Source organism: Nansenia antarctica (genome assembly GCF_963989245.1).
Source record: "Nansenia antarctica genome assembly, chromosome: 11".
In the NCBI taxonomy this organism is placed as follows: Eukaryota; Metazoa; Chordata; class Actinopteri; order Argentiniformes; family Microstomatidae; genus Nansenia; species Nansenia antarctica.
The window spans coordinates 17,932,962-17,994,072 of NC_137681.1; the positions used below are offsets into that span (position 1 = coordinate 17,932,962).

The following is a 61,111-nucleotide window of genomic DNA, read 5'->3' on the forward strand; positions in this document are numbered from 1 at the left end:
TGTAAAGCAGAACACAATTTATTAAACAATCAACCAACCAGTGTGGGAACACAGACAGGCAAGAAAAAAACAACTAAATGGAGGTTTCTATCTGAAATGCTGTTACCAAGAAAGCCTGAGAAGACCAAAATGTATTTCTTAAAGCAATATTTTCAGCAAAAAAAGACTGAAATTCAAGGACAGTTGAGCAAAAAAGTGCTACAGTGGAGGTGACTGGGAATCCTTTTTGACATAGCCAAGGGAAAAAGAGAGACATTCTTTTGATTTGTATTTTTGAAGCTGACTTAAGTACAGCTCCGAGAAATACCTTGTAAAATGTTCCGTAAAGAAAAAAATAACATCAAAGTGAACAGTTTTGATGTTTACTGTAATGCAATGTGAACTCTGGTACCGTGTGTGTAAGTGTGTGTATCACTGAACGTTCTGTGTGTATGAATCGAAAATATGATTAGGTGGAAACGTTTTTTCTTTTTACCTTTGGATTTACTTTATTTATTTGAAGCCTAAAAATTCAGATTCTATTTTTTCTATTGATTTTTGTAAATGAGCTTTAGGTGTTTTCTGTTCCACCTATCTTAGTCCCTGGACCTGTGTGCAACATCCACTTGGTCTTGTGCAACACGTTTGGTCAAATACCTATTACCTACCTGCTTTTTCTTTAGTTGAATAATGTACATATCAATATCGGATCATTCAAGTCCAACAGTTGGTAAAGCGTAAGCCATTGATTTAGATCAATGCATTTTACAGAGAACTTATTTCGGCCATTTGCAGCCAGCAAGCCAAGATATCCCTGTTCCCTGATAAGATGATAAGATATCCCTGATAAGATGATAAGATATCCCTGATAAGATATCCCTGATAAGTTGATAAGATATCCCTGATAAGATATCCCTGATAAGATGATAAGATATCCCTGATAAGTTGATAAGATATCCCTGATAGATAAGATATCCCTGAGCGTCTGTCAATATAGAATGCTCCTGATGTCCTTCACCTTCCTTGTCCCATAACACAAACATATCTACTTCATGGTTGGAAAAATGTATTTTTTTTACATTTTTTCTCAATTTATTTGATTGTTGCTATTTTGTTTTAAATTGTCTTAATGCTGATGAATGAGTATTGATGGATTTATTTACTTATTTTTTATTATTATTTAGAGTTTTGAAGTAAAGCAGAAAAATACAGTGCAGACGTACACAATCAAATTTTTAAAACGCATGATGAGTAACTAAAACATATCTTTAAGTAATATTTGAACTGGCTTTACAAAAACAATAAGTCAAATGTTGTGATGTGGAATTTTGCTGTAGCACAATTTCTTGCATAATGTCCCAGAGTAAATTCCATTGTTATGATCTTTTGAGACAACCTAGGGCTAAAAATCAGACAGGACAATAATAGTTAGTTTTTATTCAATGTGTATTTGTAAGCTGTTGGTGTTGTGTTTCCATCTCATTCAATGTGAGAAGTAAGGAGAGAGCTACTAAGCTACTAGCTAAGCTACTGGGCATGGAAGTCCTGTGCTGAGACTTTGGCTGAAACTACTGGTTTAGGAGAACACAAAATGATTCCTTTGAAGAAACTGTAGCTTCTAAATTGCCAAGTTTGAGAAGTAGAACGGAAATCTAGGGAGGATTTTCTCACTTCATTGCCAAGCTAAGTATCAGGAATAATAACAAAAAAGAATTCCTAATTATAAATAAAAAAAATAAGATATAAAGGAACTTTTTTTTATTTTATACAAAAAGCAGTGGGACACTATAGAGTGGACATTTTGTGTGTTGAAATGTCCAGACATAGCTGCATGAATCTGTATATGCTGGGAAGCTGTAGTGTGAAGCTCTTTATTGTTTTGCTGTCACAAGCTGTCGTTCTCCACAGCTCATATGAATGTAGAACAATAGTCAGCAGGTTAGTTCACCATCTTCACATCTTCCAACAGTTCCATGGTCTTTAGTGGATATCGTGTTATTGAGTCTAATCACACACAAGGCACAAGGCAGGTGTAGTCTTTAGGCACAGATCAGCTTAACCCCCCCCAAATCCCCAACCCTAGCATATTTTTTTTTTTTGGGGGGGGGGGGGGGGGGGCACAAAACAGCCTTGGGTCCGTGTTTAAAAGGAGTCAGATGACTACAGCTTGTGACAACCTCTGACCTCATCGTGTTCTAACTCAGAACAATGACCAGTCTGTGTTGGGACTGTAGTTGTTGTTGTTTCTCCAGCAGGTTCTGTTCACCCCCCCCCTCCCCCTCCCCCGGGCCCTGGAGAGCTGCAGGGTGTGATGTTTTATTCCATCTCAGCACTAACCAGGGGAGGTTGGTGGAGGCAGACATCGGAGGACGGGGCTCATTGTGATGCATGGAATGGAATGAGGAATGGTATCAAACACAACATTCCTTATTTCCTTCCATGCATTAAAATGAGTCCTCCGATTTCTATCTTCACTGGCACTGACACACAATATTCAACTGATTAAGGTTTTGATGAACAGTTGATTAGTTGAATCAGGTGTGTTAGTGATGTTAGTGATAGCCTGTAGTAACCACCTCCCCCAGTGGCTCTCCTGGACCAGGGTTAATAATGACCACTGCTGTAGCTGTAGTTGGAACCGGAGGATTCTGCAAATGTATCATCATGACGTAATGTGTTGCAAGTTGTGTAAATGGAGTTTCTTGTCTTTTCTGTCCAGTGACATTTTTGATGCGCCACATGATCTTAGTGGAGTTTTAGTCAGTAGATGAACACAGCGCTAGAACTCGTGTCCGATTCTGTCTTTGCAATACAATTGTCTTCCTGTAAGCTCTGATTTAGTCAACAATAAAAATGAAAACTCTTGTTCGAATTGTGTTCTTCGAGTTTGTTCCTTTTGACTCTGAATTCTAAATCGAGCCCTTGCCCCTAACCCATTGGTACTTCTATCTGCAAGAATTTAATTGATACACTGTATATTTAATAGAGCAACACTGTATATTTAATAGAGCAACACCTTCAAAGGTAGGTGGGTAGGTGAGAGGGTAAGATTATCACCATATTACTAATGCGTATCCTATGCTTTTTAGATTTGTATGCAGTCTTGCAGGAAGGGACTAGGGGCTGATTTCCAACACACACCCCAGAAGATATACACAAATTACATCATATCACTGCAGGCTATCAGAACCATGTATTTGCATCTCTCTGCAGCACTGAGAGATGTTTGTTTTTGATAAATGCAGTGATGTAAGTGGTGTTTTCTATAGGACATTGTACACATCCATAGTCAATAGAATCCTATGACTAGGGATGGAAATGCAGAATCCCCCAGGGATATTAGAGACAAAATAAATCAATTGAAGCGCACACACAAAACAGGGTTCAACAAAATATTTATTTTTACAATAACAAAAAAACACACAGTAGAAAATAGCATCTGTAAAGTTGCCTTAAAATAAGAGGGAAATAAAAAGAAATTACACTGGTGCTGGCAGTCCTCAAATGTTACCCAAAACACCATTGACAACATACAACATGTAGGAGGCATTGGAATGTGGTGAGTAGATTATACCAGTAGCCAACGCATTGCATCTGTTGTGACCAATGTTTTGCTAGTCGTAGCATTGCTCCAGTCAATGTGTGATAAATATCGGCCAAAAAACTGAAAACAACAAAAAAATCTAAATCATTCGAGACTCAGCCCTGAGATTTATACATGGAAACAATATTACAAACCAAATACAATTTACGACAATGAAAATTAGATTCCAAAAGCCTTATTTGGTACAATGCATCAGTTGGATTAAATAAACAGCAGTGTTGGGGGGGGGGTAAGGGCTGGATGAAACAACATCAGTTGTGTCATTTTAGTCTTTGACAAAGTCAGTTTCACTGCTACATACACAGAAACATAGACACGCGATGGCACAGGATGACAGATGTGTTGCTCAAGGTGGTGGAGGTTGGGATGTATGGCCTGCTGTGTGAGCAGGACATAGAAGCTGGCAAAGCAATCTGTTCTCTGGGAGCAGCAGATCACTGTAACATTCTATCACTGCTAGTCTAGTCACCCTGTATAGACTTCACACTGATCTCAGCTAGATAGCACACCACTGCCCCTACTGTTGCTATGCAGAAGTACACACAGACAGAGTGCAAACAGACATCACCAACACTGATCACATTGACTTGTCTAAATGCACAGGAACCTGACAGACCTATGCCTAGTCCCACATGGACTCCTAGATCCTACCCCGAGGCTATACTGAACTATTACAGCTCTGCCTAGCCCTAGACCACTGTCCGACTGGTGTGTGTGTGTGTTTGGGGGGTGGAGGGAGAAATCGGAGGATGGGCTCATTGTAACGGAGGAAACGGAATTAAGAGTGGTATCAAAAACACACATTTCATGTTCACTATTCCTCATTCCGTTCCATGTGTTTCCAATGAGCCCTCCTCCACCTATGTTGATCTGTGTGTGCAGCAGAAGGTGCATGTCAGCTGTCCTAGTGCTGTGGATGTCCAACAGAAGGCCATGTCTACCCACTGATTTGTCTTTGCATGGAAGCTGGTGAGGACAATAGAACAATAGAGCAACAGTGGTTCTGATAAGGCTAGAGATACGGTGTGGTGTGTATTAACGGCCATTCTGACTTCACCAAACGCTTCCTGGTAAGGTAGATTGACTGACAATGTTAAACAACTAAAAGAAAACATTAGTGACACTGACTGGCAATACTTGTTGGAATTTACAGACAATTGAAAGGTCCATTCAAAAACATGTGCCCTTTGTCATACTCACAATGCAAATGTAGGGTATAAAGGAGTAGTACTTTAGTCAAAAATGGTGGCTTCCATCAATATTTTGTTGCAAATGTATTTCGAGAAAAATAAAACGGAATCCCAAATTCCACTAGTGTAATGAGTCTTCGGAATAGAACAAGGGGAAAGCCAAGAGCAGACAGATGACTAGTGATGATCCAATCAGAATCACTATCCTTCAACGACCAACTAGGTCTGCTTTAACCACACGGTTACACAGACAAATGCACCTATCATCAAATGAGAAACTGTTCTTACTAGGCCTACCTCTCAACGCTGGCAGTGCCAGCACCTCCTTGTATCATTTGCGATGGCCAGTACTGAGGTTGCTGGGGCCCGTGGAGGTAGAAATCAGAGGATGGGCTTATTGTTAATGGAACACGTTTGATACCATTGCTCATTCCATTCCATGCACTACAATGAGCCTGTCCTCCAATGTCTGCCTCCGCCAGCCTCCCCTGCTATGGACAGTAAAACCATCTGTCTGAGGAACATAGGGCACTGGGATCCTTCGTATTTCTCAGTCACGTCCTATGACAGTCTGAGGTGCAGTACACATTCAAGCATAAAGCAGATGGACAAAGTGCTATAAGCCAACGGAAAATCCGACACGGCCTCGTCTTTGACAGTGAGATATGGCCATGTCATTAATGAAACGACAAAGATGAGGAGGTTCCGTCTACTGATAATATCAACAGAACAATGTAGGAGGGGCCTGGACCAGTCACGAGTCTGCGGTGGAGATAATACTGCAGCCACGGCAGAGGACTGAACATTTACATACGGCGTGAGCCACTCCAAAGTGCTTGCTGCAACGCCCCTTGTGTGGGAAAGGTACATTCAAAAGATGAATATACAACCAGTGTACAGTTCCCTCAACAACTCTTTCTTCATATCCACTCTCACCTGGGCCAACATAAAGAAAGTGCCCGTCACTGGAAATAAAATATGATGTGGTGGTCGAAGGAAACCAGCATTGTTTTCATCACATATGAAGTCAAATTCATGTCAAATTCATGTCACCATGTCTTGTGACGTTTTAAAAATAATTTATAAGAATAATGTAGGTACCTGTCAGAGACATTGTTCTGTAGAGAAAGTAAAGGTCGATCCGAGATCCACATCTCTACACCACCCATAGTATGCAACCAGTATTCCCTCTAACTCAGCAATGGGAGCATACAAATAACTTAGACACACAAAACAAACTTCCAGGTCAATGGCAAAAACAAACCCACAAAATTCCCTCCCCGGAAATAAATAAGCCAAATATAATCACATACTTACAAAGCTTTACAAAATTAAATATCTTAAATTGTGTTATTAACATTTCAATTCCGAAAAAAGAAAGAAAAAAGTCCTAACATAAATAATTACGAAGCAATAGCACAACTTTAGCGTGCATTGTAAGTGAAGTGAAAACATTTTTCTCGGGTCGAACAGTGACCTTGTCTTTGGGCCCTGTTCTGAAACATTAGCCCCACCTAGCAGTCACTGTTGACGGTACCATCAGAGAGGGTTGAGAGGTGGCATGGCATCTGGCAGCCATCCTCTTCTCAGATGGTGTATTCCGTAGAGAGGGTGGGGGAAAAGACAGATCGCGGAAGTGGAAAGTTTAATGTTTAAGGTTTGTGGGTGTTTGTATTCCACCGGAGCCAGGCTGTCAGTCAGAGGACAGTGTTCCACCGTCACCACGGTTACCAGACTCACAGGAGGAAACCCTGTGAACATTTAACACAGATGTGACACACAGAAGCACAAGTGGTTCCTCTGAGTTCCGAGGGACATACAGGTATTTAAGACGTGAAAGAGCAAAGCAGGCCATACTAACTAACCGTGTGAAGAGGATCCCTTCTGGTTTCATCACCTGCTGTCCTTTCTGTTCCCTAATGAGCCTTTGAGTGACTTGTTCTAGGGAGGATAACACATCATGGAGAGATCAGTTTACTGGAATCACAGCAGCAGATATACAATCTGTGTGTTAGTTAGTTCATAGCTTTTCTGTGTTGTAAGCATGAGTCAGCAGGAGTGAAGCAATACTCTGTTTTAATGATAGAACACGTTTAAAACGGGATTTCAAAATCGTTGGCGAAATGTCAATATCAAGTCACAGTTCTGAGTGGAAGTGTTCATAATACACAGCGGACACAGATCCGTCAAACATGACGTACAAGGTGGAACTGAAAACAATTTTAAGGTATTGATGAAAGATCCAACGATCCATACCTTGTGCTTTGCACATTTCATGGAGAAGTTCTCTTCGTTGAGTAAGCAATCTGCAAAGACAAGAATGCATAAATCAATACAAGCGGTGTGATTCATCAACTGGCTCAGGAGCAGAGCGTCCCACACATGCATGAACAGGCTGGAGAATACGGATGTAACATAACGACCCTGCTACACGCCACGCACCTCAGAACAGCTATTTACAGACCACACACACACACACACACCTCGGGGTGCAATTGCCATTTTAGAACTACCCTTCAGCTGAAACCTCGCCCTACCACACTGGGGTGGGGGATGTGACCAGCTACAGAGAATCTGCAACAAAAAGGCCAGTGGTCCTTTTTAGATACAGACGCTAGCAGCAATGGTGTTCCTTTTACCAAGGTCGGATAATCAGAGAGAGAGAATTCCAGGAACTGACATTTACAATCTCACACCACTGTCTTGTGGCACTCAAATGCCAAGCAATTTGTTAACATAGACCCAGACTCCCAGCTCTAAAACCCATGGCCCACGACAATCAGTGGCAGACAATCTCGGGCGTAATTCTGCTCTGCGGAGCGGCCGCGTTCTCGCTGCTGCGTTCTCTCAGGCTGGGACACGTCTGCTGTGCGGAGTCAGATGTGAAGAGGAGTGGCAGGTGACGTAAGCAGCTGGTGGCTGTAAGGCTAACAGGTGTAGACACTCTGACATCTCAGCCTGGACGGTGACACACAACCCTGCTTTAGCACGGGAGCGTTATCACAGAGGACACACGTTACACTCCTCCAGGACCACAGAGACAGCGTTCAACCCGTCCCTAACCAGTAGTGGGGCCTCTCTGGGGCCCTCTGCTTCCTGTCGAGCTCTGTGTTGAGCCAAACTGAACATGTCCAGGCTTCAAAAACACTGATTTGGGGACCTCTATACCCTGCCACACACACTACTACACACAACGTGCATACACATACACATACTACACACTAACCTGACTGTAGAGAACACCTGTAATGATATTTGTTGGGGCAGCCTTTGAAGAAACAGCCCAGTGTGGCACCTGTCTCATGGCAGCGGGAACACAGCTGAAAAAATAAAATGAGGAACTGTTTGTTTTTCAGATTTAGTAGAACACACATAGACCAAAGGCTAACTGCCATACAACTTTCCAGCTTCAAACAGAGGCCTAGTTATAAATATATTGTTTGATATATAAATGGCTACAACAGAAGAAAGACTGCTAATAAATAATAATTTATATAGATAAGATAAGAAGGATTCATAGATAAAACCAAAATCTTAAATTGCATATATAACGGCATGGCACGTCTATGGCTACACTGAAACAGAAATATTAGCCACTTGAAAACGAAACCCTGTGGCGAAAAAAAAGAACATAACTATTTACTATTAGACGACAGCCTTACCGTCTCATGGGCCACCTTGACAGCCTCCTCCAGACCGTAGACCTTCCCCTTCACCAGGAACACCCCTGCTGACCAGATGCTGCAGTCCTCGTGGAGCCAGTACTCACAGGGCTCCAGGGGCACCACGGGCGGGCTGAACCAGTCCTCCACCGGCACAGCAGCATCGGCAGTACCTGCAGCCTCAGTCCTGGCCCGCTTAGTTGCAGGGCTGCCGGAGGGGTCACCATCACTGGTCCATCTATGGCCTTGTCGGTGGGGCCAGGCGCCTGGGAGCAGAGCACACTTCCTCCCCCTGCCTCGAACACTGCAGGAGGAGTCTGAGTCACTGTACCCATCCTCCGCCTGTCCTTTAACGCCCAGTGTTCTGGTTGGGGTTTTAGCGCTGGGTTTGTAGTCCTCTGGGTAGTAGGGCCCATGGAGGTCCCCCAGGTCCAGAGCGTTAGCTGACCTACCACAGAGGCAGCAAACCAAGGTGCTGTGGTACTGAAGGGTGGAGAACCGTCCTAGCTGCAGGCATGAGGTGGTGGGGATGGCACCAGGGATAAACCCGCCATGCTGCTGCTGGTCCTTCTTCAGCCTTGGCCTGTCCTCCTCAGGGTAGTTGACGACAGTACAGCTGGGTGGGGGGGACTGCTTGCGCTCCACGTGGATGAACGGAGAGAAGTTGTCCACCCTCAGTTCCCTTTTCTCCTCCTTGTAGTTGACGTACTTCAACTTGATCTCGGGCTCCATTGGGGAGAACATGGAGGACTGCCCAGGACCAGGCTGATGTTTTTTACGTTTCCTCTTGGGGGCAGGGGACGCCTTGGTTTTGGCAGTAGGAGAGGCTTTAGATTTACCTTTAAACTTAGCAGGGCTTTTCTGGCATGCTTCTGACGGTGGTGATATTGTCAATAGATCCACCTCAGGGGAGACATCGGGACATGACATGTGTTCTGACTCTTTCCCTGACTCCTTTTCTAACGCAGACGGAGGGCTTGGTGCTTTTGGAGACGTGCTGTTGTGTGGGTATTTGGGAAAACTGGTGTTTTCAGAATCTGAGGTAGACTCTTTGTAAGTGTCTGTGTTAATGTGTCCCATGCCCCCTTTCAGTGGGATTGCTGCCTTAGGTTTGGTCTCTCTCTCTGCATGAGAAGCTTTCTCTTGGACTTCATTTTTCCTGACAGGTGAGGTCTCCTTTTCGGGACTAACAGCTTTCGATACAACGGTCTGGGTCTGAGATGCCTTTGTTTTCTTCGGGGCTCTGACACGATACCAGTTAGGGTTGATGTTCATAACTATGGCTTCTAACCTCGTTCCTCTCCCGATGCGTGGAGGGAGCTTTTTCCTTTGACATGCGTTCTGCTCTACTCTCACATTTCCATTTAAGTGAGTGGTATCGGTTTCCTTGGGTTGCGTTTCTAAAACTTCTGGCACAGTACTAACTCCTATACAGTCGACAACAGGCTCTAAAGCGGTCTTGCATGTATGTACTGGCTGCTGATAGACATTGCTGGTATCTAACCTTGGTGTATTACCATCACTATCAGCCATCAGACCCTGTCCTGCCAGTAGACCAGGCCCACCTCTTTCCAACTCATCCCAGCTGGTGTCAGTAGCCTCGTCTCCAAAGGAGTTCTCCGCACTGGGAGAGCTGGAGGTCTGTGGCAGGATAAACACTTCCTCCACATCATCCAGTGAGGTAGCAGAAGGGGACACGGGATCCTCCAGAGGGCTGATGTACTCCCTACTCAGAGAACAGAGAGTTCTGGGACTCCTGCCGTCCTGTACGACAACAGGCTCCTCAGTTCTGGAGATGAGGAACAGTACTTCCGAATTGTCTCTTCTTTGTCTCTCTGCCATGTCTGTACTGAGCTCTGGTGAGGACCAGCTGCTACCATTTAGCAAACCTCCATGGTTTCCTGTATCCTGAGAAAGGCTGCGTTCCATCCCTCTTTGTTGAGCCTTGCATTTGTCCATACCACCATGACTAGCAACACATCCACCACCGATTTCATTAGACTGCTGCATTAGACAAACTCCTGCCACAGACTCACTCTCCACCTGAGCAGAGGATATCGACTGAAAGAGTTCAGACTGTGACGCTAGGTCAAGAGGCCCATCTATCTGCTGTAGGTAGTGCTGATCCATCTCCATGCAAAGTGCCCCACCTGTCTCCCCAACCCCCTTATCTGAGGGGTGGAGAGAGAACGTACCGATAGACGGTACGCCATACAGTGGTGAATGTTGAGAGAGAGTGTCGTGGGTGGAGAACACATGAGACCTGCTCACATAGGAGAGAGTGACTGTAGTGTTGGAGAAGGCGTCGTCTGGTTGTATCTGACCTCCGGCCAGGAGCCTATGATCGGAGTCAGTCTCCACCGGGAAGGGTAGTCCTCTGTTGCCGCCCGAGTTTGGGTACCAGCTGGGGGGCTTGACCACCCGTAAGGCCTCCATGGAGTTGGCTCCCGGGGGCCATTCCTCACCATTCAGGGTCAGGTCGATCACAGTGGGGAGGTTACAGGTGGAGGAGAGGTCTTGAGGCTGGGAAGATTCAGAGTTCCCGGGTGGCTGATCCATAGCAACTGAAACAGAACAGAAACACGAAAGCAAGTTAGCTAGCGACATTGCAACTACTGTTAGCACAATGTAATTCTTCACTGACTTATGTGAGAAAAACTTCACATTATTATGTTAGACACCACACGTTCATTAGGATAACATTATTAAGCTAAACAAAAAGAGTTATTTGCGACAAATGCACAAGTTAATTCACATCAACGCAAGATAAACTAAACTTGACATTCGCCCGTCGCAAAGAAATGTTGAGTCAGTGAGTGCATTAGTCCACAATTCAAAAAGCGATACCACATTTGTCTAGCATTATTATTCTGTTATTTGAAAAAATAAAACCTAAAATATGTTGATTATTAAGCGTTGTCTGCGAGAGTTTGAATGTCACCTTCCACACTCGTCTCGGGTTGGCTAATTATTCTACTATTCTACAAACAACGACATTTTTCTTGCTTGTTTTTTGTTGTTAGAACTATTTTCTTTTTGATTTTGTCTTTGCTATTTTTTTTATTTTTCTCATGTTCGAAATAAAGCTTTCATATCATATCATTCATGTAACATGTTGCGCAGTAAACCAAAGCGAGGGAACTTTCCTTTCACTTTAGGGGGAAAGTCTTTCTTCTTTATTTCCCCTCGGAAGTAACGTGATATAAAAAAGTTGACAACTTCTTACAAAAAAAGGTATTTCATTATATTTCGCCTTCACAAAGAGCTGTAACTTTATAATCGTAGACAATGAACTGTCCAGTGACAGCTGACACTGACAGACATGCTGCTATCCCAACATATCTACATGACTGTCGTCAGGTTGGATCTGCACGGAATAACAATAATAATAATAACACTCAAATGCAACTAGCCAGGAGCTACACGACAGTGAGACATTTTAGCAACAACATTTTAATTTTATTTTGGTCACTAAAAGTTGTTCTGCAGGCAGATAGCTGGTTAGCTAACGTTAGGTAGCATCAGCATAGCGCATTACTGTACCGCTCTGCCTGTCTGCTACACTGAACACACTCATCTGCATCGGATCTGGCAACGTTAGCTTATTGTGCAACACTGTGTACAGTAATAATACATCATTTAGCTAGCCAGCTAGCTACCGAGCTGAACACCATCCACATGGACCTGGGGGGTCTTCCTCTCCCCAAACAACACGGGGGGATCAGGAGGAGGAAGCGATCATGAAATAACTAAACATCTCTTAACATGTTAGCTTAGCTTAGCTAGCCTGGTCTGCTAGGCCCTGAGTCACAGCTAACGACCCAGATGAGACAAAAGAGGCTGAGCACACTGCGCTAAACTTACCCCGACGGGAGGGAGTGGGGGGCTTTAACACGTCAAATTCAGGAGTCTGTCCCACCCAACATGTCGTTCAAGACTCCATCTGCCTCTTGACATCCCAGTGAAGCTGAATAGAGGCAAGAAAAATGTCCCATGGAGTGAATTCATGAGAACCCCATGCATGGACTTGTCCTGAACACTTCGTTCTTTCCCCGCCGCGAGCCGCACTTCAACAACACCACTTGTCAGCTGGCGATCAGAGAGTGAAGCATTATGGGAGAAAAATTGAGTTGTGTTCAAGACATGGAATCCCCTGAGGTTTCAGTTTGGTGTGCAGTACGAGGGTGGGAATTAACATGACATGTTGCTTTTATAATGAATTATGTATTTTTGCTAATGAATTATTATTGCTATTATGTCTTGAAATGTTAGATATATATATTTAAAAAGTTATAATGATTAAAAGAGGTTAATTTACCATGGTCGGCAGACAGGTCAGTCAGTATTTAGAAAATATGCCTAATTGATAGGCCTATTATAAGTGGTGATGGGTGAGTCACAAATGACCATAAAACATTTTATTTAGTATAGTTTGTATGTTGTCTGTAACATCCCCTTTCATTTGAGGGTATGGGAATTACGAAAACAAATGCCATAGCATGGGCATGTGGAGAAAGATACTGAACATAGGCCTAGAACCCCCGCCGCCCCCCAATAATCACACAGAAGGCAGGGTGCAAAAATATTTATTGCTAATAAACCTGTAGTCAGTTGGTGTACATTTGCTGTATATTTACAATAATAGAGTACAGAGGAATGGGAATGTGAGACAGAAATCCAAAACACTTAAATAAATACAAAGGGACTGCCACTGAACAAGACTACAAACATAACCAACTCCAAGAACTGGTATTCCCATACAGCTGGACCAATATGATTACAGAAAACAAAAACTATATAAATGTATATATATTTATATTATAATCAGTGAATCCAATCCATATGCATTCAGCAGTCACTTTTCAAAGGGTATTTTTTAATAAATGGTCCTATATTTCAGAAAAAAATATCAATGATGTTCATCACCATATACAAGCCAACACCTCACAGGCAATGGAGCAACATCCAACATAGCAGATAGTTTTACTTGTATAATGATGCAGGCAGATATTTTATTTTCATAGATTGTTTATTGGGCCAGACTTCCATCTGTGTTGAAATGATAAGGGAGTGGAGGGAAGCTTCAACATGTGCATACTGACCACACCTAGCATAATACGCAGGCCTGAAGGCAAGTTTGTTCCTACTGTTTGTTATGTAAGTATTATTTGATCATCAATATGTAGCTGTGTTTAGCCATTACACATTACACTTATTCCTTTGGCTATTCACACATACTAAGGAGTTAAAACAGTAGCTTACACAGAGTCATGTTTTAGTGTATGAATGATAGATGCTTCATTAAAAACAGTACAGTATTTACAATAAGACATGGCGATGAAAACAAACAAACAATGTCACAGTAACTGAAGTGCATGGAATGCAGATTCTAGACATAAAATTCAAAACTTCATACCATGTTTTAATATACGATGTGTGTGCTGTGACCAGTGTGTTTCTAAATAAGTAAATTACAGAGCTAAAATGTAGTGGAGCCTCTAAACATGCAGCAAGGTAGGTGGACTGGAACTCGTCGCCGTCAGAACTCCTTAGTGTCTTTGTTGTCGTCGAACAGGTGGAGTCTCTGCTCAGCAGTCAGCCCTTCCTTAAGACTCTGGAGGGGGAGAGAAAGCAGACAGAGAGAAAACAAAAAGACAATTAGGTGGACCATGTCCACGTTTCTCCACTCAGCCTCCCTTCCCTTCCTTACCGTCCCCATCCTTACCACAGTTCTACAGACAGTACATCAGGGAGGCTGGGGGAGGTAGAAATCGGAGGACGGGCTCATTGTAACACGTGGTTTGAGACCATCCCGCATTCCAATCCATGCATTACGATGAGTCCATCTCCTCTGATTTCTGCCCTCACCAGCAGTACACACAGTTATAAGCCATACAGAATTACATGTTAGTGGCCAAATAGAGGAATACAGAAACTACACCAACAACCTAAACATCCTGTGGTATTGGCAAAGCCTTTCAGTATGACGTGGATTAACAACAGGTGATCTGAGCAGGGTACGGACCAGAGGGCCGAACACAGAGACTCTTTCTAATAAATCAAACACTGAAAGGTTCCAACATACTAATGGAGCATAAACCAACCCCCTCCCACCCCCCAGATTATCAATGGCGCCGCACAACCCTGTGAGGGTTTTGACTCTTCTCTAGGTATAACAAAGTGCTGTGAGATCGAGGATAGAACTGGTATGACGGCACACCAGCACACAGCACAGCAGGCATCCCCGCGAGAAGCGTGAGTCTGGTTTGGTTTACCTAAAAGGAGAGGGGTAGGCCTATAGGTCCTCGGGTAGCCCTAGCTGTCCCAGGGCATGTCACGACTCACAGACTGGGGATAGAAGGGGGGAAACACACCAGCATGTGTGTGTGTTAGACAAGGGGTGAGTGGGAGGTGAGAAAACATCCCCCATCACAGACCACACTCACCAGGTTCTCTCCTGATATCTAACACATACATTGTGTCGGAACTCTGCTTCAGGTTTGTACATAGGGATGCTCCATTTATAATCCAACATTATACAGATGGACAACAGTGGAGCCTGGTGGGTTAGGAATCGGAGGACAGGCTCATTGTAATGCATGGAATGGAATACGGAATGATATCAAGCATGTGTGATTGACAGCATTCCTCATTCCATTCCAAGCATTATAATGAGCACATCCTCTGATATCTACCTCCATCGGCCTCCCCTGATGTACATTACACTGAGATTTGTCATCTGAGTTGCTAAATCATGCTGCCAGTCTAACCACCCAATACATACACCACCTGCAGGTTGTAATGCACTTGTTGACCTGTAGATGGCAGTGTGTCATGCCTAAAAAGCACTTGGTTCCTACGGAACTGTTGAAACTGTCTGCTGTGGGAGACCTCTACTGGTAAGTTACACCAACCTGCTTTTTCAATAAGACAAACTACAACCCTAGCCTGGTAACTAGTCTGTTTCTGCTTAAGCAAACTCCTTTATGTATCTTATCAGACAAAAAATATGTGGTGTGGGCTAAAGCAGAGACATGTAGCAACTAGGCTTCTACTAACTCCTTATGCCTGGAGAACAAAGTCCATATTAGTATTCTGAACGATCGATACCATCAGGTATCGAGGTAAACCACTTATTTCATAATGTCTTGTGAGAGCTCAGAACTGAGGAACAGAATGCTGAGGAGCGTACCTTTGACCTCATGGTGCGCTCTGAACGTTTTGCAGCAGCAGCCGCCATCTTGAGAATGTCTGGGTTGCTTTTGGACTTCATAATATCTGGAGAGGAGACGAAAGACACAGCTTACTCGTAACAGCATGACCGGCCTCGTCAGAGTGGTATTGATTAAGTGTCGTCTGATTTGGAGCAGGCAGCAAAAAAACTTCAGTGGATTGCAATGTTTGTTAAGGGATACAAATCTAGGTCTAATGTCCTGTCTTGAGACATATGCATGACAATGTCAGAGCTCAGAGAAAGAAAGGTGGCTGTGGGTCAAAGGTGTGCGTTAAAGCTCTGCATTGGGTTAAGCACAAGGGAATAGGTGTGTGAACTGTTGCAGTGTTAGTGGGTAGAGGAGTGTGTTCTGTCAAGGATAGAGGTAGTGGTCATGGGTAGGGTTACTAGTGTGTACTGGGTCAGATAGGTGTGTGTGTGTGTGTGTGTCAGAAAGGTAGGTGTGTGTGTGTGTGTGTGTGTGTGAGACAGGGGTGTGTGTGTGTGTGTTCCCGTTACCGTATCCTCCCCGCTCCATCTCCTCTAGCGAGGGCTCCCCCAGTGCCTCGTGGGCTAGCTGCAGCTGGTCTCTGACCCGCCCCAGATCACGCTCTGCTTTGGCCTTCACTATGCTCAGCTCCGTGTAGATGTCCTTGTACTTGTCCGTTGCATACTTCTTATCCTGCACACAGGCACACATTGAGGTATTTATCAGCATACAATGTGTGCAACAACTCTTCAACCAGCACATGAGTACTATTTCATTTATATGAATATAAAGGTGGTCCCCTCTACTTCTAAATGATTTACCCAGCCCTATGATCACTCCCTGGCCTTGACACTTACTCTTTGGGCGGCCTGGAGTTCGTCCTTCAGGGAGTTGATCTCCTGCTTCAGGTACTGGACCTCTGACTCCTTCACCCTCAGCATCACCTTACAGAGCAGAGCAGGCGTGTGAGACACGGCAGCTAGCTAAACATTCGATCAAACAGTCAAACTTTTTTTATATAGCGCAAGTCATGCGTTGAATGCAACTCCAAGTGCTACAATACAATAAAACAAGAGGTAGGAAATACGCAATAGATAGGGGAAAAAAAGATCAGAGAAAAGATCAGAGAAGCTTGAGGGAAGGGCACTACCTCTAGTTCATACAGCTCCTTTCCGTGGATCATCGGGCAGTTGTCTCCGCCCGCCTCCTCACTGTGCATGGAGCGCATCTTGGTGATCTCTGCAGCCAGACGGTTGTTTAGCTCCTGCAGACAGGAAGGGGGGGGGGGACAGCGGGGTTGAGGGGGCATGGATAGAATCACACGAGGGACTGCACTCATTGACTAGAAAACAGACCTTCTCAGGAAAAAATGGTGACGTGGTCACCTGATTGTGTAGGCTGTGGCAACTCTTAGCTAGTTGCATACGAGAGTGTGTGTGTATACCTGGTTGTGTGCGTTGAGCTCCTGGTTCTCTCTCTGACACTGCCTCAGGGCCTGCCTCTCTGCCTCCAGGGCCTGGGCCAGGTGAGCGTTTTCCAGACACTTCTGGGAGTACTGCTCTGACAGCACCTCAATCTCCCTCGTGAACGAGCACAACTCCTCCCTACAACACAACACAACACAGGGGGTTAAAATAGGACTGGCCTGACTGCTCCGGGACCTGTATTCACAAAGCATCTCAGAGTAGGAGTGCTGATCTGTTAGTTACATCTGTAAATGTAAAATGATCCATGATCAGTTTAACTTTTCAGATCATAATGGGGTAAAAAAAGGATATACTGACAGGACCTGATCCTAGATCAATTCTCCTACCCTGAGATGCTTTGTGAATACACACAGGCCTTGCTATCCTGTTGTTTTATTAATCTTCTTGTTGCTCAACGCATGAGCTTGGGTGTCTAGACGGCCTCCGAGCCAGAGTGGTGTTGACTAAGGGCGGGCTGATTAGGAGCCATGCAGACAGACTGTCCCCGAGAAGGAAATGGGACTTGCATCTGTAATTCCTAGCTTGGCAAGGTCACCGCTTCCTCAGCTCCAGGTTGTCATGGTTACAGTTGGCAAGCCACAGCCAGTCTCTCTTTCACTTACACACACACACACACACACACACACACACAGATTTTGCAGTGTCATCTTGAGACGTCCATTCAGACTGCTCTGGGTTGGGTTTCACAGGCAGGATCAGTAAGTTATCCGACTAACTTTGATAAACAATGAGTAATTCCAATACATAGTCATTTTAGCAGATCAATTCATCCTAGGTAATGACCGACAATATCCCCCCAGGTCTCTCAACTTTCCTTATCCGTCTAATTAATATGCTCATGTTGATAATGTTGGAATTGAAATGAAATTATCTGCCAAATCAGGACACCTGCAGCTTCACAGAACTCAAAGTGATATGTCAAATCATGCAGTGCACACAAACAGTCAGAAAGCACCCAATACCTGAACACATGTTACAACTAGTTCAAGAGGCAGAGCAGTATGAACTGGTGAGACATATTTAAGATTCAAGCCAAATGGAAATGATAAATCATTAGTTTTTTTTTATGTTTGCATGCATGTTTCACCAAGCAGCAACATGTAAACAGAGGAGGAGAAAGTCGGCTGGGTGTGACTCCTGTTTGGTTTTATTTGGATAATGGTCCGGTGGCATATACAGCAATGTGTTTGTGGAACTGCTGGGAGGGCTTACTCGTGTTGCCTGCGGATCTCCTCAATATCTGCGTTCTCTGTGTTGTTGTTGGCCTTGCGAACCCGATCCAGCTCCTTCTCCAGCTCCATCCGGTGGGCGTTCTTCATCGCCTCAATCGCTGTGACATTGAAAACAAAGAGGCTTATTGAGACGCGTGAACAACTAGCTGAACACCACCTGCAAAACGCTAAATGTGTAACCATTGTTGTTGTTTTTTCAGAATGAACAATCGTTTTCGAAAGATGAGCCAAAAGACCATTGGACCTCTCTATAACGAGCACAATACATTGTGTAATAAATCCAAGCAGGTCAAAAATTAGAAATGAGAGATGGGGGGGGGGGTGGAATCTGTTTTCACGAGGACCAAAAAGGAAGAGGCCAGGCTTCACAGTAGCTGTCAGGGGGTTGTGTTGAACCAGTGTCTATCCATGGAGCTACTGACCAGCTATGGTGGCTGCCGTCTCTTCGTCCAGCAGCCTCTCTTTCTCCTCGTGTAGGTTCTCCAGGTCCCGCTGGTGCTTCCTCTGCAGCTCGTCAACCACCTTCTGATGGGACTCCTCCATGGCAGCAAAGCCCCTCTCGCAGGTGGCCTACAGGACAGAAGGGGATGAGGGGCACAATGAGTCCATGGACAAGCGTTGAACTAGGGCCAGGAGTTTTCCCTGATCAAATGACCTGGTCAGGAAACGCTCTTGGCCCTAGCTACGCGTCTACCGCTGACCGTCCATTCACTGACACTTGATCAACGACAGCAAACACCGAGTTCGCTACTGCACGTTAGCCATGAGCAAAATGAGCTGATGAGTACAAAGGGTTAAGAAAAAGAAGAGAATACACAATATGTTGAAGGAATGCGTAGGCTGAGAGAACTGAGTAGTAGCGTATGAGAAGGCTAAGTGCTGTAATTCCCTCCTCAACAGTAAAGGTATTCAACCACTGCCAGGTTTTTGCTAAGTAAACGCTGGGCTTGCTCATGAAACGGCTATTAAAAATGCAGTTCATGTCTAGTGTGATAATGTCTGAAGCCTATAATGTACAAAACCATAATCTGCTACCATTAGCCAAATCTTTGGAGGAATGCAGGGGGTTAAGCTCAGACCAAATCCAATCAAGAATAGCCCGGAGTCTCAGGCATGAACTGAGACTGGAATCAAATGTATCTTCATCAAGAGGTGTTTGGGCCAGCATGTCTGTGTCAAATGAGGCAAGATTGCCAGCCTTGCACTAACGCTTTTCAGCAATATAGAGAGAGGGGGGGAGGTGGGGGGGTCGAGGGTAATCCTGATCAACACGCTTTTAGAGACAGCCATTCACAAAGCTATTATAATTACAGTGCATGTTTCCACAAGAAAGGGTTTGAATAGCCTTCCGACTGGCTCGACCCAAAACCTAGGCTTACTTCCGTCCTCTATTCACTGCCACTAATCTGAGGACTCAGTCAACGATGCTGTCCTGCGCTCCCTCTCTCCATCCCCCTGCAGACAAACAGGCAGGCAGGCTACGCTCTGTTTTCACAGGGATAAATCCCCCCCCACCCCCCACCCCCGCATCCCCAGCGCTCAGAGAAACGGCGCGGGAACCGACTGTGAGACTCAGGAGTGAGCCAACTCCCCCCCTGCTGGTATATGGAGACTTCCTGTTCTGACATCACAGCATGCAGCACCTGCTCATTGTTTAGTGTGTGTGTGTGTGTGTGTGTGTGTGTGTGTGTGTGTGTGTTTGTGTGAGTGCGTGCGCACAGAGGGGCCCATATCCTGTTCTACAGTATATAACTTCACTAATCAGATCTTCCAAACTATTTAGGACGTAATGAAGTAAATAAAATGTAAATACTGCACTGTGTCCCTCAAGGACCAGAGGTAAAGAACACTGCTCTAAGATATATTGCTGGTATAAGAATGTTATATAATTGTCATAATATGATGGTCTTCATGCTAGCTGCCAACTCCCCAAATGACACCAACAGTCCACCGTCACAGCATTAAAAAAGACGATCTGACCAAAAGACAGAGAAGAGGCTCCTAACTGTCATTAACCTGACAGAATGTAGACATATGATTCTTTCCATGAAAACGTTCCTTTAACAATCATGTGGTGTCATCTGCTCGTCATGCCCATACAAACCTCCAATATAGCGCAAAGTACGTTCGCTAAGCCCAAAAATCTAAAAGACTCAACTGATTTATGTTAAAACTGACTAAGTATAACCATATGAATATCGGTACCCTTACTTTCCCAATGTGGAAATATAAACGTCCAATCATCAAGCATCCTGCAATGTTTTGCAAGCCTGCTAATCATCATTAATTTCTTAATCAGCAAGTCAGAATGGGGAAAGTTAAATGTTTAGTCAGTAAAAGGGCAATAACATCAAAGACAAAGAGGTAGGCCCCATATACATCTTTCAAGTTTGGTGGGGAAAAAAAAGCAATACAAGATGTCTACATATCACACTTTCGGTTCAGGATGACTCAATGATAAAACATGTCAACAAGGGGTGAACTTTTTGTCTTTGACATCGCTTATCTATGATAGAAAACCTATAGATTAAGCACAACTATAACGTCAGAGGAACTCATTTCATAAGCATTTATACCTGGGTGGCTCAGTGTAAATCCACCGTGAAAGTAAAAATATGCTGACACTACATGTGACTTAGAATCAAGGACATACTTACAGTAAGCCTAATGTGTCTGTGACAAAAAAAATCTAATTATTATCTAATCTTTGCCTTACAAACAAAATGGGTTCCTCAGCACACAACTAGCTTTGACAACCACATGCACTAACAGGGGGTTAGTCACCATGCAACACTTGAGGATACTGGTTAACAGAGAGGAGAGTAAAGTGAGGGAAGCAGGGTTACGTAGGCGAGGGGGGGGGGGTTGGGTGGGTAGGGAGGGGTCTGGGGGTGCCACAAGGAGACACAAGGCATCACGGATGGAGAACAGCAAGGACAATGAACGCTTCCACCTTCAGGTTCTCCAGATCTTTATCGTATTTCAGCCGCAGCGTCACTGGGTCGCCCTGTTGCTCACGCCGCTTCAACTCCTCTGTCATGGTTGACACCTGGGACACCAGCTTTTGGATGCGCTCTTTGAGGGTGGAGGCAGGGGAGGACTCTGGGGACGTCGTCCCAGCAGGGGTGGCGCTGGCTCTTGGTGTCAGCACACTCCTCAGCTCCTCCATCTCACTGTCGAACCGCACCAGAAGAATGCTCCTCTCCGTCTCGTGTTTCTTCTGCAGGTTCTCCATGCAGGTGGTCAGTGAGTCAATCTCTTTCACATTCTCCTCCGACTGGAAGCGCAGTGTCTCGCCAGCCTTGGCGACTTCCTGTCTCAGCTTCTCCGCTTCCTGTTCATAGATGTCCTTGACCTCCCGGAGCTCCTTCTTGTGTTTAGCCACCATGTCTTGCAGTTGGATTGCTTTATCCAATGAGTCTATGGGCTCTCCCTCTAACCGAATGTGTGTTATTTGCTTTGTGTCCACACTCATGGGGCTCTCAAATCCTGAAAGCTGATTCTGTAGTTCTTCTAGTTTGTACTGGAGATCTCTGTTCTGCTCCCTCAGACGAGAGCAGTTTGCACAGTCTGAGTTTCCCATCTGGATTTCAACCTGCGTTTGCTTTAGCTCTTTTGTGTGTTGAATTTTCAACCTGCTGATGATATAGGATATGTGAGCTTCTCTAAAGGCCTCTTGTAGATGTTCTGACCATTGTTTCTTTTGATTGCCAGATTCAAAGCTAGCTAAAACCAATGTGAGGAGCTTGTCATTTGAAGATGTCTCAATAGCAGAGGCAATTTGATTCAACAGATATACTTTCTCTTGTAGGGTCTCTGTTAAATCTTTCAAAATGAGAGCATTAGTTTCACTATCTAGCCAGCTACACCAATTCGAAACGCCAGTGGTCTCTTTATTCATAGTGACTTCATCATCAATGTCCATCGTTGGTCGAGGACAAATCCTACTCATCAAAACAAACATACTCTTCTCTGCCATCATACATTCTGCCACACTCCTTTCAAATCTAGACTCGCTTTCATCTTCAGTCTGATCTGGGCTCACCTCAATAGCACTTAACAAACGACTCCAGAACTCTCCTTCTAATACCAACCGTTTCATCACTCTCTGACTCACTTCAGCAGGCTCTTCTTCAAAGGACCCAAGGCAATCTGTGACAAGTAAAGTGCTTTTAAGATCATTAAGCATTTTCTCCACATTAACATCTACCTTCATTAACACCTCTAACACCCGGTTGAGGGCCTCAGACTTCATTTTAATCTCCCCAACTAATTGCTGAATAACTCTTTCATCTACAACTTGCCTCTCCCCAGTCTGCATCAACTCATCACTAACATGCAATGCCTTCTCTCCCCTACCTGCCTTTGTCTCTACTTCCAACTTTCCTTGCAACATCCTGATCTCATTCTCGGCCACTAAAAGCTTCTGACTACTGACTCTCTCAGATTCCTTATGTCTACTTTGTAGTTCAATGTTTTGGGCTTGAAGTTGTTTACAGAGCTGCTCTTTAGACTCAAGTTGCTCCTCTCTCTCAGACAGCTTAGCCTCAGTGGCTTCGAGCTGCTCTTTGATTTGTTCTTTCTCCAGGAGACACTCATCGTCGCCCTCCTCCGCCATCTGGAATCCCAGACCTTTCAGAGTGGCCTCTTTCAGCTGCAGCCTCTTCTCTGTGTCCTTCAGACTGTTTCCGAGCACCTCCAATGTGATCAGGGCCTCGTGAAGCTTTCGAGATTTCTCGTTGAGCTCTTTCTCATAGAACCCCCTGTCGATGGTGTTGGCTTCGTTTTCCGCCAGTGTGGCTTTAACTCGATCCAGCTCCTCCATGAGGAGAAGGTGCTGTTTCCCGCCTTGCACGTTGATCAGCTCTGCTTTCAACCTGTCTATCTCCCTGTCTGCCTCGGTCAGCTGGTTCACTATCTCCTGATATTGCTGGTTCAGAGCTCCGTTTTCACTCATTAGCAGTTCAATCCTCTGGGACAGTGTTCTGATAGTGATCTCATGCGTTTCTGAGAGGTCTTCGATCTGGCACAGTGGTCCGTAGGGGCTCTTCAGGCCATCGACCTTCTGCTTTTGAACTCTGCCCAACATGTCCTCCATGGTCAGGAGACGAGTTTCATAATTTCGGATGCTTTCTCCTGCCCTGGCTAAGCTCTTTCTCATGGTCTCATTCTCTACCTCCTGTTGGTACTTCCAGCTCTCCAAGAGCCTCTGACAATTGCCCTGTTCACCCACATCTTGACTACCCTCAAGGCAGTATTCACTGTGAGAGTGTAGCAATCTCGTTAACCCCTTTAGAGTCAAGGGCTTGCCTGATATCAAGTCCTCCAGCTCTTGAATCCTCTCTTCACTATCCTGCAGCAGAAAACTGACTGTCTTTTGGACAGGCTCCGAGGGAGGGCTTTCCAAAGTGACTGGCTTTTGGGCTTCAGAAAGGTATGGTTCCTTTATGGATAGGTGAGAAAGCGAGAGGCCAAGCTGAGCCTGCATGTTGCGCTTTTTCAGTTCTTGCAGCTGAAGGAGCTCTTTGGTCTCCTGGTACTTCTTTGTTAAGCTCTGAGCTGGAGAACTAACCAGTTCTGGCCTCTTCGTCTGGGGGTCGAGATCGGCCTCCAGACCCAAAGGAAGCTCCAGCTTGGAAAAGGGGACCAGACAGTTGGTTAACACACAGCAGGGGTGAAAAAGCTAGGTCATTATTTTAGGTCATCTATCATCTATTTCCCCCAATTTACTTCTGGTTTCAAAGCAAATTAAACATGACCAAATTGTGACAATTATAATTATGTAATTTAACCATGATGATTGAAAACATTACACAAGAAGTATCATTCATTAGGCTAAATGACGTGAATTAGAGAACTGGAAAGATAGATTTAATGGCTTAGGTTAGTAAATCACAACAGAGCATGCACATTATTGGTTAAAAGTTATTTCATGGGGTAAGTGATGGAAAATTAGTGCTAGCTAAGAAGTTTACTCGGAGATGGGAGGCATACCGGATCCTATGAAAAAAAACAATGGTCTTGAATTCTCTTGTTCCAAACTCCTTGTGTCTTCCACAGAAACAGAAATATTTCTCAATGGCACTTAAGAAATTGTTTGCTTGACTGCAACGTAAAAATGCAGAGAACACAATCAAACTCTAATGTATGGTTACATTCTTACACCTAAACTAGGGGTGGGCATCGACGATCGATAATTGATCGATAAGGATCTTGGTCGATCACAAAATAAAACATTTGGTCGACCACAAAAAAAAAAAAAAAAAAATTTTTTATTTTTTATGATCGACCAAATGTTTTATTTTGTGATCGACCAAGATCCTTATCGATCAATTATCGATCGTCGATGCCCACCCCTAACCTAAACCTGGGGAAATTATGCAATTACCTCTAAAATAAAAAAATATTGTGGAGAAGCAAAAACAACAACATGAAGTGAAAATAATGTTCTTTTTTACGAGGGTCACAGTGACCAGACATTTTGTTAAAAGGTCCCAAAATGCAAAAAAAAACAATGTAGGCTATGCTCACATTTCCTCAAAGTAAAACTGGTGCCTGGTAACTCAAATATAGTTTGAAAGGATGCAGGATTCTATTGATCTGTTACAGACTACCCAAGAGAACCAACTGCCTTTGATATATTCAGTGGTTTTCACTTTTTCCTTACCCTATAAGAGTTTCAACCAATTACAACTGACATAAAATATATCAAATATAAAACCAAAGCTAACCAATATGAGTAGATCACGTGATCATGTCATCCTTCATACTAAACACTCTTTCACTAAATTAACACACTCATCTAATACACAAATACAATAAATCCAATTGGCAACTCTACAATCTGCATCATGGTATGGCTCACAACATTGGTTAAAAGAAGAATGGATGGTCTGAACAGTTAAGTTGAAGATGAAGAATCGGAACTCCATGCAAAAATTCAATGAAAGGTTATTTCCATACGTTTTGGGCCAAGCTTCAACATTTCAGCAATACAGTTGAAATCAAGTGTCCTATGCATTCATGCCACTTACAGCTAACAAAGACCTCAGAAATGGAAACTTAACCATAATGTTAATCATTAATCAAATGTCCAATCCTTAAGTTGCTTGCAAACGTATGTCCTAAATGTAAAAACACAGCAAGAGAAGACGAACGAAGAGAAGCTGAAAGATCTTCCAAGTTTCCTTTCACATGCAACGGACTCATGCAAAGGCATGTTTTGTAGCTTTTGATGTCAGTTTGTTTGATGTTTTCTTACAAATAAACACAAACATGCAAAGAAGGTTACGCAATGGAGAGGATACTGCTCAATCTGAAACTCAACAATGCTGCTTATGATCGAACAGTACAGCTGCTGAGTAGAAACGAGAGGCTATAAGTGTGGTCCTTACCGGAGAGATGTAACCGATGCGGACCTGCCCCTCTCTCTCCAGCGCCGTTCTCAGTTGGACCTCAAGCTCCTGCTTGTGCTGATTGGAGTCGACTAGCTGCTGGTGACAGCTCGTCAGCTGTACCTTCAGCTCTTCTACCTGGGAGGGAAGGCGCCATGCAAAATGTGAGGAAAGGCATGGAAACAAAAAGATATGTACATACATACATAGGACAGATGCGATGCACTGAAGTCAATGCAAACTAATATTATAATACCACACTAATACGGCTTTACACTGATAGTATGAACAGAAATAGTATGACTTCTATGATCTATGAGAAATGTATGCTACTACAAACTGTTAATGTTATCTGAAGATGTTCATTGCTCTGACAGAATACCACACATACACACGTACCCCTTTTTTGTAGCTCTCCAGTAGTTTCTCTAGCTCAGCAGTCTCTCTAGTCTGCAGTGTTGAGGGCAGAGGCACCCTCCTCTCGTCCCGTATGGGCGTCTTCTCCACCTGCTGCCAGTGCTGCTCGATCACCTCTTCCACCTTCTGCTGTCGCTCCACAGACGGGGGCCCAGCGTCACCCCCTGAACCCCCGTCCCCTCCTCCACTCTCACAGTCCATTCTCCCTCCCTCAGAGCCAGCTGGAGGGTCCGTGGAGGAGTTAGTCACAGACTCGTATCTCCTCCTTCTCTCCTCCCTCCTCCGACTCCGCTCGGGGTCCCCCAGGTCTGCCTGCAGGGGTTCGGCTTCTTGGGCACGCTGCTGGGCCAAAGCCTGGGCGATGGGTCTGAACTCCGCCCAGTCAAAGGTCTTAGATCGCCCCTCTCTCCGGCGCTCGCGTGCCCGGCTCTTCTTGGGGCCTGGCCCAGGCTCCCGCTCCACAGAGGAGGCCTCGGAGGAGGGAGAGTCCTGAGTCACGTCTGGCCTAACTAGGCCATCCAGTGGGGTAAAGGAGCCATGGTCGTCGGTTGAGCTGAGAAGTGGGAGAGTCAATCATTTAAGCCTCTCTCATCTCTCAAAGCTAATTAAAAATAATGTAGTTGTTTTGTAGGACCACTGGCAAAAAGTCTATGCTATCGTCTACATTGTGGGGTATACAGTAGTTGTTAATGGGCAGGTTAGTGTAGAGGTGATTATACAGTACTAACCTTGCTACATCGGGGGCGGTGGAGGGTCTGACGTTCTTCATGACGGCCTGGATCCAGTTCTTCCGTATGCCTGCCGTCATGGCCGACAGGGAGTGCAATCCCTCCTGGGTCTGAAGAAGACAACCATCAGGACATGAGACTTGCACAAATCAATCAATATGTTTCCTGTCCCAAAAGGTACATTTGTCATGCAATCAGGGTAAAAACAATAATTAAACTACAACAACAACCACCATACAGTACCATAAATATATATAAATATAAATATACACACAAATGAAAGCCTGGGGATGTATCAACAGGGGAGGCTGGTGGAGGTAGAAACAGGAGGAGAGGTTCATTGTAATGCATGGAATGGAATTTCTACCTCCTGGTATCAAACTCTCATGTTTCTAATTCCATTTAATGCATTTTCCTCATTCTATGCGTTACAATGAGCTCATCCTCCTATTTCTACCTTTACCAGCTGATATGATGCGTTTTTGTGTGACTATATGCAAATGTTGTGTGCCTATCAAATATTGCAATACTCATTGTTTAACCTTAAACATATTTTAGGTGTGCCCACTCTCAGTAGTAAACAACATATTTAGGAGCAGGCACATACCATATCAAGTAACAGTGAGACCAGTTTAACTCTAAGGACATACGAGCCTACCCAGTGGTCAACAGAGCAGAACAGCATGAACACAGTATAGCCATGTATGGGAACTAATGTCAGTATTGTAAGTTACGAGGTAAAAGCTATTTCCTCTCTGAGAACTGTATATAAGCTGTAACAAACATCAGTACTTTGCTTGGCATCTCTTTATGCCACAGCCAGGCTCGGCACCCGCCGTAGCCAAGCTCGACATCTCCTATGTCGTAGCCATGCTTGAAGCTTGGACTTAACAGAGCATGCTGCCTTGGAAACATCCGTACATGGGAATGCAACCCAGATCTGCCTAATACAATGATTACGATTCAACCTTCTCTCTGAGTCATCAATATATAATTTCCGGCCACGTGACCAAGAAAGATCTCCATATATCACCAGCCTCCCCAGTAGATCACATACTATATGAAATACTACTCACTAAGCACCAACTGATAATAATAGATAACCAGTGTTGCATCAAGGCATGCTATTGTAGGTATTGTGACATAATAAAAGCCAATATCTTCCACAACGCTATGGTTGATGATTCATTCAGACATTTGACCAGTCAATTAATGATTCATGATGAAATATTACAGTCAAGTCATGGCATTGGACTAAAAAGTGAAAATAGGACAGTATCCTTTTTGTGTGTGTATATGTATATATAATTGACATATATATGTGTGTGTGTATATACCCCTGTCATTCTTTAAAGCCTGCCCACAATTCGATAGCTCTTACATGTATCTGGAAGCCGTAGTTGCGTTGAGCCTGGTATTCAGTGACGTTGTAGCATGTAGATAGGTCTATCTCCCCATCCAGATCAGCAGCCTGGAATTCAGAACACGCCACAAAAGGTAAAAAAATATCCATGTGGACACATTTATTGTATGGAAACAAAATAGGACAATGCCATATCACAGTATACACAAGCGGCTACCCTTTGCAAGAGAGGTGAAATAGTCATGAAATGAGGTGAAATAGTCGGTCACAGTTGAACCACAGTATAATAAGTCACATCACCTCCTCAGCGATTGAGTCCTTGTAGTATCGCAGGCTATGATCCGTCAACACAAACCAGAACTTCTTCCACTGCAGAGAGGAAAGGAAGAAATAACGGTCACACAGAGTTGAAAGCCGGGATCGGGATTAAGAACATAAGTAACTTAAATCTCAGTGAAATGGTTCTAACACAAAAATAAAGAAATAAATAATTCCAGCATCTCTTGACATTTCCCCGTTAGAGGCTAGACCAGTTAGAGGCTAACACCCAGTGATTTCTGAGGTTTCCCGCTTTTCTTTTCTCTCGGTGTGAAATAACCACTGACGTGTGTATACGTGTTAAAATATATAGTATCTCTTAAAATGCCACGGCAGACGTACCATTGAACCCTTTTAACCGTCACCCATTGAAGCTCTGCCATCAAAGACTAACCGAACCCTTTAAAGGCCATAGCATGCTACAGACACACCAGTGCCATAAGTGGACGGTATCAGATGACTGTTTGAACTTCAATTGACTCCCTACTTTGATGAGTCGACCATACAGAAGGAACATTTTCAATCAAATTTAAATGGTGTTCCCCTTTCGTGTATTTATTACATAGAGGGTTCATCAGGCCTGTCACCACTATTTAAAGTGGTTACTGATTTTGGTAATGTAATGAAATTATCTATTTTTTCTTACCTTCACTTGACATAATACATAAAGCTGGAGTTCCTTTGGAATCATATTGTGTTTAAGTGACTGATAAAACATATGGACAAGCCTGGGTTATCATCCCAACAAGAGATGTTTGTCATGTCACAGTTTGTCATGTCAACTGTATCTGTATTCGTAATGTATTGTATGTAACTGAGCTGTTATGTATTCATTGTGTTTTATTGTCTGACCGAGTTGAGGGGATTCTGATGAAGGTAGAAATCGGAAGACAGGCTTTTCCTTATTACATTCACTACAATGAGCCCACACTCCGATTTCTACATCGGTCAGCCTCCCCTGTTGGAGTTCCATCTCTACCTGTCCTTGCTCATCCAGCCTCACCATCCAGCCTTTCTTGAAGTTCAGCAGATCCGGCTGGAGAGAGAGAGAGAGAGAAACAAACACACTAATGACACAGTGTCCCTCGGGGCATGTGTCAAATGGCAACAACACCTTCAAAGCAGCACACGGTCAACATCATGCAAAACTAACTAAAAGATGCTGAACACACAGATACCGGGTGATCCAGACGGAGCAGCTTTTAAAAACAAAAACATGTCAGTTACGCTTTTGACGCCAGCCTTACCTGCACCTACAGCTGAAAGGGTACAAGTTAGAAGCATGGCAGCAACAACAATGCAACACTGCACGTTGTCAATTATATGGTCAACTTCTGAGGAATTTGAAGCAAGTATAAATGAACATTTGTGATCCAATTGGTTTAATTCTGGTTGACCTTGAAAAACTAAAACAGCAGGTAAAGAGCAGAAAAACACACTCTACATGCTTGCTCTGCTTGAGGCAGAAGTTGACCCCAACTACAGATCTACTGTAGAGTCAGAAAACCCTTCCCCCAATCCTTACATTAACAACCCGAGGGAAGATCTGACCCTGGAACAGTGCTTAGGGGCAACTTCTACCTCACATCTCTCAATGCTACTGTCACAGAGCCAGCTGAACCAGTCACCTTGGTGCTCAGTATAGTCATTGTCTGCTGTGGGTCCACACAGTGGGAGAAAACAGACACACACTGCAGGCATGTGTGCATGGTGCCCTGGGGAAGCAGTGGAACGTTGTGACACACACACACGCACACAATTGCGCACAGCGCAGGACAGGTGCAAGCACACAGAGGCCCGAGGGCCATGGCCGCACACAGGAAGAGCAGGAGGATAACCTGGGCAGGAGAGGAGACTGTATTGCCCCCTGCTGCATGGAGGACTGCATTACGACGTCCAGGTTCTCACACACACACACAGGCCAGAGGGAGAAAACACCAGGAACTAAGATCAGTCTCAAGAGTTGAGAGGAGATTAAACTGGTTACGCTTCAGCGTAACAAAAATAAAACAAGTGCAGAAGTTGGGGTGGTCAAAGAAACCTTCTCATCATCAGCTTGCATTACACACATACACTCACTGAGCACTTCGCTAGGAACACCTGTACAACTTCTCATTCATTCAGGTGGTGGAATGGTGTGGTGGGGAATGTTTTCTTGTCACACTTTTGCTGACCATGTGCATCCCTTCATGGCCACAATGTACCCATCTTATAATGGCTACTTCCAGCATGACAACAACGCACCATGTCACAAAGCAAAAGTCAACTCAACCTAGGTTTCATGAACATGAGAATGAGTTCAGTGTTCTTCAGTGGCCTTCCCAGTCACCGGATTTGAATCCAACATCTTGTGGAATCAACGCCATGAAGAACTGAGACTGTTTGAGAGCAAAGAGAGGCCCTACCCACTCTATTAGTATTGTCTTCCTAATAAAAGGCTTGGTGAGTGCATACATCGTAAACTATCCATCAGTGGACAGTGTATGAAATGTGCTATATAAATAAAGTTTTATTTGATTGTATTTACAGCTCCCCTGCCTGTACTCTGTGCAATTTCCCAACCATAAACATAAAACCATGGCAATTGCACCAACTAAGCCAGGAGTGCCATTTCCCAACCAAAGTTGCCATAACAATCAAGCCAAACCCCCCTCTCTAAACGTATAATACCCTCAATGCTGTCGCCCAGCCCTTATGCCCTCCACAACACCACAACCCCTCTCAATGCCGTCGCCCAGCCCTTATGCCCTCCACAACACCACAACCCCTCTCAATGCTGTCGCCCAGCCCTTATGCCCTCCACAACACCACAACCCCTCTCAGCAAAGCTCAACAACTGGAGCTGCTTCAGACCTTCGACCCTGGAGCTCAGTAGAACAGCAGGGGTATTGTTTGGACCTTCAGCTGGAGCTCTGCACACACACACACACACACACACACACACACACACACACACGCGCACACACACACACACACGCACACACACACGCGCACACACACACACACACACACACACACACACACACACACACACACACACACACACACACACACACACACACGCGCACACACACACACACACACACACACACACACACACACACACACACATTGGGTAAACAACATTCAGTGATTTGACTGTTCTCCCTATTCAACAGGCCAGCTAGACTAATACCCACTCCAAACCCAAACACTCTTACAGCATAATCCGGTGGTCGTCAGCCCTGCTCCTGGAGAGTGCAGGTTTGTTTATGACCAACCCTGCTCCTGGAGGTGACAGAGAAGAGGAGACACTCACTGTCATGACTGACTCGGTGGTCCGTCGGTCCAGGGACTTGGCTCTCCTCAGGGGGGGCAGAGAGGAGGGGAAGTCCAAGCCTTGGCCCAAGTCATGTCTCTGATCCTGCAACAGACGAGCATATTCATGGGTTCACCAAACATGACCATTGTCATTTGTGATACTTTAGGTAAATAACTCGACAACCAAATGAGAGATTCTATCACGACTCGAATGTCATAGAAACAAGTTCCTCTACTATTGAAGTCACATGTTTCCTACAGGAACTCAAGAGCCTTGCACTGAACCAGGGAGAGTGGAAACAAAGCACACATGCTGACACAAATGAAAACATGCCTTCTCCCCTTCTCTAGCCGTGAGAGTGTGTGTGTGTGTGTGTGTGTGCTCGTGCGTGTGTGTGTGTGTGTGTGTGCGTGTGCGTGTGCATGTGTGTGTGTGTGTGTGTGTGCGTGCATGCTTGCGCGAGTGAGTGCGTTTGTCAGTAAGAAAATGCTTTTAAAACATCAGTGTGTACGTGCAGGTATGTATACTGAATGTTGCTACTTTATCCCCTGTATCTATGCCTGTGAACTGTCAAACATGTCTGACAATACCAACAGGACAGGACAGATTTGGAGTGTGAAAGCAGCTCTCTCTTTCTCTGTCTCTCTCTATCTCTCTGTGAGGGTTTATCTGTGTTAGTCCTGTAGGTAGGCCAGGGTGGACAGAGGAGGTCTATCCAGGCCAGGGTGGGAAAGGGGAAACAGAATCACCAAGTGAATCTCACCACAGGATGGAAACTGGAAATGAACACACACTCCTGACCTCTGGCCTCCAATCAAAACAAAGGCAGGACAGAGGGAGGGAGGGAGGGGGAGAGAGAGAGAGAGAGAGAGAGAGAGGGGGGGGGGGGGGGGGGGGGGGAGGGAGGGAGAAAGAGAAGGAGAGGAGAGAGTCCACTTAATGTGCAACTGCTTAAAGATCCAGCTAAGCTCATATTTCAGTGCTCAAGTGCTGTGCCATGTGATGTTGTTTGCAAAACACCAGTTTGAAGCGTAACAACACCCATTGTGAACCTGTACACAATGTTAGCACTGTTAGCAACTACACACACACTAGTGTACCTCTCTGTGGAAGCGTCTGTGCTCGCTGCGGCCTTGTCTGGCACCTCCACTCTTCCCTGCGTTCTCCACCTCCATCCTCTCTGCGTTCTCCACCTCCATCCTCTCTGCGTTCTCCAGCTCCAACGCCTCCAGCTTCTCGATCACACCCGACCGACTGCAACACACACACACACACACACACACACACACACACACACACACACACACACACACACACACACACACACACACACACACACACACACACACACACACACACACACACACACACACACACACACACACAGGTTAGAAGTGAGGGGAACTGGAGATGATGTTAGGATTACCACAATAGAACACAGGAAAGTACAAGATTACAAAGAAACAAAAAAAAAAAAACTCTGCATCAGTTGTGCAACTGGTTTGGAAGGGCTTGAAAGTTGGGGTTTTATGGGGGCTTACATCAAACTTGGAGTATTTACAGAGTAACAAACACGAGGGGGGAAATGCGGTCAAAAGGGATCATTTTAGGCTCTGTACATGCACTGGGTGGACTATGAGATTATACAAAAACAAATTAGAGTGAAAAGGACAGTCTGTGCTATCACTATGTTCATCCCCTCCATACTTCTGCAAACAGTGAAATGGTAGACTGCCAGCTCTGACACATTATCACACACATCCCTTCCTCCTCTCTCCTTTGTTAGAGAAATTCAATTCACAGAGAAAGCAAAGCAATGGGAAATATTAAATGACTTTTTTCCCAATGCTGCCCTTATTTGGGGAATCCTGTGCTGTAGCTAGTAGCTGCCATCCTTAAAAGGCCAGGAAAGAGAGAAAGAGAGAGAGAGAGGTGAAAGGTATTTAAGTCACATGATCGCTGGCTGCTTCACTAGCTGCTGGGTTCAGAGTGGCACTGAGTGTGTGTGTGTGTGTGTGTGTGTAACAAGAGAGATCGGTTCCCATAAACCTCATCTTAACCTAAATGGACTAGTGATCTGTCTACAGCTAGACAGACTGAGCATTTCTCCTCTCCTCCCTCTTCCTCTCAGGACTGGTTTTAGATGGAGGGATGAAGGAGGCAGGAAGTTGGCTCTGGGAGGAAAAGGATGAAGCACACCCCCATCTCTCTTTTAGTTTGTTTGAAATACCCCTCTCTGGGGTGTGTGTGTGTGTGTGTGTGTTTATATGTGTGTGTGTTTATATGCGTGTGTGTTTATATGTGCGTTCATTTATATATGTGTGTGTGTGTGTGTGTGTGTATGTGTGCTTGTGAGAGAGGGTGACCTCCGACCTTTCCTACAGCAGAGCCAGGGACGGATGTCTGAATGGAAAGTACAAAGCCTGTTGATTCAGCGGGTGTTTACATTGAACATGAGCTCTTATCAAACCCGGTGGGGAAAGGTAGCTAATTATCAATAACAAATATCCGTCTTCCCTGTGAGAACCACACGCAAGGGACATTTATAGAAGGCATTCACAAATAACATGTTGTATGGATTTCACCAAATACGGCCTTTTCCTCTCCTCTCTCTCCTCCTCCGCAGGTCCATCGGTAGGTCTGTGTGTGTGTGTGTGTGTGTGTGTGTGTGTGTGTTTTCAAGCAGAGGCGCTGTGTGTGTCTGCGTCATAGTGATGTGTGTGTGAGCGTACGTCACAGAGCTGTCTGAGTGCATGCCTTTAAAAGGATAAGCTTCTTCTTCATTCCAGTCCTTCCAGACCGGAGTGTCTGCTGGTTTTAACCTGGCTTCCCAGGGAGTCTACTAGCCTGGTTTACCTGCTCTAAATCAGTAGCTGATTAAACGCTTTAACTGCCAGAGAGGACAGAGCACTTTAGGATAAATATACAGTATCTGCTGATGTACAGACTTGCACGTCTTCTTAGGGCTAAAAAACTGACTCTGTCCTAACAAGGCTGATGATGGACAGACAGAGGGACATTAGGGGAGAGAGAAGGAGACAGACAGACAGACAGACTCACCTCCTCTCAGAGCTATAGACAGAGACAGACAGACAGTCAGACAGACAGACAGGCCGAGAGAGATATATATATAGATAGATAGACAGACAGAGACAGAGAGACAGACAGACTCACCTCCTCTCAGAACTACAGACAGAGACAGACAGACAGACAGACAGACAGAGAGACAGACAGAGACAGACAGACCCACCTCCTCTCAGAGCTACAGACAGAGACAGACAGAGAGACAGACAGACAGAGAGACAGACAGAGATAGACAGACAGACCCACCTCCTCTCAGAGCTACAGACAGAGACAGACATACAGACAGAGAGAGAGACAGACAGACAGACAGAGATAGACAGACAGACAGACAGAGATAGACCCACCTCCTCTCAGGGCTGAAGACGGCCTCTCTCTCCTGCCTCTCGGGGCTCTTCACCCTGCTCCTCTTCTCTGCCTTCCGGGCCTCGGCCTCCAGGCGGCGGGCGCGGGGGGTGTCATGGTGCCCAGGGTGCGGGTACCCCCTCTGGGCCGGGTGACTGTCCGTGCTGGTCACGGTGCTGCCGCTGGCGTCAGAGTCCAGGGAGCTGACAGAGCCACTGATGTGGGAGCCATTGGAGAGCAGGGAGCTGCCAGAGGGGAAGGGGTCGCTGGGGGCCGGGGAGAGGCAGCGGGGCAGACCCCCCAGGCTGGAGCAGGAGCCCGTGGGGGAGAGGAGGTCGTGGGGGGACTGGGGCACCGAGCCGTGGAGGGGTAGGGCACTCCGGTCCAACTCGTCACCGTTCACCGACCCAGCGTCTGAGCCGCGGCCCACTGAACCACAGTCACCTGGAGAAGGGAGGCGGAGAGGGAGACGCTGATAACAAATGCTGTCTGCCAAGCACCGTATACCTCCCCTTACAACTAACTTACAAGACACTTGTCTTTTTTTTTTTAAGACCAGAAAAAAACTAAAAAAAACAGTCCTCCGTACCTGCAGGGGGCGGTGGTGATCCCAGCAGGGGCAAGTCAGCAGCGGGCCACACAGCGGCTCCCTCTGCCTCTCTCTGGCTCAATTCCTCCTGCCAGATGATGGAGCTGGAGTCTGGAACCTTCTCTGCCTCTGGGATACCAGACCCAGTCACAGGTACCTTGGCTGGACCCGGCTCCTGAACAACAACAACCACATTGTTAGCTGCTGGACAGCAAACAGCTGCTGTTAAATCCAAGTGTGACACAAATGACAGCTCCTTAGCTAATAACCTTACTGCTTAAGTGAAGTGCACGGGGCAGCTTTGAGAGAGCTTATTGTTTGTTACCTGTGAGGTCGTAGGCTCCACCTTGCGTTTCTTCTTCTGGTTTTGCTTGTTGGTCCTGGGATAAACCACCAGCTGTTCACTCCATCTGAGACAGAGGGGAAACACATGACCAGGTTTTAGGACGGTTCACACCAGACAGACAGACAAACACACACAGACACACAGACACACAGACACACAGAGGATGTACCCATTTATGATCTCTTTATTCTCTCCTCGGATGAAGTACTCCTGTTCCGGCGTGATGATGCAGAGGGCGTTCTTCTGGCCCGTCTTGGGCTCAGCGTCGATGACGTCCATACACAGGTTCATGTTCACCGTGCCCTGGGGCAGTGTGCTCGGCTATGAAATGGGACACACACAGAAGCTACATTCACTTAAATGTTCATTCATGCCTACAGGCATCGGAGAGAGAAGCTATCACTCTCTCTGCCAAAGAAACGGAACCAGTATTGGTTTGTTCCATTTTGCACTACGAAATAAAACAAATATAGTCAAATAATAATAATAATAAAAAGATTTGTACCGAAGATTGGTTGGGGTTATTCAAGTGTACGATGATATCTCTTCGCTATTTCGGGATCCCAGAAAGGAATGTGCGCTGATGTAACCATGCATGGGCATTTGATAAAACCATTTCATCCAGAAATATGAAAAAACTCAAATCGAGAGTAAGTAGAACTAGCCTAGGGTATGAAAAACACTGCATTCCAGTACTGCACATCAAAGAGCCCATCAATTATGGTAACGGCTGTGTTTCGTCCTTCATGCCTCCTTTGCCTTTCACTGTGAGGACACGTCAGGCTTATCACCCTCTACTGTAAGGTCATTCCACTGTTATCAGCGGAACGTCACCATGGAAATCCTTTCAATTCCAGTGCTTGCTGAGTGAATAGGGAGGTGACAGACCCTGGGAGGCTGGTCTAAAGCTGCTTTTGTGTGCGGGAGAGAATGTGTGGTGTGTTGTCAGTGAAAGCTGGATCACTAAGTCTGTATTTTGTACACTAGCCTAGTATTATTATTATTAATTTTTTTAAATGAAGAAATCTCTCAGTTACTTGGGCAAAAAAGAATCCTGTAACAACGCCAGCACCATAATCTGTTCTCCAATATCTCCCATAGGGAAATGCAACGCACCTCAAACCATCTCTTTCAAAACACTAACTGCCAACATACGACTCATTCCATTTACTGTGGTACTGCAATTATCAAACACTCTTCAAACATTACTTTTGTTTGGGGGGGGGGGGGGGGGGATGATGTCATGAGGAATTCATTCCACATTACCCCATCATTGGCCCCCAAATCCCTAGAAATACTCCCATGATGCTACGTGCTCTACGTGTTCTAGTCTGGGCTGGGGTGATTCCTGCAGCGCTGTGATCTTGTCTGTTCTGGGGTGACTCCTGCAGTCCTGTTATCTGCCCTGCCTGCTGCAGATGTAAAACAGGTGGCTGTTTCTCCCTCCAACTCCTTTTAAGGCCTTTTCACGCAGGATCCTGCTTTATTAAGATCTGCCAGTAAACCCTGGGGGCTGCCAAATATGGAAATTACACTGGGTCACACTTAGAGAGCTCTGAGGCTGCAGGAAGAAGACTGGGTCACTATGGACCGCAGAGCGAGGGAGAACCTACCACTGGAGAGGACGAGGACTGGGGCCGGACGCCAATCAAAGCCATCCGCAGGCTGACGTCACAGTCGTGGGTAGTGACAGTCATAGATCGACAGGGTGAGCTAATACTGTACCATATAGCATGATAGATGCTAAGTGGGATCCTTGGGACGACCCCTACCCTAAACCCTAGCCATAAACCCTTTCCCTTCACCGTTTTAAATATAAACTCCAATGCAGTAACGCCCGAGTCACGCAATCACTGTCGCTGTGCCAAGGAGCGTAGAAGCATTAGACAGAATACGACACTGTGTAAAACTCCAGAGCTTTCCATAACAAACCCATAGGATCACAAGAGCAGCCGGGCCCGTGAGACGATCGTTGGCACTGTAACAATAAAACTGGAGAGAAACACATACTGGTATTTACAAAACTCGAAAAACTGTATTTACTACCAAAGTAGATGTTAGATGTTGCATCAAAAAATGGTCTGGGCAATGCCCTGGACAGTCTTCTGAGGTGAGAGAGAAGAGGCAGAGTGGGATGAAGATGCCCTTATAAACTGATCTTGGGCCAGTTTGGCAAAGTTCCCGCTAATGATTAAGATTAGAATTTTGGGATGGTCAGCTATTTCTAGATCAGCGCCTGAAGGCAGCGTCTGCATCTGATACTGGCATTAACACAAAGGACATCCATCTGCCAAAACTGCCATTCATACGCTCTGAATTATAGTGGGTTTGATTTCTCCACAGCAGATCCAATCCCATATCCTCCTATTGTGTCGCCCTGCTATGGGCTGGCCTATTTTTAGCTTGACAGGGGGATATCATTAAAAATAACAACTTTCTCACAAACCCTACAGTGTTTCTAAGAACGTGACACAAAAAGGAAACAAAATGAGAATAAGAATGAAAATGTTCTGAAATAGAGCCGTCTTCTACTTTCCAATTGACTAAAAGTCAAACAAACTGGCCAGATTTAGAGTGTAATACTAGGCCTCGACAGAGTTATCTTGTCATAGATTACAACTGCTCAGCTTCTAGAACAATAAAGTCTTTCTCAGACTCTGATAGTGGTCAAGTGTTTCTAAGAACATGACACAGAGGTAATAAAACATGAAAGTATGCTAAAATCAATTGCAATGGACAAAAAGCCATACTAACAAGGCGAATCTACAGATTTAGAGTGAAATGGGCCATTCATAGTTCATAATTGCCCTGGTGGAGAACCGCTCTTCGGCTAATTGTCAGCCAGAAAGATGGGGTAAACATCTAGAAAGCTAGAAGGACAATAACAATTTCATAACTTAGGCTACAGGGCAAGAGTCAACCTCCCTGTGTGTGCGTAGCCTGTAGGCCTACAGGATTTGAAACTAAATTGTTGTCAGAAGCTCACAAGAGAGCACGGCTAGAGAATTCAGTGGAGCACGCCACCCACTCTGTAAATGATAAATTCTTCAGGGTTTTTATTGCCCAAGCCGGTGGCAAGTCGCGTCAGAAACCACAGCGGGCTGTGGAGTGGAAGCCGCTGTTTTATATGGCATATGTGCCTCGACACGCAGTGCCCTCCATCTCAGCCCTCCTCGAAAACTCCCAGCACTCCACAGACAGGAACTTGCCACTCCATCTTCACCCCCTCCTATCCCACTGTCTGCTCTACCATGCCTAAATACCTCAGGGCGGCATTCACATGATAAGCAAAAAAAAAAAAACGTCTTTGTGACGGGAGCCATTGCTTTTTCCAATGGAGGACAGGGCTGCGCTTCTTACATCAGCTGTTTTCTCAGTGGCGTCGCGGGCAGCGGAGGTTTGAGGTAGCGCAAGCTGCGTCCAGAGTACAAACGTATCGAATTCTGGGCACAAGCTCCACAGTACCTTGCGGTGAGCTCCGCGCATGTTGCTTATCGTAAGGCTGCATCAGAAACTCAACACCTGGAAAAGACTAGGCCATAAGAGAAGCTCTGGGATGATTATATCTGACTTCTCAAATCTTCTAAAGGGAAAGTGTCGGTCAAAGAGGAACGCACTAACTGCGACCTCGTTCCCTCACACGCCATCCTCACGGACACTGGCCCTTCACCCCTGTGTCAGTCAATCTTTGCCTTCTTCCGTCTCAGTGTCTCGTTTTCCATCCTGCTCTCATTCACACTCAAAAAAACTCAACATTTGCAACACGTAAAATTGGGTTGTATTAACCGAGATGGGTGCTTGCCGTGGCAGGCCGGTGTGTGGAGTGTTTGGGTCTGGGGCATATCTGACGTTTCTGTGTGGTTTTGGGGGCTAATGCTCCCCTCTCCCTCTCTCTAGCTCTAGATCAGGGAGCCCGCTGTAGTTCACCAAATATGGGCATATGAGAGGAATGCTGCATGAGACTAGAGCATCTCCGTCTCCTCATCGCTAAAATAGTTGGGCTATAAGAGGCCAAGTCTTCAGATCTACGTACCACACGTCATGCTTCTATTCTACTGGTCCAAAAATATCTAGCCAACAACCATACAGCATCAACTATCGAATTCGAGGGCAAAATCCTTAAAACGGCATGGTCCGTCTACAATGGAGAGTACAGCTCTCACCAGGCTATATTTATTATGCTATATCTAGTATCTAGTGAATGGCCTCTTGGACATTGTTGATGTTTCCACTGTTTCGGTCCCTACCCCCCTTCATACCCCTCTGGGTTGCCTAACTCTGGCCTCTTCAGTCAGCCCAGAGGAGAGGAGGAGAGGAATTACTAACAATCACTTTGGGCAGGATAAGTACTGTAGCCCTAGACCATATTGGGGCTTTTATGGGGGTAGTCAGACAGGGAGAGAATCGCGGCTGAATTTACTCAATCTGGAACATCCTGTCCAGCCTACAATAATAAGCCAATCACGTATATGGCGAGTTGAAAAATACCAGTTAACAGCTGCATCACGGCAGATAAAATACTGGCTATCCTAGTGTGAGATGATGTCGTTCTACATGATGTCAGTCAATTAATCCAGCCTGATCAAACAGAGTTGCTGTAAACTACTCAAATAGGATAAGCTGACGGGAGGATACCAAATGGGCCACTGGTAGAAGCTAAGTAGTGTACACTTGTGATGATCATCATCAACAACAACAACAACAACAACAACATATAGGCTCTGTAGCATCAGTCATTTTCAGAAGCGAAACATCTTGAGCATTGTCATGTGGCTCGCTAATCAAGCGCATCGTCTTCTGGCGGAGCAGATAAAAGAGGAGGGTGTTAATCTGATCACTGGGAACAATGGCACCCTTTATCACCAGTCCTTCTGCCCAATTAAAGCCATTTCTCTACATAACCAACTGAAGAGGACCCCCGCCCTCTCTGCACTCGGAGGAGACGACCACATCAAATCTCATTGACAGAAGGACGGGCCTCATTCCATTCCATTCCATGCATGCATGACATATATTATGCTTCGATTTCTACCTCCACCAGTACGTCCACTGCAGCTATACAGTGTATGGGCGGAGGGGGGGTATACAGATGGAAAAGGGAAACAAAGACTAGCTGTCTATCTCCATTCCTTAGCGATCGCCATTTAGGTAAACACTCGTGACCTCAGCACCAGAAACTGTCCTATCAGCTCGAATTTGGAGAGAGATCCTATTCTGGGGGAGCACAAAATGGCCATTTTCCTGACCCAGTTTCCCAACCTTCCGGAGTGTTCCCTGAGCAGATGAAAAAGCTTGAAGACAATGAGGCCGACAGTGTTGGAACCGGCACAATCAAAGGAAAACACTGTAACACACCGAACGGGTGTCAGTCGCACACACAATACACTGAAAATATCAACACACACTCAAATACACACGCGCGTTTCCTCCCTTTGTCATCACTTGAAGAGCAGTGACGACAGGAGGAGAGCGAATGTGACTTTACACATCTCCTGCATCATCAAATGTCCCACCCCCCCACACACACCAGCAGAGATTGGGTACTAGCTAGCGCAGCTCAAGAGTCCAAAGTAGCCACCTCTGCTAGCATCCCCGCCTTTGTCTGCGGTACTGAGGGGAAAAGGAAATATGGCCAACAATATGGCCGCTTCTTTCACATCTATACAGATGCAGGACAGATGCATTGACTGTACTACAGTGCTTGAGAGAGATTGAACACAGCCCCTAACCCCATTACTCTATTCTATTGCCACTGAGAGCTTAAGGGAGCAGATACGCTTGCTTCCACTATTGCTTTCACCTGTCAGATCCTATCTTAGAAACCTAACTATCTCTTTCATTTATTAGACACTGGGTTACCAGCATAGTGCAGAGTAGTGCTCTGAGCCGTGTCCCCGTGTGATGTGAAATCTTTTTGTGTCTACAATATGACGGTCAACTGTCACCCCTCGGGTCAGAAGCTAGAATACCATCTTCACTGTCTAGTGGAATGTTCTGTCGACTGGAGCAGAATTCTGACAGCCAGGGTTCCATACTGGTCAGTTATACAGACGTAGGACTCCCTACCTCTAACATGTAGCCTAACCAGGGATGTTTCCTAGGCTTGGGCCAGTATTACAATTCTCAAACCGGTATACCTTCCTTCCAAAATACCCTGGTATGCGGTCAAACTTTTTAGCAGAACTTCAGCAAACTTGTAGCAAATATACGGTAAGTAGTTTTCTCTCAACATCAGTAGTTTCTCTCTTTGAAGGGTTATTGATCATGCTTTGTGATGCTTGTGCAAGTTTACAAGGTTTGGATGATGTTTATAAAACAAACGCTGGCGTGTATAATAATGGCAAAACACAGGTGGAGACTGTATTGACAGAAATAAACGGCCATGCTCTTAAATAGCTTTCCCTACCAGGAATACCTTACATCTGCCCAACCGTAATATTACCAGAGGCCATTTTGATTCAAAGAAGTGTAGCATAGTCCAGCAGCACCAAGCTTCAACCAACTATATCCATTGTGAACCTTGTGTGTGTGTGTGTGTGTGTGTGTGTGTGTGTGTGTGTGTGTGTGTGTGTGTGTGTGTGTGTGTGTGTCTGAGAGGCAGGCAGTGTGTGGGCCTCACTGTTTACACACAAGCAGCCTAATCTCCAACCTGATCGGCCAGAGGGTTTGGTCACCCGTGTCACACATTCCCCAGTGACACACACACACACACACACACACACACGACGCCATGAACAGATTTCTCAACCTCTTTCTTTCTCTAACCCTTTCCCTCTTTCTCGTTCCCTCGACTTCCCACTTTTTCCATCTGGTTACCCTCCTTTTATCCAATTCTGTCTAGACCTCTCTCTCTCTCTCTCTCCAACTCTTTCTCTTTCTATGTACTTGTTTGAGGTTCTGCAGTGACAGAAGAGCTCTGTGGGAGGCAGGGCGGGGCCGTTTCAACATCATAGGTCTAGCTCCCTCAGATAAGAACGCACCACAGTCATCATCACCTCTCCAGGTACCACTGATAACGTTGCACGGCCTAGATACCAACTTCACAGCTTGACTTCCTGCCGAACACACACAAGCTCCAATTCCACCCAGCCACTCAGGGTTTCAATGAAGCAATCAGGCACGAGAAACTAAACTATATCAAAATTATAATTACAGTTTAACGGTGTTAGGTAGTTACGGAGGGGGAAGCCAGCCTGGAACACACTTTTAAGTCAATCAGAATCATTCTGAATGTGAGGTGCTGGAATGACAGCAGGATATTGTGATTTTAGAGACCTTCTAGAAGGTCATGTGGTGTGATTAGGGGTGGGCATCGATGATCGATGATCGATTAATTGATCGATAAGGTCTTGGTTGATCACAAAATATTTTGGTCGATAATCGTTTTTTTTTTTTCTTGTTTTTTTTCTAATAATAATAATAATGGAAATTAGTTTGTCCACGTTATGTGTGAGAAATGAACTTTGCATTTGCCTTCGCATTGAATTTCACAACGCAGTACGGCATGACGGAAGTTCCCGTACGTTAGTGTAACCTGACCTCCAGTCCCAACTCCCGCTGTCCAGTCGCTGACAGCGGGAGTTGGGAGTTTCGTCCAGCAGCCGGTGAACGCCCGATTGATCGAGTTTCATATTAAAAGTATATCTTCTCGGGGTGTCAGCGCGGTGGCTCAAAATGATCGTATACTGATGGTGAATTTAGCAATAATAGTCTTATGTTTGTACCACCTCCATAACCGGTGTTATTCACGGGAAAAGCCGGTCAGGGAGGCACCCTTTGCAGGTCAATAACTTTGCAGGTCAATAACTTTTATGATAATAATTCCAACGTGTCCGGATAGAGTAGAAGACAGGGAATCCAACACTATTTGAATTTAGGCTACTCAGTACTCACTGCCTTGTTTAAGAGGATTGTTATCTGACTGTAGTGTCTAGTTAATGTGAATGAATGAATGTGTGCATTGTGCAATTCTGCAAAAGCAACACAAATAAAGTTTTTTCCCCAAGGAAAACATGTTTGTTATTTCTGCCCTATTTTTTATTTTATTTATTTTTTAATGAAAAAAACCCTTATTGATTAATCGATAATTGATCGTTAATTCGTTACGATGATCGAACAAAAAATGTTGATCGTTTGCCCACCCCTAGGTGTGATGTCTCCTTACCGATTCGTCCAGAGCGAAGCGCAGGCAGCCATGTTCATATAGCACAAAGAATCTCCTCTGCCATTTCTGTAGAGAGAGGGGAACAGGTCTGCTTATTCACTACTTAGTTAATTCACCATTAGTTAACTGTAAGTTAAAACCATTTGTAAACTGTTAGTAAATCATGATATCATATACAGGGAGACAGGAGATAGAGTGAGTCCAAACTACAGACCACAAAAGCTTGAACATTTAGTGAAATGTTTCTTATCACATGCTAAAAGAGAGACATTCCCCTCAGGGTGAAGGTTCATGTATGCCCACTCATTACAGTCAGTTTTATGGTGGGAATAGTGTTTGTGTAGTATGACGACTATACTCATGGGCGTCACCACCATATATTTGGGGGGGGACGTGTCCCCCCCACCTTTGAAACAAGGTCGTTTGGACCCCCCCACATTTGCCATCAAAAATATGTTGCATGACTGGTCAGCGTTATTTTCATTGCTTCACAATCAAATCCGTTCCACTTTATGAGTAGGGGATTGCCCATATCCAGAAATCCACTCCGCGTTTTACTTCTGTTTTTAACGGCACGCAGCATCAGACACGCACGCAGATTCGAAACATTCAGACTGAGGCAAGACGATATTTAGATCATCCACCAAGATGGATATAAGGATTTTTTTTTTCTAAGAAGAGAAAAGTAAGTCAAAGTCATCCAAGTTTTCCCGTGAGTGGCCAAACAGCAACATTGCGTTCTCCCAAGGTCAAACACAGCCAGCTTTTCTGATAAGAATGTTAGCACCTTATGAGACATTCTCTGTATTAGCAATAGAATTAGCATAGCCTACTAGCAACCAAATACGAGCTAGATCAGCTATATGGCACTAGCAGTTTTGTTAGGCATTACTAGTGCGGTTAGACATGTTTAAATGCAGAACAGACACAGGCGAAATGTCATCAAAAGCACAGAATGGCGACAAACACCTCACAGTGCTTACCTGTCCTGTCATTATTGCATCTCCTGCCCGTGTTCATTGCCCTGAGCATTTGCACTATTTAATTTGGCCATTGCACCCACCCAAAGAATAAATTTTGCATCTGATTGCTTGAGCTAGGGTTAAAAAATAAGAAGAAAACACCTGTTCCATTTATTTTTCTATTTCTAAAATGCTTGTGATTGTATTTTTTGTATTGATGATTGTATTTCTATGTCAAATGTTCTATTAGAGAAAAACAATATGAACAAGTGCTCAATGCATCCCCATTTCTCCTGATATAGGTGGTTGAGAGTGAGAGTGAGTCAGAGGCAGGGGCAGCAGGCAGGGGCAGTGGAGACAGCTCTAATTCACTCTTTGATTTTTGTTTTGTTTGTTATAGTTGTATGTTCTGCAATGCACTGAAGAGGGCCAAGTTTGATTGTAATAGGCTCTGAGTAGCCTAGGTACATATTTTATGTTTCCTCATAACTTTTTATTCAATTTGTTGACTCAAAGTTACCTCATTCTTTTCTAATTCACTCTTTGATTCTTTTGGAATCTTCATATTTAATAAAGTACCTAAAAAGTGCCACGTGTCAGTGTCAGGCCTCTGTGAGTTAAACCAAAACATAATAGTAGTCAGTAATTGCAGACCATGCCAGCTCCAAGGAAAAACAAAGAAAGAGGGAGATTATTTTGGGTGTAAAACGCACCAGAATGCAGGAAATTGAATCTACTATTTAAAAAATTTCGGGGGGAGGACCCCCAGACCCCCCGAAAAATAAGTGTCCCCCCCACATTCAAAAAGCTGCTGACGCCCATGACTATACTACATAAACACCAGGGACACCTGGTGAACACAGGAATCGGAGGACGGCCTCATTGTAATGCATGGAGGAGTGGTATCACACGTGTATTTGATACCACTCCTTACTCCTTTCCATGCAATACAATGAGGCTGTGCTCTGATTTCTGCCTCTACCAGCGCTCCCCTGATAACTGCATCGATGAGTGTAGTACATTTTGAGAGAATGCACCTCCCCCCATTCCATCCACAAAAACAAAAAAAACAGCTCATGGATGCTCTTACCCGGGATCTCTGCATTGGATTGTCAAAGTCTGTTCCCTCAGGGGCCAAGCACAACCATCCGCCGTAAATAGGTTTGGCCTGTAAAAGAGAGAAAACCGTGCAATTTAGGCAATCATTAAAACTAGGCGAGAAGAGGGGAGGGGAGAGAGAAACCCCAGCCTTTTGAGGTCCAGATGTGGCATCCCCTCTCACAAGGCAATTTAAAACCACACACAATCAGTTGGGGAGCCTCTCGGTGTAATCAGCTCTGTTTGATGATGCTTGCTTTCCCTTCAAATGTCCTCACAGCAGATGAGCAGGCCTAGTGAACGACGAGTTGTCGATGTGAGGGACAATGCCTGTCTATCAGTGGTGATTCAACAACACCAGCATTATCAATGTAGCTTCGTCTCATGTAGGCCAGGGCTGTTTAACCCAACACTCGATCAAAAGATCTGGAAACACATTAACATGGTGCCTGCCAGGGCATGGGGGGAGGTATTTTAAAATGGCTGCTCTTTACTCTCCATTAAATCGGAGTGTCTGTCTCTCTCTGTCTTCAGTGTTAAACATTTACCATGTATTTGTCATGGACTCTTTCTTTCTGGTCTTTTAGTCTCTCAGAAATCTAGGCTAGTGTCTCACCTGGAGTAAGAAAGTGTTAGATTATTACTAGTCTAAGATGATATCGGTCCTGCAGTCACTACCCCGTGTCCCTGCATGTCTATAATAAATGTATATGTCTTGTTGGAGCTTGCATAGACAGCCTATAGAAGCAGACAGATGCATTGGATCGTTATAAAAGGTGGTTTGAAAACTGGGAAAACGTGCCGTGACCTAGATAGAATAAATCAAGATTCCTGGTAATTTGGCAACAAATGACAGACGATTATTCCTGCACCTCTGAAGTCTACACACTGACTGAGAGACAAAAAACAGAAAGGGAGAGAGACAAGAGAGACAGAGAATGATAAGTGATGGATATAAAACAGAGAAATGAAGCATGAAAAGCAATGGCTTTAGCCTGAAGCGATGTTGGCGGGCCACGGAGCCAGGAGGCCTGGAGAGAGGAGCAGCAACGACACACCCCTGAACTTTTCACACACACACACACACACACACACACACGCACGGACGGACACACACCCACACACACACACACACACAGGATTGACTTCCTCTGCAGTGGTCCTCCAGTGACCCTACAGCCCTCCTCCCTCATCCCCCCCCCCCCCCTCTCCCTCCTCCCTAGCTCTCAGCCCTCCCACTGCCAGTGAGGTCAACTCTGCATTTCCTCTCCAGCACAGGGCTAAGGGGCCTGGAGGAGCAAGCCCATTGCTGTCAGCCAGCACTGGGTCCCAAACGGTGGTTCAGGAGGACCCGCTGGTAGATCCTGTATTAATAAGGACCCCCCACGTCTAGTGAGGACCTAGACCCACTCAGGAGGCATGGCCGGGAATCAAGACTAGTGGGGAAGGACATGGGAACGTCCACAACCTCACCCAGTCATGCCATCCCCTGGCTTTAACAGCGACATAGAGAATGCAACTCACCCTCTATGCTTCTACTTGGCAGTCTCACTAGAATGTAGACAACAGAATTGTCTTGAAAAACACTTGGTGCACCTCTAAGGGTTCGTGTAAAGCCATCAGAAAATCTTACTAGGCTAACTGAACTCTGTTTGTCTATGGCCCTGGGTCACACAAGGCCTGGCCCAGAGGCCTGGCTCAGAGGCCTGGCCCAGAACCGGCACTGGTGACAACAACCTCTGGGAAACTCTGCTCTAGTTTCCCAACCCCACACTTCCTTTCGCAAGGTCTTCATCTCCTCCCTTCCCTCCCTCCACTCCTCCCTCCATCTTCATTCCCTCCCTCTGAACTCCCATCGTACCCCTGCCTCCCACTCTCTCTCTCTCTCTCTTTGTATGTGTCTGTTCGCTTCTCTCCGATGCCTGGGGTAGGTCGGTTCAGCGTCAGCGATTGGTCCAGAACACAGCCCAAAGAAGGATTATCTTCTAACAAACCAACACATTTTTTTTTAGTTTTGCCTTTAACAGTCATGTGACTAACTCGGCTATCATTACAACAACAACTAAACCTAAGCCTACAGGCATTCGAGCTTAAGGGAAGTAAACGTCCTTTTTTCAGACTAAACAAACTGCAATACCAGAATCAGTTTCAACATCCCTCTCTCCCCCTGTCTACCTTCTATCCTTGGTGGGTAAAACAAAGAGAGTGTTTATATTGGATAGTATACTGTGTTCTTCGACATTCTACTCCTTCCTCTGTCTCAGATAGCTTTTCCATGTGGGCTTGGCCTACCTATTTCAATGTCGCATTCATGGTTTCATCAAATGGTGAAAATGGTGACTGACTTAGGCTAGCAGGTCAGGGTCGGTTCCCTTCAAGGCCTAAATAGCTTGTTTAATTTGGGGCTCATATTCAGATAAACCCCTTTCACACATACAAGCCTTCCCAGTAAATTCCATGGAATTTACCTGGTACGGTGTATGTGTGAACGCGATTTACACAGAAATTATCTCAGGCAATTACCCTGGTCAGGACCTTGTATAAATCCATGGAATTTAGAGTGAAGGCTTAGGTGTGAACAGAAGCCTGAAGATTGCCTGGTCCGGTTACGTATGTCTGATGCAAGACACCCACATCACATCAGCCAAAGTAGTGACGAATATAATTCCTCAACTGGATACTACTTCATTTCCAATGATAGTTGTGAACATGTGAAAGGGCCATTAGACTAATGAATCCTTTTTGGAGCCTTTCGTTGTGTTTTACCAGCATTAAGATTACATATTGAAGTCATCTGATGGGCTTATTAAGTTTATCTACAACAGCCCTAGTTAGCAGTTAGTAGTGCTGCCTTTGAGAGATCAACAGTAGGGTAGCGCTTCAACCAGAATTGTTTACAATGTCGTCCAATAATGATTCTCCCGTGCCAATGTTTCCAAAATGGTTGATTGTGGACAGTTGGGTCAACGGCTAAGGCTGAACTTGGGCGATAAACATGCTTTTGGTTAATCTAGAGGATAGCAAAGCACTTTCAAAAGGCTTTAGGTAGGCTAGGTCACAGAGCAAAATACATTTCGGAACTACAGCTTTGGAACTACACCCTCTCATCTCTAGACCTGCATGGAGACCAAAAGAAGCTTCTCTGGTTCTCTTGGTGATGTCATAAGGGCCTTGGAGAGAGTGAGGGCTGGGTCTCAGGGGGATTATGGAAGTGATGTAATCGTTAAGACTCCAATCTGACTCAGGAGTCGAGCTCTGAAGGGGTTAACCTGCAGTAATCATAAGCAGGCCGCCACACACACAAAGAAACTGACACACACACACTCACAATAAAACACACACACACACACACACACACAGAGAGAGAAAAGGATGCTGACGTTGCTATTTGGCTCTTAAGCCATGTTCAAGGGCCCATCTGGACCTCATCGCATGGGATCAATTACAGGATACAACACAGACTAAACTAATGATCTGTGAGAGCGAGAGAGCGAGCGAGAGAGAGAGAGTGAGAGAGAGAGAACTCTCATTCACAACTTCATTGGGCACTGGAAACCATGGGTACAACATTGTATCTCTAGAGATACAAGGGAGGTGAAAACATGAACATCCATTTTACTCATTCTCTCTGTATCGTGTCGTACCGAGAGTCCTAAAACACCTTTGCTATCTTGTAAATGTTTGTGTGACAGATTGTCCACCTAGCACAGAACATGTCCATCGACATATTTGGTAAACTCAAGACCCTGAAGGCATTATACTGTAAAGAATGACAACGTTGAGGTGAGGATACATGGAGAGGAGTGGCAATGAATCCACTTGAAAGTCAAGTCTAGGAGGCTAGTGGATTGCAATGTAAATCATAGGTTGGAATCTAGTATTTGTTTCAGCTTAATAAAAAGCACCAGTAAGTTTGAGGATCACTACTCGTAACAAACCTCTCTACCATTCCCAACACTGACAGAGAACCTCTCCACTGGTGTACAGTGTGATTGAGGCAGGGCAAAGAGCACTTCTCGGATGGACTGCTCTCAACAAATTGCTCACTAGTGTCCCAGGGAATCACCTAGCCTACACAATGAATGAACCAAGACTGGCTGAATAATTCTAAATGCAGAGGATATCAACTCTATTCTGAATAATTCTAAATGCAGAGGATATCAACTCTATTCTGTAATAATTCCTCTATAGATTTGAATTAGGCTAGTAGTGTCCTGTAATTTAATGAACAGGTTTAACCAAAAAGGAAAACCACTGCCAGCCATCCCAATGATTACCTAAACTTTATTTGAGAGCAGTATTCGTATGTGTTATGTAGGCTACATTTAGCAGCCTATATACAAGCCATACATTAAGATACCTAACCTGTTGAAGTAGGATAAGAGGTGTCACGTGTTAAAAGCTTTGTGGATGACGATCTGCTTATGAATAACCTATGATATAGTTGCTATGAAAAGTTCCCTTGCAAGTTTGACTGGCTGGTTACAATGTTGCCAACAGCCGATTTGTTACACAACTTGTCAGCTGAATGTGTCGCTCGCAGCCCCAAATCGGTTCTTTTACAGTTCAACATGGGTTTAGACAAGCAAGTACAGTTGTATACGGCTAATATCGCTGTAGTAACAATGCATTTACCTGATTCAGATCCTGATCGGTCAGGAGATGCAACTCCCGGGGTTTGAAGCAGTTCTGACATTTGCTTTTATTGAAAATGTTCGCCTGGAATTTCCTACAAGGATTCTCTTTTGCAGTAGACATTGTTGTACCTCGCCTCCCAGTCCCTTCACAGTCAAATGCAAATACTTTTTCTCTCAAAAATCAACAATCAACAGTGGATAATCCCCTTGTTTTCTTTGCGTTTCTTTCATCCGATTCGGAACAAGGGCCCGGCGATCAAATGCATGGTCAGAATAACTATCAAGCAGCAAGCTTTGTGTGCCGTTGAGCTGCACACACACACACACACACACACACACAACCCCAATTCAGTAGGTCTATTATTTAGTTGTACCCAATTTATGTTTTCCAATTCATGACAGCTAGCCCATCCAAGCTAGCAAGACACCGTTCTGTGATGAAGGAAGGTGATGGCCTGTGTAGCCTATCTATTCACAAAGCACAACAAGCGAGCAATGAATACGCTAGCTAGCTAGATGTTATTGCAATAAACGCTTGTTGTGATGAAAGCTGCACAATGGGTCATTGCACAGTGTTGGCAGCCTCAAACTCCGAGGCAAAAGCGTCCATTGGGAGGTAAACCTATGCCCGTTTGAAGGAGAAATTGTACAAAAAAAACAATAAGTAGTGGTAACTAGCTCAGTGCTAGCTATCCCAATCGCAGCAGCAGTCGCTCTTTGCTTTGCGAAGTTTACCCACAGCCTCTTCTCTGGCTAGCGAGTTAGCCCGCAAGCTAATGGCATCATCTCCCTTTTTCTTTTTTTAGCAAGGGTTTAAATTAGTGCAAAATCCAAATATTCTGCGTTGTTCAGTTCCCGTTGAAACACCGTGCTCGGCAGAGCGCTTCTTGCCGGATTCATTGAGGCATCGGCGAGTTTGTCGGTTTTGTTTCCATAACTCGCTGCGCCCGTGGGCTGATTTTCTGCCTTTTTTCGGGAGAGATTCTTTCCCAATGGAGGGAGGGCGCGAGCTCCGAGATTTGCTGCTGGAATTTCCTGGCGAATCTCGCGATAGTATAGAAAGCTCTCATACACAACGCCCTCTTGCTAGGGAATAAGCCCCCTACCTGCTGTCTGATGCATTTAAAACCCGATCCAGGTTCAGATTTTCCTACTTTTTCCAGCTTGAAGCACAGTGTGAACTATACATCAAAAGCAGCCCTGGGACCAGTCGAGTTTCTGATGGAAGAAGAAGCACTACGGGGTCAAACCACAGAGTTTGGAAGCAAGATTTTCCCACGACAGACCATCTGGCCTAGAGAGGGAATCTAGGAAACTCTATCCTCTTTGGTGATTTAGTTCACTTTTAGTAAACTCAAGTTAATAGATAGAATTAAAACACTGCAAACACTGATTAACCATTAATAATTTATATGAATAGCTTTGCAACTAGCTGATTCTTAGTTAACCTAACACTATGGTTATTGTAAGGATCATAGTTATTTACATCTTAAAAACAATTAGCCATGTTAGATATACAACTTGATGGTTACTCAATTTAGCACACAGATTTCCACCTATGTTCCGCATATTTTGTGTACCCTTTTTCTAAAGCAATACACTTGTATTATACTGATGCTCTAAGTAGGATATATTTGTATTAGTTCATTTGAAAATGCCAATTATCTGACTGTAGCTACGACTGACTTGTTAAAATACACCCCTGACTTGACAGTAACATGCTTTGCCACAAGTGCAACAGTCCCCTATTTTAAGTCTATCAGAGGGGGTCATCATGCCACAGGCTATTCTAAGCACCATGATCCAGACTGCAGCATTGGGTCGGACAGACACACAGAGATAGAGTTGAGTGAATGAACGGGGGAGAGAGAGAGAGGGAGAGAGGGGCTAATACTCAGTTACCTAACTGAATAACTGAACCCGGAAAACAACAGCCATTACCGGTGGAGGATTAGCTCCTTACGCACACTGTAAGTGAACCCGAGAATAACCTGGCTTACAGGTGTGTGTGTGTGTGTGTGCGTGTGTGTGTGTGTGTGTGTGTGTGTGTGTGTGGTTGCTGTAGCCGTGTCTTCACCAGACTAGGCAATAACCATGGTGTTGTGTCAACCCAACCCAAACTATGCTGTTGAATATGTAGGGAGTGGCACAAATCCACCATTTATGTTTTAGAATAAGAGAATAAGTTGTATTGAGTTGTATTTCCTATTAGAGGGCAGGTAAGGTCATACAGTACACAGGCACACATCCCTATTTGCTCTCCTTGGGGTATCCAGTGACTGCTGGTGTATCCTCGAGGTTACACAGTGCAAGGCATTTTGTAGCGACAGCTTGGTCCAGGCCAGAGTATATTTAGCAGTTGTCCTCAGACACACTTTACATGGCAAAGTGTGTCAGCAGTGTTACCAGAAACACATGTACGGTACTCCATAGTCCTGTAGGCCCAGATACACATTGGATAGCTATACGTTTAGACATGGAAAACATTGTCTGTCATCTTTGCAACTTTTGTGAATGTACATGATTTAGATGTTTAGCTGTAAGCATGTTTCTCTAACCCAAAGGTTAAAGCAAGGGTGCAACCATACATAACACTGTACATACCAGTCAGAAGTGTCCAGGGATAGGGACCAGGAATTTGGTTGAAACACACATATTTATCAGGACATGGACACTGGACATTATAACCCCACCACTGCTCGGATTAAAGCTGAATGACTTCACATGCTGAAATGGGACCCACATGTTAACGCTGATGTCATTTTCCTAATAAATGTACGATTGTTTGAATGTTGGTCAGTGTAAGAGAGCCATGATCCAGGGAACACCAGCATTATTTTATAGCCTGAGGTTCATTCCTCAAATAATTGAAAATCAGAAAGGTATCATTTTACACTGCCCTTTGCCCCAGTCTTAACATTTCTTCCTACAGTAGGTCATAATATTATTTGGTACATGGTGTTAAAATATGATTTGTCATCTCATGATAGAAAAAAGTTGATCTTCTATTACAATCCAAATCACAACACTCCTAGAAATATCTGAGTCATTGTCACAGTCAACACACCCTATAAAACATACAGTAGAGTAATAAAATGTTGCTAATGCTGTCCCTCTGTTCTTAACAGACCATGCCTGTCCCCTTTGTACTGGTGTTGCCCCTACTGATCGTGGTGGCTGCTGGGATCTATTACATCTACAATGAGATCATCCAGTTCATGTCCAAGACCATGGTGCGGAACAAAGTGGTGGTGATCACTGATGCCGTGTCTGGAGTAGGCAGTGGTAATGATTTCATCATGATCTTACTGAATTCAATTTCAATTCAAATGGAAAAATCTGACCGGAGTGCACAGAATGTATCACGGTTTGTTTGTGACTATTATGATTCACTATCACTATTATTAAACATTGTTATTAAAACCTCTGTCTCCATCTTTCCCCATCAACATTCGCCTCTTTTCCACTCTGTCATCTTTCCTCCCTCCCTTCCTTTTCTCTGTGATCCACCCTCTCTTTTCCTTTATCCCTTCCCTCTCACCATGATCCTCCCTCCCTCTCTCCCTTCCATTTCTCTTTCCATCTCTCTTTCCCTTCCATTCTTCTTCCCTTTCCTCTCTCCCTTCCTCTCTCTCCTTCCCTCCAGAGTGTGCGCGTCTCTTCCATAAGGGCGGTGCCAGGCTGATCCTGTGTGGGATGAGCTGGGATAAGCTGGAGTCTCTGTATGACTCTTTGACAACCGGAGCTGACCCGAGTGTGGTGAGCAGCTGGCTGAAGCACTTCAGTGGAGGCGGGTGGAGGTAGAAATGAGACATTCCTGATGCTATTCCATGCATTACAAGGAGCCCATCCTCTTGACTTCTACCTCCACCAGGCTCCCCTGAAGCACAGAGAACACACAGGAAAGGGGTTATGGGGCGATTTGGAACAAGACAAAAGAGAATTATACTAAGTCAGAGTTAGTCTAGGGGTCCTTGGTGAGCAGTTGCAATTTAAAGCTGTTATCAAACGTTTCTCTTCTATCTGTCACGTCACCTCGCTTCCTCCTCTGGTCACAGACAATGGCAGGATATCCTTTCTGACAGGAGCCTGCCCACTGGATATCTGATTTGCTCACGTCAGAACAGTTGTGTATACATGGAAAAAACCCTGCATTTCATTAACACCAACACTAGAAAGTGGTGATTTCATGAAAACCGATGACCAAACACAACCATTAGTTCTTGATATTATTTTAGGATAAGAGCATAGTTAGGGTTAGGGTTAGTAAAGGATTAGTAATTAGTCACAGTTCACAATCACCTTTGTGTACAGAAACTATCATAATACTCCTATCCTTTCAAGCATGACCAGACAGTGACAATATCCTGTCCCTGCTGAAGTTAGACCTCCATTCGTAGCATATCCAATGGGCCTTCAGAATGGTTGAATCTTCACTACATCAAAACAATGGTACTGTAGTGGAACAGACAGGGATGGCTGGTGGAGGTAGAAATCGGAGGATGGGCTCTTTTAAATCTACAGGATGGAATGAGAAATGAAGACAACACCTTTGCTACATTTTTTCGGACCATTCCACACATTACCACAAACCTGTCCTCCTCCACCTTCTACCTCCACCAGCCTCCCCTGTACCATACCATACTCACCTCTCCTATCACAACCCTCTCTGTGTTGTCCTCAGACCTTCATGCCCAAGCTGGTGCTGCTGGACTTCAGTGACATGGACAGCATGCCAGAGGTGGTGTCTGAGGTGGTGGAATGCTATGGCTGTGTGGACGTGCTCATCTTTAACAGCGGCATGAAGGTGAAGGCCCCCGCACAGTCCGTCTCTCTGCAGCTGGACAGGAACATCATGGACGTCAACTACTTCGGTCCCAGCGCTCTCGCCAAAGGTACAGCAAGGGAGGTTGAAATCAGAGGACTAATTCTAATGCATGAAATGGAACGAGAAGTGTTTAAAACCATTCCTCATTTCAATGAGCTCGTCCTCCGATTTCTACCTCCACGAAGGTACAGTACACATACCGTAAATGTAATTCAATTCCGGTTTGAATTCCGGTATACTGTAATAGTAAAAAGACATGTATGGCTCTCCCTTGATAAAGAATATGTCTATTTTGCAGGAAAGTAATTGATGATTGATTGATTGATTGATGTTGCAGGTGTCCTCCCGACTATGATCTCGAGGAGAGAAGGACACATTCTACTGATCAACAGCATCCATGGCAGACTGGCTGTCCCCTTCAGAACGTCCTGTGAGTTTGTATCGTCTGCTTCATTTTACATTTAGGTTTACATTTTTGGCATTTCGCACACGCCTTTATCCAAAGACACTTACAACAAATACATTTGTCTAAGTAAGTGAATCATCTATCCATCAGTCTTAAAAAAAAGAAAAAAAGAAGAAGGTAAAATAAAGGTCATGTACGCTAGGGCCAGGGGCCATTGGCAGTCATAATGCTAGAAGAAACTGCTTCACCAGTTTTGCCTGTACACTTTGAAGGTTTCTTGATGAACATGTCAGGGATTATTAAATCAAGTAAGCAGTGTTGCATGGTGTTTCTCTTTAGAGTTCCATACACTTGCACCTGCAGTGACAATAATGAGGTGTGCAGATATTTTCTTTATTCTGCTTCACACCTTAAAAGATATCACAAATGATTTAGACACACAGGCTATAGAATTTCAAATATGAACTTGCAACATATTCTCACGGTGTGGCATGGAGGATTCCTGAGGAGGAGTACAAGATAATGATAATGATGCACAGTATCTCCTCTGCAATGTATGGAATGAGGCCCAGCCATGGCTGAGTCAAGCCTCTCCTGTAAATGTGTGTGTGTGTGTGTGTGTGTGTGTGTATGTGTTTGTGTGTGTGTGTGTGTGTATGTGTGTGCGTGTGTGTGTGTATGTGTTTCTGTGTACGCGTGTGTGTGTGTGTGTATGTGTTTGTGTGTACGCGTGTGTGTATGTGTGTGTGTGTGTGTGTGTGTGTGCATGGACGCGCCTGTGTGTGTATGTGTGCACACGCCTGTGTGTGTGTGTGTGTGTGTGTGTGTGTGTGTAGATGCTGCCTCTAAGCATGCGGTACAGGCCTTCTTTGACTGCCTCCGGGCAGAAGTGGAGGAGTACGGGGTTCTTGTCAGCACCATCAGCCACACCTTCATCAACGCCTCCACCCCCACCGCCTCCACCCCCACCCCCACCGCCTCCACCCCCACCCCCACCGCCAAACCCAACGCTCTGGGCGCATGTGAGTCTGAACAATCATAAAACAGCAATTGGTAGCCAAGTAAAACTGTTATTTATGACTCAAAGCACAATGTTCTGTGGAGTTTATGAATCAAAAACACAACCTTTTAAAATGTGACCATATACTGTACGTTTTTACTTAATCTATTGATCTGAGGATATAAGAGTCCATGGCATTGACCTTGCAATGTGCACTCAATTAATAATCTGTGCACTCAATTAAAAATAAAATTATTTGCAATATCTGGTGTGAGTATATTAGTGTGTGTACTAATGGCCGATGGCTGAAATTGATCGTACAATAAATGTTCATCCATTGCTACTTTCACTTTTCAATCTCCTCCGCAGTTATCACAAGTCAGCTGACCCATGGCGTGAGCCCGTCCGCTCTGGCCAATGAGATCGTGCGAACAGTAAGCAGGAAGAGGAAGGAGGTACTCTTGGCCCACCCCATCCCGAGGGTCGCTCTCTACCTCCGCTCCCTCTGCCCCTCAGTCTTCTTCGCCGTGGTGGCGGCTGGGGTGAAGGACGTGGACCTGACTGAACAGATGTAGGAGAGGAGACCTGGGGAGGACGTCAGAGAAACACAACACGTGACGTTAGAATTATAAGGTTCTATCTCCATTTTTGTCAAAATTGAGTTTTTTACATAATCTGATCTCTTTATTAATGCCTGTGTGGTGTTATTTTTAAAATGTTGAAATTTTTGAGTTAGTAATTCATAAAATACAAAGGTTCCATCTCACAAAACATAATGGAATGTAAAGACTTTGACGCTCAATATCTCTGAACGGCCCTAAACGGAGATAGAACCTTATCATTCTAAGCTCACAAATAGAAGTGAGAAAAAGACAACGTGGAGATGCAAAACTGATTTCAATATAGATACAGGCAACAAAGTATACTGTCTATTTATGGTCAATTTACAACTAATTCTCATTTTGCAAAGGTGACATGACCAATAGGCCGGTACACAGCAAAGTTGAAATATAAGAAACACAAAGAAACACAATTTCAGGGCATGCCATGCATTACAAAAATAACAAAATGGTCATTCATGATATACAGAACTGTAGTCATCCTTATAGGACAAACGAGTTAGTCCTTTACATGAGGTATGTATTTGGCTGATTAGGATGTGTGAGAAAGTCTATCTAGGTTGAACAGATTTAGAGCATCGGTTCGATACCTTTGTATGCCTCTTCAATTATTGTACTGGTTTGAAACGATAAATTATTCAATGTGGAGAAGCTTTAGACTAATGTAATCTGCTTGGCTACCTGTAGATGGCGGTAGTGCTCTGTCATTGTATTCTCATGGCACAACCGCAAGCCAAAGCAAAAGATTGCACAAGCGTGCCAAGTCATCCTTTGTCACCAACATACATTTTCAGTTGTTTTGTTCTCACCTAACTGAAAAAAATAAATGATGATCCATTTTAATTAGAGCAAAAAAACAAAAAAAAGCAATGTGTTTACAGAGATAAGGATGTTTCATTCAATAGTAACAGAACATTGTGATTGTTAATTGTTAATGTCATTTAATCTAATTTATAACCAAATACTGCATAGTCCTATGCTTCCTAATTATTTAATTTATGTGTTATTGAAGTACATTTAAAGTACATGTCTTATTTATTATTAAATAATGTAATACAAAGGATTTACATTTATAATTTGATGGCATTGCTGTTACTTTATATGTGAAGTAAACTTGGGAAAATGTGTATTGTTTCTTTTATAGATTAATAGTATTTGGATGTCTTACACCAACATCTGCTTCCATCAATTACATTAATGCTTTATTGTTTATTAAATGTTTATTAATCCAGGAGAAAAACACTGAGACCAACAGGAAGAAGGAGTGCTCTGTTTACAATAACAACAACAACAACAATAACAATAACAATAACAATAACAATGACAATACATGAGCATCTCCGCATTGATTCTAACATCCTTGACTGACAGATAAATAGTAATACTATATGTATTGACATGATGCCAATACAGTTGTGGGTCCAGTAATGCTGACGGTTTAGAGTCACTAGGGGGTTGGGAGAGAGATAGCGGAGCTCTGGCATTATCCTGTTAGGATTTCATTTCTTGTGGAGGTCATACATCAAACTCCTAAGGTCATCATCATCATCTCTACTGTACATCATGATTACTTGAGTAAAAAGAAATGATGGGAAAATAACCCTGATCCTACTGATAACTGATGCATGCAGCACACACGCACGCACGCAGGCAGGCAGGCAGGCAGGCAGGCAGGCACACACGCATCGCATGCACGCACACACATACACGCATGCACGCACACACACACACACACACACACACACAAACAAACAAACACATACATACAGTATTATGTTCTGGTCACTTGGCTGATTGCAGTTCACAATACCAAACTCCCTTACTAAGCACTGTGATCAAAGCAGCAAAACTGATCTCAGACAAGTTAGTAATGCACCTAGTTAAAGAATAGGGAGACTGACCACCATCAATCAGTCATGGTCAATATCTGTGCCGCCCTGCCTGAGCAGTGATCACAACTCCTCCATTCCCATTGGTCAGATGAACTTACCTGCCATTCAACATTGTTGAAAAGCTATAAAACCACAGAAACACATAGCATGTCATATAATCAAATCACTGGTCAAAATATCATAGGAGGACGGCGGCCCTGTTCATAATGACCCCTCTCTGTGATGTTGTGATGGAAATGAGGAGGAGTCACAGAGGTCCTCGCCTCATCATCTTGTGTGTGTGTGTGTGTGTGTGCGCGTGCGCCTGTGTGTGCCTGCATGAGTGTGTGCCTGCCTGCATACATGTGTGCATGCGTGCATACATATGTGCGTGTGTGAGTGTGTGTGTGTGTGTGTGTCTGTGTGTGTGTGTGTGCGTGTCAGTCTGAAGTCCAGCTGGCCTCCGTGGTTCTGCGTGCTGCAGGTCACTCTGTCCTCTGGGGATTCAAGGCCTTTTGTCTCCCTGAGCCCTGGACAGGATCCTGACTCCCGATGACACACACATAAATAAATGCAGCGTGCTGACATTTCCACATGTAAAAAAGGAGTGTTTTCTTCGAGTCCTCAGCTGGACCCTCTAAATTGGTGTTTTGATCCAAGGCATTTACATGTGTCACATAAGACTGTGGAATGATGTACGTTTTTTTCTCTTATGTAATAAAGGTTAAACATGTCGAATAAATATGTTTCATGCGGAAGAGTCTTTCATGTTTGAAGATCAAGGCTTCTTTTCCGGAGGGAGAGCAGTTCTTTATTTTTTTATAGTATGCTGAATTATATTTCATCATTTATATTTGTGTTCAGTGTTCCTTTGGATGAATGGCAAAATCGGAATTAATCTCCACAAGTTTCCTTGATTAAATGAATACGAAGACACTGCAGTGCAGACCGTTGCAGTGGATGACCTCTTCCAATAAAGTACAATAAAATCCTATACAAACAGTCCGTCCCAATCATTTGTCATCCTTCCCCCGGTGTGTAATATGTAGATAATGATAAAACACAGAGAAGGTGATTTGTCCTAAAGCGATGAGCGAAGTGACTCATGGGGGATGTCAGCTGGGCCTGACACATATGAGACACACCTCATAGGGATGTTCCCCCCCTCAGGAATGGGCTTGATGTGCAGGGAGGTGATCACCTTTATCAATATTTAAAGCCCCTGTTATTGACACTAACCTGAGTTATGGGAGGTTATGTAGGGGACATGGTAATGCCCTGCACTAA

The 61,111-nt window shown here is 44.6% G+C and overlaps 2 protein-coding genes across 4 annotated transcripts; one reads left to right on the forward strand and one right to left on the reverse strand.

Moving 5' to 3' along the window:
• Positions 1-13,044: 13,044 nt before the first annotated feature.
• Positions 13,045-51,884, reverse strand: LOC308168105 (myosin phosphatase Rho interacting protein). Of its 3 annotated transcripts, none has more exons than XM_080542582.1 (24): positions 51,098-51,884; positions 46,455-46,532; positions 44,403-44,468; positions 36,408-36,559; positions 36,218-36,302; positions 35,893-36,067; positions 35,306-35,747; positions 32,978-33,131; positions 31,875-31,979; positions 29,556-29,612; positions 28,559-28,627; positions 28,277-28,366; positions 26,896-27,005; positions 26,150-26,720; positions 25,751-25,888; positions 18,779-18,926; positions 18,337-18,454; positions 17,082-17,241; positions 16,788-16,901; positions 16,495-16,581; positions 16,168-16,330; positions 15,628-15,713; positions 14,711-14,783; positions 13,045-14,049 (listed from the first exon to the last, which is right to left on the reverse strand). In XM_080542582.1, the coding sequence occupies exons 1-23, from the start codon at positions 51,218-51,220 to the stop codon at positions 14,751-14,753; spliced, it is 3,324 nt and encodes a 1,107-aa protein (XP_080398708.1). In that variant the 5' UTR covers positions 51,221-51,884; the 3' UTR covers positions 13,045-14,049; positions 14,711-14,750. The 3 variants fall into 3 exon arrangements, with proteins under 3 accessions (XP_080398708.1, XP_080398706.1, XP_080398707.1); XM_080542580.1 differs by lacking the exon at positions 14,711-14,783 and adding an exon at positions 21,310-23,988; XM_080542581.1 differs by lacking the exon at positions 14,711-14,783.
• Positions 51,885-54,230: 2,346 nt separating this feature from the next.
• Positions 54,231-57,908, forward strand: dhrs7cb (dehydrogenase/reductase (SDR family) member 7Cb; the record flags this gene model as incomplete). The annotated part of the gene is made up of 6 exons (XM_080541647.1): positions 54,231-54,384; positions 54,746-54,858; positions 55,784-55,994; positions 56,265-56,357; positions 57,170-57,355; positions 57,703-57,908. The coding sequence occupies 6 exons, from the start codon at positions 54,231-54,233 to the stop codon at positions 57,906-57,908; spliced, it is 963 nt and encodes a 320-aa protein (XP_080397773.1).
• Between the last annotated feature and the right edge of the window lie 3,203 nt (positions 57,909-61,111).

Excerpts from the sequence above, each read along its gene's own strand:
- LOC308168105 (XM_080542580.1), bottom strand. The coding sequence starts at position 51,220 with ATGTCTACTGCAAAAGAGAATCCTTGTAGGAAATTCCAGGCGAACATT. Across the intron at positions 44,469-46,454 it reads ATCCAATGCAGAGATCCCGG|AAATGGCAGAGGAGATTCTT; the intron begins GTAAGAGCATCC and ends CTCTCTCTACAG. Across the intron at positions 26,721-26,895 it reads ACCGCCCCCGATGTAGCAAG|CTCAACCGACGACCATGGCT; the intron begins GTTAGTACTGTA and ends CCCACTTCTCAG.